The sequence below is a fragment of the Cryptomeria japonica genome, chromosome 1 (assembly GCF_030272615.1).
Source record: "Cryptomeria japonica chromosome 1, Sugi_1.0, whole genome shotgun sequence".
Taxonomy (NCBI): Eukaryota; Viridiplantae; Streptophyta; class Pinopsida; order Cupressales; family Cupressaceae; genus Cryptomeria; species Cryptomeria japonica.
The window spans coordinates 668363128-668435216 of record NC_081405.1 but is presented as its reverse complement, the minus strand read 5'-3'; the positions used below and the strand labels follow the sequence as shown (position 1 = coordinate 668435216).

At 34.3% G+C, this 72089-nt stretch overlaps 2 protein-coding genes across 2 annotated transcripts; both read right to left on the bottom strand.

The window, feature by feature from the left end:
* Positions 1 to 36550: 36550 nt before the first annotated feature.
* On the bottom strand, positions 36551 to 36973 carry LOC131056173 (UDP-glycosyltransferase 85A1-like). Its single transcript, XM_057990525.2, has one exon. The coding sequence runs from the start codon at positions 36971 to 36973 to the stop codon at positions 36551 to 36553; it is 423 nt and encodes a 140-aa protein (XP_057846508.2).
* A 16333-nt stretch (positions 36974 to 53306) lies between these two features.
* Positions 53307 to 54374, bottom strand: LOC131056174 (linamarin synthase 1-like). The gene is made up of 3 exons (XM_057990526.2): positions 53891 to 54374; positions 53684 to 53815; positions 53307 to 53569 (listed from the first exon to the last, which is right to left on the bottom strand). The coding sequence occupies exons 1-3, from the start codon at positions 54372 to 54374 to the stop codon at positions 53307 to 53309; spliced, it is 879 nt and encodes a 292-aa protein (XP_057846509.2).
* Positions 54375 to 72089: the final 17715 nt, after the last annotated feature.

Here is a 72089-nt window from a genome sequence, read left to right as displayed (position 1 = left end):
ACAGTTTTCACCTTGGTTCGGGCCCCATTTGTTGGCAGAGCAAGAAGCAACATGCTATTGCTCTCTCTTCGACTAAGGCTGAGTATCGAGGTGCTATTAACGCAGCGACTAAGACCATTTGGCTCTAGCAGATCCTCACAGAGTTTGGATTCACCACTCCATGACCGACAGTTCTACATTGTGACAATCAGAGTGCTATTGCGATCTCGAAGAACCCAGTCCAGCACCAGCGGACCAAACACATCGAGATTCATATGCACTATATCCGAGAGCTCATCCAGGAGTAGGTCATTGATTTGCAGTATTGTCCTATAGCAGAGCAGGTTGCTGACATATTCACCAAACCTTTCACCAAGAGTAAGTTCCAGTAGTTGCGAGCTCTCTTGGGGGTGCGGGATGTGTCATTAGAGGGGTTCAGTTGACTTCTCCTTACTCTCTTATGGGGAGGGACTTTTTCCTCTTTGAGGTTTTGTCCTTCTTCTTTGAGAGTCTTTTGTACATTCTTCTCTCTTTTGGGGGGGAGTTTTTTCCCACTGGGTTTTCTCCCTTTCTCCATTTGTGAGAGATTGCATTGCATAGTTTTGCTTGCATTTGCATATTGTACATGGGTACCTATCATGGCCTAGTAGCCGGGACCCATCTTGCATTGTTGACTTGAGTCTTCATTCCCCTAAGTTGCACTTAAGGGGGGGTATTGGTGTAAATAAATATTCATTATGGATATTATTACACTTACTTAAGTTAACTTAGGATAATGCATCTCTTCGTAGTTTGGATTTGAGACACTTAGGGAAGTGTGCACTTAGGGATAAAGCTTGTAGGAGAAATTCCACCTTTTGTGGTCTTATTTTACTATTACACTCCACATTCTGTGGGTCATCCACCTCTTTTGGAATATTATATTATTTCTTCTACCTACCCTTAGTATTTCTTACCTACCCTTGTTTCTCATTGAACCACATGTCATATTTGTGTGCTCATACATCCATATGGCCTTGCCTATATAAGCAGGCCTCTATTCATTGTATTGGTTAATACAGTTGATCATTTTGCATATTGATGAGAATACAGTTTGTTCTTGTCATTCTATTGTCTCTTTTATTCTTTTCATTTTGCCCTTGATCTTGGCAAAATCCTACAGGAGCCTTTCAAAGCAAGTGACAGAGAAGAGTCAATAATGAAACCAACACAAGAATCAAAATCTCGAGAACTGTGAACAACAAATCAACGCAACCTGAAAAACAATGTGAACTCAAACAAACAAACCAACACAAAAGCTACAAGCAATGATTGGACAATCTTTCTTGAATGGTAATGTGATTTTATTAGAACACATGTTGATCAATTGTATTTTGATTTATGTCATCATATCTCCTAGTAACTCAAGGATGCCATCGAATAGAGAGGCGAGGATGGATACATGATCTTTTCTTTGTATGTTGTTTATGAGTTGGTTTCTACTAGTCTATGGATTTTTCTAAGGATGTGATCAATGAAAATATCAAGGAAGACATTTTGGATTCACATATGAATAGAATTAACTCTTGCCTATTTTATGCGAGCGATACTTAGGTCATCTCATTCTTTATACCTAGATTCTTGTAAGACTTGCAATAATGAAATCCATGCAAGATATACTCAGGTCATCATGGTTTAATTTTACCATTGATTTTTGTACTATCTTGCAACATTTCAAAAGCTCAGTAATGACAAAAAGAACAGCTAAATGACTCTAAAGATGACAATGTCGGATTGCATTTCATTTTAGGATTGCATTTTAGTCTTGATTTCATTCTTAGATTTCACTTATGGACTTTCCAAGGTTGGGAATATTCTGGTTTTGATTGAGTACAATGGACATTGACCAAAAATAATCATACCATTTATCAGGTTGCATTTCATTTAAAATTCCATCTCATTTCATTTAGTTGCATAGCATCTTGTACATATTGTATATCCTATTATAACATTTTAGCTACATATTGCATTACAATTCATTGTATATAATTGGTTCATCATTTGCATGTATTAAATGTTGGCTTGATGATGATTTTTGTATTGGATGACTTTATATGTTGTCATTGATGGCACATATATACACACACATATGTTCATATTGTCATAGTCATCTTAATTAAGTCAAACTAGTGACTACACCTAAGTCTTCATATTGTAAACCAGTATCATATGTATAGAGTAAGTCCAACCAATACGAAGGTTTCTAAACCAGTATATGCAAGTAAGACAATCAGTTTTTGGTCAATTCCATTATTAGGAGTTTCAAGATGCAGTGGAGAGTGACAAGGAGGCGCATGGAGACAATTGGTATATGAGTTTGATGTGGTGAACACTAAATTGGTATCGGTGTTCAAATCAGTTTTCTCTGATTGTGTGATGAGTTATCACCGGTCGTGATGTGTTATCACCAACCGATATTTTTTTTGGTGATCTATGATGTGTTATGGAAGATTGTCCAGATTTACTAAACCTAGGAAATTATGTTGAGGTTCTTAAGCCGACATGAAATCTAATGTCTATAAAAGGACATTGTGATGAGTTATTTTTATATATGCAAGATACAAGTGATGTTATGAGTTAGAGTTGATGTGATTAATTGAAGGAGTTATAGAGTATGTCGGTGATGCAGTATTGAGTGAGTAGAGAAGGATCTATACAAGAAAAATGTGCTATTCCTAGATCATACCACCTGTTGTTTTCTAATCAATACAACAATTAAATCCCTTAACCAAGAAAGCTCTAACAGGATTCATTGTACAAATCCTCTAACAAGGTGATTTTTTAACTTATATCTAAATCCTCCACTGAGGTTACCTTTAACTAGGTATAGCTCCTAACAGGGCTTGGGATCTTTAACAAGATTCACTCCCAACAAAGCACTTTGTAGACCCTAACAGGTCAATTACCTATTTTTGCAAATAGTTAACTTGTGAGTTTCGTCTTACCATGTTTTTTCCCAACTGAGTTTTCCATGTATAATTACTTGTGTTATGCTGAATTTTTTAATTGTTGTGAATGCTTTTATAACACTTTGGATTGCATACAAAGTCTTAAGTAAACTAGTTAAATGTTTTTTACTAGTCTGGGATTAAAGTGTTATTGTTTTTACTATCACCGATTCACCCCCCTTCTCAATGCTTTATAAGTCTATCAATTGGTATCAAAGCTTAACTTCCTTAAGGCCTAGCTACTTGGAAGGAAACCTTAAAGCCATTATAGGGGATATGAGCTATAGAGAGATGGAAAGAGTACTTGATGCAACTAGGGATGAGCTAGAAACCCTGAGAGGTACATTCAAAGCTTCACAAGTAACGAGGAGAGAACTGACTGAATAATTATTGGAGATCTCTGACAACAACTCTTCAGATGAGGCCAACATTGATGCACTTGTTGAAGAAGTGGAGAAACTGAATGGTGAAAAACTCAACCTAAGGAGAGAACATGAATCTCTTACAATCTGTATGAGTCAAGACCTTGAAGCAAGGAGGACAGTTGAAGACCTAATCAAAGAGAAAGATCATGAGATATCTAAGATCAAATAGGAGAATGTAACTTTGCATGAACACTGGCAAGAGGAGAAGGAAGAAAAATAATCTTTACAAGTAGATCTTGAGATGGCAATGTCTCTTAGAGAGACCCTTATGAAGCATAATGAATATCTTAACAGAGATCTTACTGAGTCCAATGAGAAGTCTTGAAAAATTCAACAAGAGCTCCTTTATGCTATATGAACATATCTAATCTTAGAGGATGAAAGGTGACACATCTGGATTAGGATTCAACACATTTGAGCAAGGCGAGTCTTCTAAATCAAAGGATACTTCATCAAAAGACAAGCTGGTATATAAAGGCATGAAATCAGGTAAGAAGAAGTTTAAACTAGTTTGTTTTAACTATCTTAAACATGGACATACTACCAATGTGTGTATAGGTAGATCTAATGTGAACACATACTATAATTCGAATTATAGATATGTGTCTAGAAGATTTGAAGGTCATTGTTTCACATGCAATATGTATGGGCATAGATCAGTTGAATGTAGATATGGAGAAAATAACCCAGCACCTCACATGAATTAAAGACCTATCGGTGATTGGAGAAGGATTTATGATAACTGGAGAAACATGAACTGGCACAAACCCTATATGTTAACTGGTTTAGTCCCTATGGGATGGAAAAAGTAACAAATCCGATTTGTACAATTTGCAAAAACTTTGGACTTGTGGCTATGAATTGCAGAAGAGGGACTAGAAGAGGTAATGTAGGACCTTGGAGAGCATCTAGGATGGCCTGCTATCATTGTCATAAAATAGGACACATGGCTAAGTTCTATAGAACTAAGAAGAACCAACCGATAAATAACTTTGAAGATCAGAAAGGAAAAAAGATAGTCGATGTTGAAGAAACTAGAGTGGAAATGAATAGGATTTGGAAGAAGAAAAGTGAGGACAAGCCATCGAAATAATCAAACCCTTCACCGAGTGTGGAGAATGCTACATTGGTAAACTGAGCTTTTCAATAAGCCTAAGGGGAGTATATCGGTAAATCCATTTTCAGACCCCTTGAAGAGAGTATGGTAAGAAAATTTTGCATTTTGAGTTGTAAAATAAGAATTTTGATATTATTGTCAATCGGTTTTCTAAGGTTTACCAATTGGTTGATATGCCTACTAGTATAGGCGAGTTTGTCAAGTGGTAATTATGGTTTGTTACCCTATCAGTAGTGTAATAAATGCAGTGGGTAAGTTAATAAAAGGTAATTTCATTAAGTCTTTTTTACCCTAATTGCATTCGAAGAAGCATTTTGTGAGCACTTGCAGAGAAAAATAGAGTATTGTTAGTAGATTTAGAATGGATTTGTACTACGGTTTATAGATTTGAATTGAATTTTAAGTGAAGGAAGGCGAATTAGGTGTGCAAGCGAGAGAGCAATTGGAAACCCTAGCAGTGCGAAGGGAACAAGGTATTTTGATCAAACTTCTCTCGTAAACTAGATTATTTTGAATGGCGGCATCATCTACACTAGTAGAAAGCCTTTTTATCACTGTGGAAGCTATGGAGTCTATGGGAATGGATAAAATAGAATCTTATAATGCATTATCTCAAGTTCCTCAAGGTGTTCTAATTAAACGTGATTTGTCTAGTTACATAGATTGCAAAATTGAGAATATAGGGTCATTGGCAATCTATTCTCAACTCAAATCTTTGTGTGATAAGAATAGGAAGATCAAACTTGAATATATTAGGGTTCATGAGAAATGTTTTCATAATGCGGTATATTTTCTAGAAGATTTTGAGAAAGAACATGTCAGGATTATCCTTAGCCGTGTACATAGAGGTAACATGTGGTGGAATCCAATAACACTGAGAGGGGGGGTGAATTAGTGTTATATCGTAATAATCAATTCTAGCCTTATTAAAACATGCATACACCAACTGGTATACCGGTACATAGAGATTTGAAATAAGTAAAGAAACTAATAAGCCAATCACATAAATGAGAATCATAACACACAAAATTATATGTGGAAAACCTCAAAGAGAAAAAACCACGATGGGATTTGTGACCCACAATATCAATCCACTGGCCATATGAAGAGATATTAAAAAATATATGGGGCCTGCACTTGTAGGAAGGCTTACAGCCTAGAGCACACTCCTCGATCACAAAAGCAGCCTCACTGACTACATATAAATCTAGACTACAATCCAGAGAAGTGATGAACTGCTAAGATAGCATCTTTTATGCCAAAATACAGTTCCGATTTAAGCTCTATTTGTTCCAGTCTGAAACCCTAAACCCTTTGTTAGAATAACCCTTAAATAAATATCCTCACATACATAATGTCTCTGATATATTTCGTATTGTATTACATTTGCATATCCATAATCTCCTATTTCATGTCCATATCAAAATGAGCTAATCCATACAAACCTATATACCATATATAATTTATCATGCGTTATGTTGGCTTACAAAGATATACAATATCAAATTACATGTCGGCTAGATAACATAAATACATGAATATCAAAATCAATTGCCGATACCAGATCCAAGAGAGTTCGGCCTCCAATACCGATAACCTATTTCTAAACCATGTCAGTCTGCATTGCTGGTAACCAAAGAAATCCTTCTGTCCTACTAGTGTCGATGCCAGTGTAGTATCTGTGAAGTGCCTATCGGTATACAACTGAACCATAACATGAAACTAGAACATAATGCCAAGTTGCCATCAATGACAACATAGTGAAACCAACCAATTGAGTGTCAATTTACAACAATCTCCCCCTTTGGCATTGATGGAAACACTCATGTGAAAAATGGTCAAGGTTTCATCCGCCAGTTTCATCATGCCTACTCCCCCTGAGCTGAATATTCATTAATGAAAAATACTCCACATCTCCATATCTCCATATCTTTCATATCTCCCCCTAATGTATACAACTCCTTCTATTCTTTTTCACATCTATATCACTCCCCCTTTGAAATCAATACCATAAAATATTCCAAAAAGAATGTCAAAGATAAAGAAAAATTGTACAATAAATATCCCCAAAAAAATATCTTACCGGAGCTTAACAAATTTCAAAATTTATGGATAAGCCTTCTCCAATAGCTCAAGATAGGTATGCCAACCAGTTCTGAAAGTGCTGGAAATGGATACAAGACCACTTAGAATATGTGCAAATGACTTTTTCTCATTTACCTCTGCCAGTGTGGGCTTTCCCACCATATCCATACACTCCTTCTTATGGACACTGAGTGAATCCAACCCAGGACTCACCAAGCCTCTCAGACTTTTGGCTCTTCTTATAATTTTTTCCCTTTCCTTCTCAAGAACCAAAATTTGGTTTTCCAGAATCAAAATTTGATCATCAATGGATGTAGTCAATGAAGTTAATATGTCAAAAGAATTAGCTATATTAGCAATTTTCTCCTGAAGTTATTTTATCTTCTTATCCACATTTGCTGTAAGTATATCAGTGTTGCAACATACCCTATAAATATTTGTATATTGGTTCAAATGATTGCCTATTAGTTTCAACTTCTCATCAATCTTTTTCTTATCTAATTCAATCACCTGATCAAATGTAGCTCTCTTAGCCTAGGTGAACCTTTCCAATGCTTGTCGGTTTGAAAATCCTTTGAAACATGCTTAGTAATTATCTTAAGCTTTCTGGATGTGCTCGCTTCATTGTCAATCTTGCACTTTGGGACTAGTTTGTGTAACACATTGATTGATTGATCAATAATCCTTTTATTTGTAGATCCCTCCTTCATTAGTTTTTGTGTTGCCATCATCATGAGTTCAGTAGGACTCATCTTTGTTATGTTTTTATTTTCAATCTATGAGGTGTTAATTGATAACAATGACATACCAACTATCGGTTCTTTGTCGGTTTCCCCTTTCTTCTCATCTGTTGATTTAACCTTAAATATGACTTCCTCATTTGTATTGGTGGATTCGCCACTTGGTGCAGTCTGTGTAACTATTGGTTCCTCTATAGGAACTATAGACTCAACTTGTACATTTGTATCCGGAGGACTATTATCTTCCATATTAGTATCTTGTACAACATTAACTTGTTCACTCTTTGTATTAACCAGTATTTCAATATTTGTTTGTACATCTGTATCAACCGGGGACTTGATTTCCACTATCTTAATGTTTTTCAAAACTGAGGGTGAAGTACCCATAATCCCCTTCCCTTTTCCTTCAATCGGGGTGTCTATAGTGTTTGTCTATTCTCTCCAAATAATTTAATCCATACTTTTTGAATTTCCTCTATTATTTCATTTACCCTTCCTAGCATCAGACTGGTTATTCTATGTTTGCTATTAAAGACTTTTCTATCTGCCACCTCAAGTGTCATTTCCATTTCCTTTGGAGCAATAGTGACACAAACATATACTAACTCCATAATCTTAATATGTTTGTCTTCTTGCATAGCTGACAATCTCCTAGCATCTAACATATTATAAAATTCAGCTGGTATTTGATTTTCAATTTCTATTAAGGATTTCTTATAAATATCCAAATATAATAAGACAGCTTCCTCTACCTCTATTTGCTCATCATCTTATAATTTTTCATAATAAAACTATACATTCTTTAACATGCCATCCTTAGTGATTTCATCTACTAACTCTACACAAGTTTTAGGTGGAATTATATTTACATTACCAGATTGAATAGTTGTATCAATGTCATTCTTCTTCTTCCTCTTTGTAGTACCAGATGTAGCTGAAGGTGTTGCCTTTGGTGCTTTCTTCTATGGCGGTATTTTGAATGTAACCTTTCTAACCAGTTTCTTTTTATCTTCAACCTTTGTTTCCTCTGTTTTCTTTCTTACAACCCTCTTGAATGCCAACGGTGTGTCGTCCTCAGATTCAGACTCTGTAGTAACAGGTTCAATGTGTACTTCTGGATTCTTCCTCTTCCTATCTTTCTTCAGGATAGTATCAATTAATGCTTTGATGTCCCGTGAGACCTTTTCAACAAATTTGCTGGCCTTTCCTTCCTATTTCTCTCTCTTCTTCTGGTTGAACTCTGTTTCAACCTCATGAGATTTTGCTTTGCAATACCCTAGGGCTTCTCTGCCTCATCAATAGGTGCATCAATCATCATTTTTGCATAGGCATCAAGAATCTATGCATCCACCACATAGCCCATTTCTTCAATCCAAATATTTTAGGGCTTTACCGCTTCCATAAGTGTTTCATCCTTCTTTGCCATGAAGTATATGTCTGTTGAATATTTTTTTACAATATGCCTAGGTACCCTTACCCTAGACTTTATAGATTTCTAGAATGCTTTGAAATATCCCCATACCTTATCATCTCTCTAACTTCCTAAAGCAGTAATTGACTATTTCAATTATCTCCCTATGGGGATGTCAAATGCCCATTGCCTTTTACCAAAACCAAGTGTATCATTCATGAAATATAACATCAAGCAAACTATCAAGTTGCCATACCAAAAGGTTCCCTTCTTTTCTCCCTTAATCTTTCTTAGTTTTATTAAAAACTAATCTAACATCCAACCGCATATATCCAATTTCACATCCTCTCTCATCATTTTGTATGTGGCTAAAATGTATGAACTGGAAACATAATTCAGTCAGTTTGACTGAGTTACCTTATACCTGATGATCATGCTACCGAATCTAATGTTTGTGTCGGTAATAGTGCTCACTCTAATAGATCTTTTGTCAGATGTCATGCTGGTGATTTTGTTCACGAAATCATTTGAAACCTTCTTATCTGGATGTTGCCTATTCGATGGTAAACTAGTGATTGCTCGGATGACTTCCTTGGTGATCTTGTAAGGTCTATCTAACCATATAAATTCCCCATGTACTATGTTCAAAATATACCTGATAATCTCATCTTCAAATTTTTGAATGTCCAGAATGTCGGTAAACCCTAAGTCTTCAATGTGCTTGAATGTCGGTTTGATCTTTCCAGATTCTCCTGTCAGCTCGCTCATATACACACCCTTAATTAATGATGTTCCCGAGTCCTCAATGTGACAGTGTATATATGCCCTAACATCTTCAACATAGACAACTCCCTCCGGAACAAGAGAAAATGCTCCAACCGAATCTTCCAGGTTAGCCACATGTGGATACCATTTGAAAATTGGCCTGGGGTAGTCTTTGACCTCTACTACAATCGGGTTTGCAACAAAAATAGGAATAGATGATGATCCTTCTTCCACGTTTAAAGATAAATACCTTTAGATCTCTCTCAGTGAAAAACCTTCAACAAATTCTTTTGGATGTTGGTTGAATCGCTCAAGAAGAAATCTGATTTCTCTGAAATGCCTTTGATCGCCCTTAGTCGCTCTTAATCACTTTGAAATTGCTCTAAATGTAAGGTGATCAATAATGAAGTGAATTCGATCTTTTAACCTTTGAGAAAAACCCTAATCTTCCATTGACATAAATGACTGTCAGTGAAAGATACCAAATCTCACACATAATATATCCATAACGAATAATCATCTCCAATGTTTGGAACATCTTCTAGAACCTCTTCCCGGGGAATATGCAACATCTTCACGAATTTTTACTACCCCTAAGGCATCTACCTTAGTTACAAGATGAGCTACATGTCAGTGCAAGAGCAACCTCTTCTGCTAGATAAGTAACCGGGACATTTCCATCTAATGATTGTTCTTTAGTCTTCCTAACCCATCTCTGAGTGTGATCTCGCCAGATTTCACTAACCTTCTCTTTCCCTTTCTCATCTAATCCTCTATTACCAACCAGTGGATTTCTGCTTCTACAAAATTTATTAGTATGTCCAACCTCATTACATGCATAACATGTAACATTGTTCCTTTGAATTTCTTTGCTAAAATCAGTGAAATTGCTTGACCTACATTGATTAGCCAAATGTCCAAACTTTCCACATGCATAGCATTTAACATTCATTCTGCAATCTTCTATCTTATGACCATACTTATTGCATTTAGAACATTTACCGGAAGCAAAACCAAGGTTCTAATTTGCTCTATTTCTATATTGTCTAGCCATGTGACCAAATCTATTGCTAACAAAACATCTACCATTAAATTTATAAGCATCAAATTGCATTACCAGTGCCTTATGGTTTTGATCTTCATTAGCAGTACCAAAACTCTATCCTTGCTCAAATCCAAGTCCACTGGAATCTCCAATCTGCCTTTGTCTCTTCAACAACTCATCTAGCTTTGCTAAGCTAATTTTGAATTTTTCTTTATACTCATTTGCAGTAGTTAGATCTTCTCTCAGAATTATCATTTGTCTCTCAAGCTCTTGTTCATTACTCTGGGGTTTTACTAAATCAGTTCTCAACATATCATTCTCATGAACCAACCTACCACATTCTTCAAATTTGTTCTTTAGGAATACAACAAGATTTTTTCCTTTTTCTTTCAATCCTCAATCTTCTTAGACATCCTCATAGTTATAACTTGCATTTCATTTTTCATAACCATGTTCTCCTGACATCAGGACCAAGAGATTATTAATAGAGTTTTTGTTTAATATTTTCTTCAGTTGTCTCATGATGAATTATTAGCATTGCTTGCTAAATATAAAGGACAATTTCATTCTAAAACAAGGAGACTAAGATTATTGGACGGGAAGATTCAAACTATTGAAGATGATACTCATCATATTGCTCAAGATATTCAAAGGATGAATGCTCTATTGAAAGGCTATGATAATAAACCTGATCAAACTAAGACTAGAGCTCCACCAGAGCTAGATAATGAAGACATAATAACACCGAATGTTGTCCATCCTTTCAAGAATAAGGATCACACAAGTTCCACACCGGTCATATTCTCTATGGATGAGTTGAATATATTGAGGATACTGTTGATCTAACCGGTAATGACATTGAACTGGTTAATGAAACTGAACAACAACCGGATATTGTGGATAAATAGAAAGCACCAGAAGCACCAGCTACAGAATGAAGTGTGGATATACATCCACCACTGGTCAAGGAACACAATTTTGAAAAAAAACTTCCATTGGTGACTACAACCACTTTGCATGATCAGTCAAAGAAAGAGAAAGAGAGAACAAAGGAGAAGACAGTAGAGAAAAAGGATGAAAAGGAAAAAGCAAAGGAGAAGCATAAAATTGATGATGATGATGACTCAATCAGCATACAAGGTCCTATTGATGTGGACAAATTGAGTGCATCTGAACTTATGTAGATTACTACTGTTATGCAATCTAGGGCTCAAAAGAAAAGGTTGAAAGAGCAAAGAAAAGAAGTGGAAACTATTCAGACTATTGTTGACATTTTGTCAAGTCTCCTACCAGAGACTGACACTGGTAATCTATCTACCCCTATTGACAAGCTTGGACAGCTAGTTGTTGATGCTACTGACCAACTAAAATCACTTGAAGAGGCAGCACATGCCTTAGCTACAAAAGATTATAGGAAGAAAAGGGGAGATCAACTGATTTCTGAAATTCAAAAAGGCAAGATTGCTTTATCTGTGAATAAAGGTCTATTGAGAACTGGTATAGAAAAACAGGGTAAAATTTTGGGTAATGTATCTAAAGTTTCTTTCTTCTATTTTGATTTGAAGAAAAAGCGTGAAGATACAGAGAAAGAACTTGAGCGGATAAGTGATGCATATATTCTTGTATAGGATTTCGCTTTAGATTTTGGCAAATTGGTTGATGCTTTGCAACATCTGTTAGATGTTTATGATTTTGAACAGGTTAAAAGGAATAAATCCTTGAAAGAACTGAAGAACCAGTTGATTCCAAAAGTTGAAATTTTTACAGAGGGCATACAAAGATTCTAAAGTAGTTTTGGCTACACCGGAGATGACCACAGTGGATGCTATGGAATAATTTGCTCCACAACTTTTGACAAATGTTGAGATCACTGAAACATTGTTAGAGACATGGGATAATGATCTAAATAGCTAAAGTTTCATTTCAGTGACATTTTCTTAAGAATTCCATTGTAAAAACTTAGATTTATTTATATATGCAATTTTTGATGACAAATTTTGATGTAATGTATGTATTTTGCTTTTCAATTTGGCATTCTTATCAAAGGGGGAGTATAAATATGTATGTGGTTTGAAATTTTTAAAATTTTGTATGTACTGTTAAGGGGGGGTCTGTACATTTTTATAAGTGCACTTAGTTGTCTCAAAATTTTTCTAAGTGTTGCCATCATTGCCAAAGGGGGAGATTGTTGGCTTGATGATGATTTTTGTATTGGATGACTTTATATGTTGTCATTGATGGCACATATACACACATATGTTCATATTGTCATAGTCATCTTAGTTAAGTCAAACAAGTACTATTCCTAAGTCTTCATATTGTAAACCGGTATATATGTATAGAGTAAGTCCAACTGGTATGAAGGTGTCTAAACTGGTATATGTAGACAACTGGTATATGCAGGTAAGACAATCGGTTTTTGGTCAATTCCACTATTATGAGTTTTGAGATGCAGCGGAGAGCGACAAGGAGGTGCATGGAGACAACTGGTATATGAGTTTGATGTGATGAACACTAAAACGGTATCGATGTTCAAACTGGTTTTCCTTGATTGTGTGTTGAGTTATCACCAGTTGTGATGTGTTACCACCAACCAACATTTTTGGCGTTGATTTCTCATGTGTTATGGAAGATTGTCTAGATTCACTGAACCTAGGAAATTGTGTTGAGGTTCTTAAGTGGACATGAAACCTAATGTCTATAAAAGGACATTGTGATGAGTTATTTTTATATATGCAAAATACAAGTAATGTTATGATTTAGAGTTGATGCAATTTATTGAAGGAGTTACAGAGTATGTCGGTGATGCAATATTGAGTGAGTAGAAAAGGATCTATACAAGTAGAATGTGCTATTCCTAGATCATACCACCTCTTGTTTTCTAATCACTATAGCAGTTAAATCCCCTAACCAGGTAAGATCTAACAAGCTTCATTGTATAAATCCTCTAAAAAGGTGATTCATTAACTTGGATCTAAATCCTCCACTGAGGTTACATTTAACCAAGTATAGCTCCTAACAAGGCTTGGGATCTTTAACAGGATTCGCTCCCAACATAGCACTTTGTAGTTCCATCTCACCGTGGTTTGTCCAAGTTGGGTTATCCATGTATAATTACTTGTGTTATGGTGAATGTTTTGATTGTTGTGAATGCTTTTATAACACTTTGGATTGCATACAAAGTCTTAAGTAAGCTGGTTAAATGTTTTTACCAGCCTGGGATTAAAGTGTTATTGTTTTTGCTTTCACTGATTCACCCCCTCCCCCTCTCAGTGCTTTATAAGTATATCATTAAATTAATTTCATTATATCCAATTCATATCATTTACACATTTGTATATAATTGTATTTAGTTATCCATCATATTAGTGCATCTCACTATAAGATATATGTTCATTGATTATCACAATTATCATTAACCATTTTAAAATTCATTTCATATTAGGTTCATTTTCACTCATTATATATCTATTGCATATATCATTACATCAACATAACATTTCAAATTTGATAATTCCATTTCGCGACATAGCTTAAAATCATATTATCATAAGCATTACCATCACATAGAATCATTTTCATAACATGCATATCATGTTGACTTATCACATATGACATCATCTAACAAACATTACACTATGCATACACTTTATCATTTCATTTGCATCAATCGTGAAAATAAACATATAAGCACATAGTGTCATCTCATACACATAATCAATTCATACTCCATTATTATTTAGAAATAAACAACACAATAATACATGTACACCATCACATATAAGTTGCATATCATAATCATGTGTATATACCATCATTGTACATAACAAAGAAACATATGAACGCATCTTGATCACATAGGCATGTAAAGTCATCACATGAATGTATAAAACACACATACAACATATAGATCAAATGCATACAACTATCATACTCATGTAAGTACCGCATCCATCACAATCATGTAAATATTGCATAAAACATGTAGAATGCATCCACAAGAGCATCATCGCATATCATATCATCAAAAAATAATCAATGTAGTGATATCAATATAAAAAGGGCGACAATAATCAAATACATCATAATGTCATCATATGTATACATCAAAAGAAGGATAAAATCATTAAATCAGTGGAAGAACAATGAGAGAAAAACCTATGAATGACTCCCTCCAGAATCTATTAGCCTCATAGCCAACACACCTCTTATGCCATAAGGGCCTGCACCTATACCATCGCCACTTGGATCCCTCCTGGGACCTATAAATTCTCAGCTACCCTCGTCCCACTAAGAACCCCCACACCTAGAGCTCTGAACATATGTCTATTCTTGCCTATCCGGGGGCACTACCTAGAAATATAGTGTCTTATAGTAGACCCTCCTCATCTGATATACAAGCTCTCTTAGAGTATCTTCGTTGCTGCCTGTTGTAGGGTCTGAACAAGACCCTCTTCCCGACCATATTTCTCTATAGTTGCATCTCTCTCAATGGTGAGTTGAGCGACCTGTCCCTAGAGTTGAATGATCTATCCTTGGGCCTGGGTCAAGTGACCCTATGCCTGTTCTAGTTGTGCCATCAACTGATCAATAACACCATGTAATCTCTGAGGTGGTCCCTGTGACGGCACCTATGGGCGTATCTGTGGCCGTGACTATGGCTCTGCTCCTATCTGAGCTGATGACTGCCTCTATGGTGGTGGTTGTCTCTGTGATGATGGCTACCTCTGTGGATATGGCTGTGGTGGTTCTTGGACTTGCGGTCATGGGGGTGGTAAACTAGGTCCCCGAGGAGGTACTGGTCCAGCAAGTGCAACTATTACCTATGGGGGAGGCCTCCTCCATCATCCTCCATCTTCCCAATCACCCCCTCCATCTCCTTCTCCCCCTCCATCTCCTCCTCCCCCACCATCTCCCCCTCTATCTCCTCCTCCCCCTCCATCTCCTCCTCCATCTCCCCCATACCTCCTCCTCCTCCTCCCTTGTAGTGTTTGCGGCTCATTAGGATTTGTGAGCCTCGAAAAAGGGTTCTCTATTAAATACTAAGCATATGGTAGCAGTATACCCCCATATAGTGTCATCACCCTATAATCCCATTTCTATGCACAGAGTGTCAACCTCTCTACATAAGACATGTCAAAATTAATAGATGGACGCCACTCTGGCCTCATCTTATGTGCACGCACATACTTGACTGTCCCCTATGGCATCCCTTGTGCTTGGCCATATTGTCTGTGGACCTTGGTAAGAATGAAGCACTCAATGATATATGAGGTCATGTTGATCAAGTACCTAGAAGTAAGAACATATGTTATCTCCCTCGTATCATCTCCCCACTACTCGCAATCCAAATACGTATGTCATACCACTATTACTACATCATCCAAAACTCATTGCCAATACTCCTGTTTGCCTAGTTGGTGCTGGACAACTGCTCTTGCATAAGTATAAACATACGGCCTCCCCACTAGCCATATCCTATCCACCAAAGGTCATGCTACTGGGGTATGCTCCCAAGCCCAAATTTGTAGCAAGATAGCCCTAGAAGACAAAGCAGCCCCATCATCATACACAACATTATTTAAATCTAGGTATAGGTATGCCAACATGCATGGACCCTAAGAAATTATCATCTACTCCTCCAACATGCGACCCAATACCCGAGGCCATCTAGTTGAAATACCATGTCCTCTTCTATCTAGACATAAGAATCCTCCAATCATACCTGCCAACACTGATGGAAGTGGCTCATACTCATGAACCATATCCTGCCATGCAATGGAATATCCACCTATCTCAAGGTCATCAAAAATCTGCCTCAAGGCCTTTGTACCACCCTGCTCCTCTACATCATAAATCACAAGCTCTCCCATGACTAGTATCTACAGGATCTTATGTACATCCTTCGGAGTAACTATCATCTCTCTAGTCAACAAATGAAAGGTGTTATGATCATTGTGTCACCACTCTACAAGTGTTGTCAATAGACCACGGTTCACCTGATACCATGGCATATCCAACAAGAACCCTAACTCGCAAGCATTGATCACCCCTCTATCATCCTTTGTCAGCTGAGGGATCATACTAAAAGTACTAGGATATTGTCCCCACATCTAGAGAACTCGTAAATGCTCCTACTATAAAACAACAAATCAAAAGTCAACAACTAATCTAATCTATTCAATCATCAATCAACAAGCATCACGCATCAATCAAACATCAGCCGAGCATCCTACTTACTCTTTTGAGTGCATCAATTTGCTCTCTCAAGCTTATCTAAACATCTACTTTCTCATTTGAGCGCATCAATTTGCTCTTATGAGAACATCCAAATATTTACTTGCTCTTACAAGTGCATCTAATCATCTTACTCTTATGAGTGCATCTAACCATCAAATCATCAATTCACTCTTATGAGTGCACCTAATCACCAATTCACTCTTTTGACCACATCTAAGGATCAACTTTCTCTCTCAAGTGCATCAAATTTCTCTTCGCAGTACATCAATCAACCTATCTGCTCTCATAATCACATCAATTAATCACTCATTCATCAATCATCAATCATTCATCCTATCAAGTTAATTGATCATCAAAAGGTTGTTGAATAAACCAATTAGAAGTAACAAAATAAAAAAAATCATACTTTGGGGCGAATGCGCTATTATGTGCTTTGCATGCGCTAAATCTTGTTTCATATGCACTAAATTGTGCATTAAATGTGTTAAATCAATTATACGCGCTAAAAATTTTATCATATGCATGATAATGTGTTGCATATACATCTTTAAAACTAAATGCGCTATTCTACGATTTGAATGCACAAAAATTGTTGTATGCGCTATTGTAAGGTTTAAATGCGCTATTAACCAAAAATTTTCCCTAGTTTGCCCTAGCCTATATGCACTAAAACATGCATCGTATGTACAAAAACAAATATTGTATGCACTAAAAGAAGGTTGAATGTGCTAAAAAGTGAAGAAAAATTTCAAATGCATATAAAAAATGCAAAAAAATGTGGAAATTGAATTATTTTTGAATCATTGGAGGTTTTTCGAGGACATGTCGCTGGTCAATAAGCCTCTGGTCACTGACTATGGAAAAACTTCTTGAATTAGTGTCTGTGGTAAGGGATCAACATGGTGATAGGTGGCAAGGAATATCCAACTCAACAAAGAATCTTGAACAAGACAAAAGTGAAAATAACATGTAAAAAGCCCCTTTTTGACCTTTTATGCCATTTGATAAGGGATGTTTGGTGGAATTTGTTTATTTAATCATCAAGGCCTAACTCCCTTAAAACAAACTATTTCTACATTTCACTGGGGAAAATTTTATTCTAATTGGGAGCTAAATCGATAAAAATCTTTTCCAAATTAATAAATTTTTACACAAATTTCAATCACATTTCAACATCGCGAAAAATTCAAAATGTGCTCAAACATTTATCAATTTTCACCAATTTACCTCCTAAGGGAGCATACATCACCAATATCTTCGACAAGGGCATTAAATCATTTTTACCAAATATTTGGGGTATCATTATTGGATCAGTCGCGCAATCAGAAATATTCCTTGAAAATTTTCTTTTAAACATGTTGAAAACACATTGCTTCAAAGAGGGGCAAAGTGTATACACATAAAATTTGACCTAGAGATTATCATTAATAGGATGCAAGACATTTTTTTAACTCCTCTATAATATAATTAAATTCTTTAATTTAATTATATAATTCCTTTAATTTGTTTCCTTCTATTATGTACTTAAATTCTTTAAATAAATTATGTAATTTATTTATCTATTCTTCTAATTAATTCTTCTATTCTATATAATTCACCTTTTCTCCCACAATTATTTTTCACCTAAATATCCACATCTTACCCACCTTTCCACCTCATCTTATCCATCTTTCAACCTCATTGCCATCTTGGCATGTGACAAACAAACAAAATATTTTCTAAATGAAAAAGGTGGATTTTCGCACATCCACCTAGGTACTTGTGGCCATACCTCCTAGATACTTGGCCATGACTTTGGAGTACTTCTCCATGCTTATTTACTCAAGGTTTTCTCTTGATCCCTTATAAATAAATATGACCAACCCTCTTCAACCTCCATCGACTTGCACTATCATCATAAATGGCTTTTGCATCCTCACCATCCATTTCTCTAGATTGAATCTCAACCATTGATTTATTTCCACATCATCCTTGGCCTTGGAAAGTCTATAAATAGATGCATTTCTAGCATGTTAATCATCCATCCTTTTTTTGTCAAACTAAGGTTAATTTGTCTTTAGAGTTGTGCATCCAATTTAACTTTAGTAATATTTTAGCATATTTTTAGCTTAAATAATGGTTTCATTTGTAGTCTAATCTTCATTTCTTAGTGTTTATATTATCATTTAGCATAATCATTATCATCTTATCTTGTTTATATCTTTCATTATCTCTCATGGTAGCTTAGATGCACATCATTTTGTAGATCTCATTCTCAAAATAGTCATCTATTTGAGTCTTTGTGCACAATTTGAGAGCACTCATTTGAAGACTAAATAGGTTATTGGAGATAGAGGAAAATGAGACACATTTGAGGGAGTTTCCTTGCAATTTTATAGATTTTAATGTTTGTTAAATTTTCTCAATATAATGTCTCATTGGTACATTTAGGTGTTGAATTCCCTATGTACAAATAGTAGGGGGGAAACTTGCTTGCCCAATTTTTATAGAATTTCTTGCCCTAAAATTCTATGGAGGGTGGGTGGGAGGCACTTCTATAGGGGAATTATGGGTTGGGATTGATAGTTTCCCTTGCCATGTCCTCCTCTAATTAATTATCCTACTATAACTAGACCTAACGTTATCCTTCCTCTTGATGAGTAGTTTGATGTTGATCTACTCTAGACCCAGCGCTATCCTTGGCACGGACAATTAAGTTTTTTGTTGTTATATCCTAAAGTAATGCTCAACCTATGTTAAAATTAATATTTTTTGAAGAAAGGATATTATTCTAGGGCTCTTCACAAACATCATATAGAAATTCCAATGCATAGATAAGAAAATATCCTATAAGAATTTTAGAGGAAGAGACATGTAAAAATAAATAAACGCTTGATAATTGAAATTAAATAGAGGTAATTAGTTAAAGTCATAAAAATGAGAAAATAATTCAAAAATAACCCAATCAAAAGTGTAGTAATAATCATGTGAGCTTCATACAAAAAATGTTGGCCCTAAAATTGATATCTATATAATGATTATCCTCTAAATAAGAAAAATGTAGAAAACATTTTTAGATCCAATAGAATTTATGAGTAATCGTCCACAAAGAAAGTTTGTCATTGTAAATTGGTTTTATTATAAAGGAGATTCACTAATGGTAATTACTATGAAGACCAAAATTTGATTATGTGTAAGGGATGCAAGTACTAGCAATGTATAAAATAGAAATAGTGAGTGATACTATGTTGCCTATACATGAAGTTCACAACATTTACAATATAAATAGAATTATCAAAATAAAGATACCAAGATTAAGGGTAGTTACTTTTGGCCTTGAGAAATGGTTATAGGTGATGTCAAGACAAATGGAATACCCAAATAGACCTTGAATTAGAAGTCCAAACTTTGATGACACAACTCATATTCTTAAATTGTTTAAGACCTGAGATGTTTACTTATCTTACTTTTGTATAAGCTTTTTTTAACCTTAATTTCATTATTACACTTAATGTAGATATATTTACAAAAATCAAGTGAATTATGTGTGCTCCTATTTAAAAATAACAAAAAATAGGTTCCTATAAAAATGAATCTAAATCTTTAAAACTAGATCTTAATTTTACACAATGTCAAACATCTTTAATTAGATTGATGGCATTGCTAATCCTAACAATTAAATTTGATAATCCCATTAAACTTTTATATAATTATTTTTTTAAAGTTACCCTAAATCATCCCTTTTCCATATCCTATAATATTACTACGATTTTAATTATATTTATAAAAATAACTCAATGTGGACAAACACAATTATTTTGACTCCAAAAAAACTATACGTTTGCATGGAAAAAGCATAACATGAAAGTTAGTCATGTTGTCATTTGCATGAAGATTGCATTAATGAAATTTTATTTTATCATTGATGTCAATTAATTGGTAATGATGTTGTAATAATGTTGTTTTGTAACCAATAAGTGAGCTTGTGAAGGAAACCGGTATTACTAGAGAAGAAGTGACATCAACCGGTAAACCCTACCTATTGATACGATAAACCCTACCGATGGAGTTTGGTGAATTGGTTGTATTGGTTTATTATCTAGTGATGAGCGGTAATGATTATGCCATGTATGCATGTTGTATGAGAAGAGTTTTAAAAGATTTTGGCGTGTAGAGATAATGTTTTTTGTCTTGGGAATGAGCAAGTTCATTGCATGTAATGTAAACCGCGTGATGAGTTACAGTGTTCAATGAAGCGGTGATAAAGGAGTGGTCAAGGATATCTTGAACGATGTGTAGTGATTGTTATGTAATCCAACGGTCATACTTTAACCTATTTTTTTGTAATCTCTATGAGAGAATTAGGTTTGTGATGTGTTACCATCCTATTGATTTGTTTATAAGGTCGATGAGTTGTTTTGTTGAAGAGTTGGCAATTTGTAGTTGAGAGTAAGAGAGTGTGGTTGCCAAACTAGATGATGTATCTGCAGTATGTGTAAAGGTAGATAGGAGCATGAAAAGGATCTAAACAAGCAAGTGTAGTGCTATTCAAACAGATCATCAAACCCATGTTGTTTTCTAACAATTACAATAGTATAATCCCCTAACCGGGTGAGTTCTAACAAGCTTAGTCTTATTCAAATCCTCTAACTAGGTGGTCCACTAGCTTGGATTCCAAATCCTCTACTGAGGTTACTCCTAACAGAGTATCGCTTCTAATAGGGCATTATAGTCAATCCCTTAACCAGGTGGTCCCTAACAGGATATTTTCTTAATAGGTTTTATTCTAAAGCTTTAACAGGCTTGGCTCCTAATAGGGCGAACTTTAGAAGTTCAAAATACTTGTGAGTATTCATCTCCACCGTCACTTTTCCCATTTGGGTTTCTACGTCAAAATTATTGTGTCAAGTGGTGAATGTTTTGTGGTTATGTTTACTATGGTTGAATTGCTTAACTGCTAGATCCACTTTGATATGTTATGTTAACCGGCAACAATCTGAAATATGTTTTAACTACTCTCAATAAAGTATTTGAATGATTCAGTTAAAAGATTTTGAGAGTTTCAAAGATGTTTTACTATTAGTCTGTTATAATAATCAACCGGTTTACTTGTTAGTATTATTGCATTTGAAGTTCAATGTTTAAACCAGTCAGTTCTGAGTTTGGTTTCAGGGGTCGATTTTTGTTTGGTGAAAAGTTTATATTAGTTTTCTATCTACTGATTCACCCCCTCCGTCTGAGTAGTTGACAATATCCTTATTCTTTCATCATACCATCAATTGGTATTAGAGCATTTCAGGTCCTCTAAGGTCTAAGCCTAACAGCTTGAGGTAAAGATCTTGAAGAACATGATGAAGAAAGAAGGTCTAAATTATAATAGAGAGAACTAAAGAATATGGATTGATAGAATGAAAATCTATATCAAGAGTCTAGGAAGTCAATACTGGGAACATGTTGGTAATCAATATGTTGCATCTAGTGGGATTATGACTGATGATTAGAAGAAAGAGCAATAAAAAATAATCAATTATTGGAGGCCATTATCAGTTTTTTGTTTCATGAAGAGTATGTAGATGTCCATGGTCTGGAGACTATATATGATGTATGGAAGAAACTTGAAGAGAGATATAGCGGTGATGAGCATGTGAATATTGCCAAAGAAGAGAGTCTAAGAGGAAAATTCAATGACATGCGGATGGCTGAAGGTGAAAATATACAACAGTATGGTCAGAGGATCAAAGAGATAGTTTGTGAGATCAAGAGTGTTGCTGGTAAATTGGAGGATGCCATAGTAATTCGTAAGGTGTTGAGAACCCTTCTACCGGTATATGCTATACAAGTTGCACCCTTTTAGGAGCTAAACTCTATTGATAAAACTAAGATAACCCTTGACTCCATCATTGGTAAGCTTACTTCTTTTGAATTAAATGGTTATGATGGTAGTATTCAGAAATCTGAATCTGCATTTAGAGCTTTAGTGTCTAACCCTTCTATGAGGAAAAGTAGAGATGTCAGTCACAACTATGAATCTAGATCTAGCAGAGAAGTTGATGATCAAGATAGTTTGGTTGATCTTGAAGCATTGTTGGCCAAGCGGTTGCCCAGAGGTAACGGTAAGTACAAAGGTAAATTACCTTTGAAATGTTTTGCATGCAACAAGATTGGACACATTGTAGCTAACTATCATAATGGTGACAATGAGCACAAGCATGAGAATTTCAAGAAGTACAAGGGAAAAGGTAAAAGAGATTGTCTCATTGCAGTTGATGGTGGTATCACTAATGAGGAATCTGAGGGAGATGCTAATGAAGACATTGTTTTTGTAGCCATTAAAGAGGAGACATTTGAACAAAAGGCATTAGTTTCTCGCATGGATAATATTGATGATTGGATCATTGATAGTGGTTGTTCATACCACATGACTGCTGACCGGAACAAATTTCTTACCTTGAAGGAATTTGATGGAGGAGTTGGGAGATTTGGGAATGACTCACCCTGTATGGTAAAAGGTAAGGAAACTATTTCTCTTAATGGAAAGAGCAGTGCAGATGATGTCTATTGGGTTGAAGGATTAAAGCACAATCTTTTGAGTGTTTCTCAACTCAATGAAAGGGGATATCCATTGGAGTTTAAGAATGGAATGTGCAAAATCTATGGTAGCAAAGGTCAACTGATTACAATCAGAAAGCAGACAAAAGGTAACCTGTTTCACCTGAATCCTAAAGTCAACAACTGTTTAATTGCTAAAGTATATGATAGTTGTCTTTGGCATAGGAGATTTTTTCATATAAATTGTGATAACATTGTTAAAGTGAGTAAGTCCAAGACAGTGAGAGGTTTCCCTCAGTTGGACAAACCGCTTAATGCTTTGTGTAAGGAATGTTAATTGGGAAAGATGACATCCTCAACTTTAAGACCAAATATTTTTCAGTAGAACATCTGTTAGATTTGGTTCATATAGACCTTTGTGGACCATTAAGGACCAAAATTATTTAAGGTGACAGATATTTTATGATCTTCACTAATGATTGCTCAAGAATGATGTGGGTCACATTCTTGAAGGATAAAACAAAAGCTTTTAGCAAGTTCAAGGCATTCAAGGCCTTAGCTGAAAAGGAAAGTGGTAAGAAGATAAAGTGTTTGAGGACTGATCAAGGTGGTGAATTTACTTCAGAGAAATTCACTAGATATTGTGAAGAAAATGGTATCAAAAGGCATCTTTCCGCATCGAGGACACCACAGCAGAATGGTATGGTAGAGAGAAACAATTGGTCAGTTATTGAAGCTTCTAGAATGATGTTGATACAAGGAGGTGTAGCAAAAACTTTTTGGAGAGAAGCTATCAGCACAGCTATCTACACTATGAACTAGATATTGGTAAAAAGAGGCAAGGATAAAACTCCTTATGAATACTAGTACGGTAGATCACCTAATGTTAGTTACTTTAAGATATTTGGCAGTAAATGTTTTATTAAGAGAGGTGACTATGTTAGCAAGTTTGAGGCTAAAAGTGATGAAGGTATATTTCTTGGTTACTCCACCAAGAGTAAGGCCTACAAATGTTACAACAACCGGACACAGAGAATCATTGAAAGTGCTGATGTTCGAGTGGGTGAGTATCCTGAAGTCTCAGGGGAAACCAGTGTGGATAAAAAGGATGAATAACCTTGCATTCTGATTTTGGAACTAGAACCGATGAAACTTGAAACTGGTAAAGATAATGTTGTTGTACCATTTCAACTGGAACAGGTATATTCAGAAGAAGATGATGATAATTAAGAAGAAGAACTTGAAGATGATGATCATATTATTATGAGGTATGTGAGACTCAATCATAATATTGACCAGATTATTGGAGATAAGGATGTTGGAGTGTTAACCATAAGGAGATTTAGAGAGAATTCTTGCATGATCTCCACTATTGAGCCTAGAGCTGCTAAGGAAGCATTTGGAGATGATCACTGGATTAAAGATATGGAGGAGGATCTTGATCAAATTGAGAAGAACAACACATGGACCCTAGTACCTAGACCTATGAATAAAAATGTGATTGGTACTAAGTGGGTATTTAGGAACAAACTAAATGAAGATGGAGTAGTAGTCTAAAACAAAGCTAGATTGGTATGCAAAGGTGATGCACAAGAAGAAGGAGAAGACTATGGTGAGAATTTTGCACTAGTTGCTAGACTGGAAGGTGTCAGGACTTTACTTGCATTTGCAAAATATAAGGGATTCAAAGTATATTAGAAGGATGTGAAGTCATCATTTTTGAATGGAATATTGGAAGAAAAAGTATACATTGAGCATCCAGATGGTTATGCTTTGACTAATGCAAAAGACATGGCATGCAGATTGCACAAGGCACTATATGGGTTAAAGAAAGCACTGAGAGCATTGTATGAAAGGTTACATTCACACCTAATGAAGATATATTTTTAGAGAACTTGTGAAGATAGCAACATGTATCTCAAATCTGAAGGAGATGAGATACTAGTTAGTTTAGTGTTTGTAGATGATATCATATTTGGAGGCAATGACGATATAAGGAATGACTTTGCAAATGAGATGAAAAATGAATTTGAAATGTCTCTAGTGGGAGAGATAAAATTCTTCATACGTTTGCAATTATTGCAAATGAAGAGTGGTATTTTTACCACACAGTCTAAATATGTGAAAGCGGTGTTAAAGATATTTGGAATGAGCGATTGTAAACCAGTAGGGACACCAATGGTTACAAGTTGTAAATTGTCTAAGGAGGATGAAGCCACATCTGTTGATGAAAAGGAGTACAGGTCAATGATAGGGAAATTGCACTATGTTGTTCACAACAAACCAGATATAGCTCATGCAGTTGGTTTAGCTACCATTGATAGTTCTAATACTTAATGTAAGTACAGATCCAATAGCCAACAAGATGAGAAGGGGGGGGTGAATCATAAAAACTTAATCTTCCATAAAAACATCAGATTCAACCTCGGTAACATATACTTCAGTAATATAACCAAAACTGCTAAACATGCAAACTCAAAAGCATATAAACATCATAAACCTCATAACACCAGATTTAACATGGAGACCCAAATAGGGAAAAACCACTGTGGGATTTCAGACCCACTAAGAAATATATTCTTCTAGTGTATGCTCGGTTAAAAGAAAATCCTGCTAAAGATTACAAACACATTGCTAGATGTGACTCGGTTAAGGGATTTCCCTTAGATCTGTTAGGATCTTCACCTTGTTAGAAGTGACCTTGTTAAAGGATTTCAAACACTCAATCAGAATGTCACCTTGCTAGAGGGTTTTACAAATAAGACTGTTAAGTCCACTTGGTTAAGATATTTTCTGTCACTTTCACAAAATAACAGTAATAAAAATCTATTTGCAACTTCACATCTAAAATGCTAAAGCAGATTCTTATTTGCTCAATACAATCTAGACATAGAACTAATCTTGTCCATCTGTTGGGCTTCTATACTCTGTTATTCAAACAGGTCTTCAAGCTTTTGTGCTCGGTAATCACTATGTAGCATCCTTGTGCATACATTTGTCTGCATACATTGTTTATCAATAGTTCCCTATTTATAAACAATTAGCTAACCGCTTAATCTCCTTGATCCCATTTCCTATGATCAATCATAGCCATCAAATCTTCAAACTTTGACCAGGTTCAATGTATCCTTTGATCTGAAAAATGTTTTACCCCGCCTAGGAACTTGCATACATTTCTTGGAACTTGTGCTAGGGTATTGCGGTTCAATTTGAGCTGTAGATCTTCATGCCGATTTTCTTTTGCCATAGATTTATTAACAAACTTCATGCATGGCATACCAATCATCTAATCAGTTCCAGCTCATCAGCTTCCTTCATTAAATAACACATGTAACCATTTAATGTATTCCGTTATAGCTGGGTTACACCTCGGTAATAACTAGGTGAATACTAAACTTCACTCGGTAGACATTCTACCTTCATTAACCGATAGCGATAACTTTAGGGTTTACCGACTAGGTTCGTTAGGGTTTACCGACTACATTCTTTGCTTGGTAACATAGTATAGTATTAACCTTAAAATTCACAACATATGTATGATGTTAAAACAATCTAAACATCGTGATCTCATCATTGTCTGACTCGGTAATAGTTGCCCATTGAATACCTTATTCATCCCCTTATTCATCATATTCTTTTTGTATCTTTTACCAACATCTTTATACTCTTCAAATCATAGTTCTCAAGATATGGCAACATTATATAGAATTAGAAAATCAATTTCTTGACATCAATGACAAAATAATAATATAAAGATAGTAAACATCCCTAATCAGTTATATCTATAATCATCAACAACCTTCTCAATATCCTTATTGAAATGCCAACAATCTTCCATTGTCTGGTATAATGTCAAATGCCAACAATCTCCCCCTTTGGCATTGATGGCAAAACCAATTGATTTGACCTTAAAAAGATTCAGATTGCTGTGATTCTGAAATGCTCTCTTGTTGTCAATAGATTGTCTCCCCCATACATTAGACTTCACCTCTTTTCTTCAATCTTTTCAATTAGTCTTCTCTCCCTTATATTAGTCTTCTCCCCCTTTGACAACAATGCCAAAAAGTAAAGAACTAAGACATAATTTCTTCGTGTATGAAGTGATTTCCTGCTGTTGTGTATCAACTGAGTCTCAGTCAGAGCATTTTATCTTCAATTCCTGTTCCCTGTATTGTTTCCTGTATTATTTCTTGTATACCTTTAGAAAACATCCTAAAGTGTATAAATCAGCATCAACTCTAAAAAGATATTCGATAGAGTCATTGAATTGATGCTTTCACCAAACTCGGTCAATGAGTAGAAGATAGGGGTAGGAACCCTAACTTACTTCCGAGTTATTCAAAAGTGTCCCTTGGTAGTGGCTTGGTGAAGATATCTGCTATTTGTTCCATTGTGCTAACATACTCCAACACCACTTTCTTCTCTTGAGATTCTTCTCTAAGATAATAATATTTGATAGAGATGTGCTTTATCTTAGAGTGCATAACAAGATTGTTTGAAATGTTAATGGCACTAGTATTGTCACAGAATATAGTTACTGTCTCGGTAACTTTCTCATTTATTCCTTCCAATAGATGTTTGATCCATGCAATGTTGGTACAATTCAATGTTGCAGCAACATATTTAGCTTCTGTTGTTGACTGTGAAACACATCCTTGTTTCTTGTTAAGCCAACTCACTAGTCTTTCTCTCAAAAAGAAAGCTCCTCCACTTGTGCTTTTCCTATCATCAATGTTGCCTACCCAATCAGCATCAATATAAACTTTTAAATCAAAATCATCTCCTTTCTGATATACTAAGCCATAATCCTATGTGCCTTTCAAGTATCTAAAAATTCCTTTGATTGTTGTCATGTGTGTTTCCTTAGGATCTGTAGAGAATCTTGCAACTATACCTACTGCATGTGCTATGTCTGGTCTGTTGTGAACAACATATTGTACCTTTCCAATCATAGATTGGTAAAGTGTCTCATCAATAGATGCAGATTCATCATTCTTTGATAATTTACAGTTGGTAATCATAGGAGTACTTACTATTTTTGAATCCTCCATTCCAAATTTCTTCAAGATTTCCTTTATGTACTTGGATTGAGTAATGAAAATCTCATTTTTCATTTGCAGTATCTGTAAACCTATAAAATAATTTATCTCATTGATTAATGACATCTCAAATTCTTTGCTCATTTCATTTCCAAAGTTCTTGCATAGAGAGTCATTTCCACAAAATATAATATCATCAACAAATATGGCTGAGATCAATATTCCATTTTCATCATTCATCATGTATGTATTGTTGTTCTCACTGGTCCTTATAAAACCAATCTTAATCAAATAAGAGTGCAATCTTTCATACCATGCTCTAGGTGCTTGTTTCAGACCATATAATGCTTTATTCAATTTACATACTTGATCTTTATTATTGTCTTCAACCAATCCTTTAGGTTGTTCAATAAAAACTTCTTCTAATATTCCATTCAAAAATGCAGATTTGACATCCATTTGATATACCTTGAAGTTTTTGAAAGCAGCATATGCCAACAATGTTCTTACTCCTTCAAGTCTAGCCACCGGTGCAAAAGTTTCACCATAATCAATTCCTTCTTCTTGAGCATAACCTTTGCAAACTAGTCTTGCTTTATTTTGAATGACCTCTCCTTTTTCATTTAGCTTGTTTTTGAAAATCCCCTTTGTACCAATTACATTTTTATCCTTTGGTCTTGGGATTAGTGTCCATGTGTCATTCTTCTTGATTTGATCAATCTCTTCTGTCATAGCATTTATCCAATCTTCACTATTAAATGCCTCTTTCACTATTCTCAGTTCAAATTCAGATATCAAACATGTGTTCTATCTTAGTTTGTTCCTTGTCATCACTGGATCATCCTTATCTCCTATAATCTGACTTGGTGCATGATGTCTTCTGACATACTTGGCTAATACAGGCTCAGTAGGCTCTGTATTATCTTCTTCATCACTCAGTAACTGGATATTTTCTTCATTTTCTTCAATAGTTCTCTCGGTAGGACTTGTCAGTTGAACATAGACAAATTCATCATAATATTCTGGTTCCTTGGAATTTCCTTCATCATTTCTTTCTACAAATTCATCAATTTTTACATTTGCACTTTCCACTATTTTGTTAGATGATTTGATTAGACATTTAAATGCTTTGCTTCTAGAAGAATAACCTAGAAATGTTCCTTCTTCACTTTTCTGATCAAACTTGCCATTTCTATCATCTTTGTGTACATAGCATCTACTTCCAAAGATTTAAAATAACTTACATTAGGTTTCTTGTCATACCAGATTTCATATGGTGTCTTCAAAGTACCTTTCTTCAGTTGTACTTGGTTTAGGGTGTAAACTGCTGTGCTTATTGCTTCTCTCCAAAATGTTTGTGGCACTTTCTTTTCAATCATCAGTGTTCTAGCACAATCCATAATAGATCTGTTTCTTCTCTCAGCTATTCCATTTTGTTGTGGAGTTCTCGGTGTAGAGACTTGTCTTTTAATACCATGATCATTGCAGAATAAGTTGAACTCATCAGATGTGAACTCTCCTCCTCTATCTGATCTAAGACATTTTAGTTGTCTTCCTATTTCATTTTCAACTCTTGCCTTGTACCATTCAAACATTTGAAAAGCTTCTGATTTTTCTTTTAAAAACATTACTGACATCATCCTTGAATAGTCATCCACAAATAATATGAAATATTTATCACCATATTAACTTTGAACTTTCATAGGACCACAAAGATCACTGTGCACAAGATCTAAAATTCCCTTCGAAGTGTAAGACTTACTTGTAAAGATTGATCTTGTCATCTTACCCATCTGACATCCTCAGCACATAGTATTCTCATCTTTTTCAAGACTCGATAGACCTCTTACTCGGTGCTTTTTACTTATTTTGATCAGATTATCAAAATTTACATGACAAAACCTTTTATGCCATAACCAGGTATCATTTATCTTTTCCTACAGACACTTGTTCCGAGTTGAGTCAAGGTGAAATATGTTACCTTTTATTTGTGACCCGGTAGCAGCTAACTTTCCATTTTTGTCATGAACTTTGACAACTCCTTTCTGAAATTCTATTCAGTAACCTGTATTGTTTATTTGTGCTACACTCAACAAATTGTATTTCAAACCTTCAACCCAATAAACATCATTGCATCTTGCATTGTCAAGAAGTGTTATAGATACTTTACCTTTCACCGGACATGGTGCATCATTACCAAATCTTACATAGCCTCCATCATAATCCTCTAACATAACAAACTTGTATTTATCATCTATCATATGATGTGAGCATCCACTATCTATGATCCAAGAATCATTAGTGTTTATGTGAGACATTAGGGCTTTTTCTTCATACCTTTCTTCATCTGATCCATCTTTGATAGCCACATAAACTACTTCCTCTGTATCAGTTTCATCTGATTTGTCATCATTGGATTCCTCATCGGCTATTAAGCATGTCTTTCTATCTCTTCTTCTGAAGTCTCGGTGTCCTCTATATTGATTGTCTTTCTGTCTGTCATCTCAGTAATCTCTCTTTTCAGTAGAATCTTTGTTAGGACAATTAGAAGCCATATATCCTATCTTATCACAATTGAAATATTTCAAAGGTAGTTTTACTTTATACTTACCTTTGCCTCTCAATAACCTTCTGGCTAATAGTGCTTCAAACTCTTCCTGCTTTTTGATTTCCTCATATAGTTTGTGTACTTCTTCCATGTTCTTACAAAATATTTCCCTTGCTCCACTGTGATCTCCTTTAGAGTACTTATACTTTCTTTCATTGTAATCATTAGATTCATCAAGATGAGAAGAACTAAATGTAGATTCAACTTTATTTACCGAAGATCCACTATTATCAAAGTTACTTAACTCAAATGCATGTAGCTTACCAATAGTAGCATCTAAAGAAACTAGCATATTAGGTATAGACCTCAATTCATTGATTTCAAAGACTCGGATTGCATAAGCCGGTAGAAGGGTTCTTAACAACTTACTTGTTATATCCTTTTCTTCAATAGTTCCACCTACTCCTTTGATTTGGTTGACAATCTCCTTTAGTCTTGTACTGTACTGAGTTATGCTCTCACCTTCATTCATCCTCATAGATTCAAGTTGTCCTCTTAGACTATCTACTTTTGCTCTTTGAATATGTTCATCTCCTCCATATACTAATATGAGCTTATTCCACATAGCCTTTGCATCATTGCAGCCTTCTAGATCATTAAACTCTGAGTCAGTCAATGCAAAAGTTATTTCAATCATTGCTTGGATATGTTCTTTCTTTGCCTTTATCTCTTCTATTGTCAATGGATAGGTGCTCAGTGTGATGAAATCATTCTCCAGATAATATACAGCATATTCTCCAACTCCTGATAGGTGCAGCTTCATCCTTTTCTGCCATGAAGAGAAACTTGACTTACTCAACTTTGGTGCATCCCCCTTATACATCTTCGGATCTTTGCCTCAAGTACCTTTAAACATTTTTCCCAAAGTCCTAAGCTCTGATACCAATTGATAGTTTGGATACTTAATGTAAGTACAGATCCACTAGCCAACAAGATGAGAGGTGGGGGGGGGGGGTGAATCTTACAAACTTAATCTTCCATAAAAACATCAGATTCAACCTCGATAACATATACTTCAATAATCTAACCAAAACCGCTAAACATGCAAACACAAAAGCATATAAACATCATAAACCTCATCACACCAGATTTAACGTGGAAACCCAAATAGGGAAAAACCTCTGTGGGATTTCAGACCCACTATGAAATATACTCTTCTAGAGTATGCTCAGTTAAAAGCAAATCCTGCTAAATATTACAAACACATTGCTAGATGTGACCCGGTTAAGGGATTTCCCTCAGATCTATTAGGATCTTCACCTTGTTAGAAGTGACCTTGTTGAAGGATTTCAAACACTCAATCAGAATGTCACCTTGCTAGAGGGTTTTACAAATAAGACTGTTAAGTCCACTCGGTTAAGATATTTTCTATCACTTTCACAAAATAACAGTAATAAAAATCTATCTGCAAATACACATCTAAAATGCTAAAGCATATTCTTATTTGCTCAATACAATCTAGACATAGAACTAATCTTGTCCATCTGCTGGGCTTCTATACTCTATTATTCAAACAGGACTTCAAGTTTTTGTGCTCGGTAATCACTATGTAGCATCCTTGTGCATACATTTTCCCACATACATTGTTTATCAATAGTTGCCTATTTATAAACAATTAGCTAACCACTTAGTCTCCTTGATCACATTTCGCATGATCAATCATAGCCATCAGATCTTCAAACTTTGACCAGGTTCAATAAATCCTTCGATCTGAAAAATGTTTTACCCCACCTAGGAACTTGCATACATTTCTTGGAACTTGTGCTAGGGTATTACAGTTCAATCTGAGCTATAGATCTTCATGCCAATTTTCCTTTGCCATAGATTCATTAACAAACTTCATGCATGGCATACAAATCATCTAATTAGTTCCAGCTCATCAGCTTCCTTCATTAAATAACACATTTAACCATTTAATGTATTCTGTTATAGCTCTGTTACAACTCGGTAATAACTTGGTGAATACTAAACTTCACTCGGTAGACATTCTGCCTTCATTAACCGATAGCGATAACTTTAGGGTTTACCGACTAGGTTCCTTAGGGTTTACCGACTAGGTTCTTTTCTTGGTAACATAGTATAGTATTAACCTTGCAATTTACAACATATGTATGATGTTAAAACAATCTAAACATCATGATCTCATCATTGTCTGACTCAGTAATAGTTGCCCATTAAATACCTTATTCATCCCTTTATTCATCATATTCCTTTTGTGTCTTTTACCGACATCTTTATACTCTTCAAATCATACTTCTCAAGATATGAAAACATCATATTGAATTAGAAAATCAATTTCTTGACACCAATAACAAATTAATAATATCAAGACAGTAAACATCCTTAATCAGTTATATCCATAATCACCAACAACCTTCTCAATATCCTTATTGAAATGCCAACAATTTTCCATTGTCTGTTATAATGTCAAATGCCAACAACCATATTTCAAAAGAATCCAAGAGACAAATTTGATAGCAACCAAGAGGATATTCATATATTTGAAAGGTACTATTGACTATGGATTATGGTGTCCATATGCAGGTAACTTTGATTTGAAGGTTTATACAGATGCAGACTAGGCACGTAATGTTGATGATAGGAAGAGCACAACCGGTGGAGCATTGTTTCTTGGTGGAAGACTTGTTTCATGGAGTAGCAAGAAGAGTAGTTGTATATCATAGTCTACTACTGAAGCTGAGTATGTTGTAGCTTATATAAACTGTACCCAGGCTATCTAGATGAAACACATTCTAAAAAGATTGAAGTTGAAGATTATAGATCCAGTAGGGATTTTATGTGACAATACCAGTGCAATCAATATTTCAAAGAACCCTATTTTGTATGCACGAACCAAGCATATTGAATTGAAGTATCATTTCTAAAGAGAAAAAGTGCAAAGTAAAGATGTGCTATTGGAGCATGTTTCTACCAAGGAGAAACTAGTAGATATCTTTACCAAACCTCAGCCTAAGACTAATTTTGAGTATCTTAGAGGTCGGCTAGGGGTTGTACCCCTACATGAGGTCAATTGAGCATGATGTAGAGTACATCAGTCCTAGAGCAACTTGCAGAATCTTGAAGCAAGATTGGTGTAGAGTGGAAGTTATTACACAGGGAGAGCATCAAGTTGCAGGTTGATGATGCTTAACGGTGAAGCTTGACATTGCATGTTTTACTCTTTCTTTGGCAGTGTTGTTAAATGGGGAGAAGATCCATATGATTGGGGAAATGATCTATATGATTGACAGATAGAATATCTATAGCCAGTTACCAGCTGAAGACATGGTAAAATGTAAGCCAAGATTCCTATTCACAATCATAGCAATCAAGGGTATTGATACTTGTATTGCCATCAATGCCAAAGGGGGAGATTGTTGGAATTTGCATGAAGATTGCATTAATGAAATGTTATGTTGTCATCGATGTCAATTAACTAGTAATGATGTTGTAATAATGTTGTTTTGTAACCGGTAAGTGAGCTTGTGACGGAAACCGATATTAATAGAGAAGAAGTGAGATCAACCGGTAAACCCTACCTATTCATATGATAAACCCTAACCGATGGAGTTTGGTGAATCGGCTGTATTGGTTTATGATCTAATGATGAGCAGTAATGATTATGCCACATCAAGTTCATTGCATGTAATGTAAACCGTGTGATGAGTTATAGTGTTTGATGAAGCAGTGATCAAGGAGCGGTCAAGGATATCTTGAATGATGTCTAGTGATTGTTATGTAACCCAATAGTCATACTTGAATTGATTTGTTTGTAATCTCTATGAGAGAATTAGGTTTGTGATGTGTTACCGACCTATTGATTTGTTTATAAAATCTATGAGTTGTTTTGTTGAAGAGTTGACAATTTGTAGTTGAGAGTAAGAGAGTGTCGTTGCCAAACTAGATGATGTATTTGCAATATGTGTAAAGGTAGATAGGAGCATGAAAAGGATCTGAACAAGCAAGTGTAGTGCTATTCAAACAGATCAGCAAACCCTTGTTGTTTTTTAACAATTATAACAATAAAATCTCCTAACCGGGTAAGCTCTAACAAGCTTAGTGTTATTCAAATCCTTTAGCCAGCTGGTCCATAAACTTGAATTCCAAATCCTCTAACGAGGTTACTCCTAACAAAGTATTTCTTCTAATAGGGCATTATAGTCAATCCCTTAACTAGGTGGTCCCTTACAGGATCTGTTCTTAACAGGACTTATTGTAAAGCTTTAATAGGCTTGGCTCCTAACAGGGCGAACTTTAGAAGAGTTCAAAATACTTGTGGGTATTCATCCCCATCGTGGTTTTTCCCATTCAGGTTTCCATGTCAAAATCATTGTGTCAAGTGGTGAACATTTTTGTGGTTATGTTTACTAAGGTTGAATTGCTTAACTACTAAATCCATTTTGATATGTTAAGTTAACCGACAACAATCTGAAATATGTTTTAACTACTCTCAATAAAGTATTTGAATGATTCAGTTAAAAGTTTTTGAGAGTTTCAAAGATGTTTTACTATTAGTCTGTTGTAACAGTCAACTGGTTTACTTGTCAGTATTATTGCATTTGAAGTTCAGTGTTTAAACCAGTCAATTCTCAGTTTTCTTTGAGAGGTTGATTTTTGTTTGGTGAAAAGTTTATATCAGTTTTCTATCTACTGATTCACCCCCCCCCTCTAAGTAGTTGACCAGATCCTTATTCTTTCATCATACCATCAAGTGACACATTATACACCATTGATTTTGCAAGTGACGACTACGATTTTCCAAGCTGTCAATAAAATGATGTACGATTTGGCTGTTTGGGAGCCAGTTATATTACGACCAACAAATTTAGAGTTACCTAGATGAGGAAAAAGAGAGTGGTAAGTAGATAATTATGGAGTTGGGAAGAAATTAAAGACATTAAAGTGACATTATGGCTACACATTTATAAAAAAGTACCATCCCTATATTCAGTTTGAGAACGTTCATAATCAAAAAGTAAATTGTCTATAGAAGCTCAAATAACTCAGTCCAAGCTCCTTGGAATGAAATCCAAGCTTTGTGAAATTAATCAGCTCTTTTTTGCCTTCAAAAGGTCATATAGTTAGATAGACAATATCGGTGTAGAAAACATACATAAAGTCTAAATCTGATAACATGTTTCCAAACATATTAGCCAATGAACGATTGTTATTACAAGATCCTCCGAATACGTGATAATAGTCTCCATGATTACACTGCAGCATTCAAATGGAACCTTGATTGAAAGATATCGAGACAATTCTTGTCTTATTTAGAAATGAAATAGTCTAACTGTAGAAAAATACAATAGCCAGTACAGATCATATAATAAATCATCTGCTCGAACTGATAGATGAATGATGAGATGCCAAGGGCAGAAGAGAGGTGCTTTATAAATGTATTTTTGTGAACGGAGAAGATTGTATGAAATTAGGAGATGGATGGAATGCTTTGGTGGCTAGACCGTTTTAATGGAAGCGAAAGTTGTATCAGGTCATGAATAAACTTGTTCAAATTCGTAAAAGAAGAACCTTCCCGCCCAATAGCTTTAAATGCTACCTTCTTCAACTCAATGCCCCTTTTTCAAATCTCCTCCGCTTGGGGACCCTCCATCAATCTCAGCGCGCCTTTCTCAATCTCCTCCCTTTTGATCACTATATTTTCGTCAATGTCCACACCTTCCAAGTCAATGCCAATCTTCCACACATCCTTACAGAAGCGGCAATCCAAAAACTGATTAGCGTAATAGGGCCATCCAAGCATGGGAATTCCTAGGCTCATGCTCTCCAAACGCGAGTTCCACCCGCAATGGCTGAGGAACCCTCCTACGGAAGGATGAGACAGAAATTTCACCTGAGGTGCCCATTTCACAATCACTCCATGATCTTTTGTCCTCTCTTTAAAACCCTCTAGCAGAGTTGTAGGCATGCCTCTCGCAATATCCATGTGCAACATCCATAGAAAAGGGTGCTCACTCTTCTCAAATCTCATCGCCAACTCCTCCATCTATTCATTTGATTTTGCAGCAATGTTGTCGAAGGAAATGTATATCACAAAAGATAGCACTTGGGCATCGAGCCATTTCAAACAACTCTCGTCCTGCTCCAACAAACTCCCATGCCCGTTTAAATATCCTCCTATTGCCAAAGTAGGGCAACCATTATAGGATAGTGCACTTGCCGTCTCAGAGGTTCTAGCACATCAAACGTGTTGACCAACACATAGTCTGCCTTGCTTTGGAATTGGGACTCACACAAAAACCACTGGAATAAAACACTCAACGTGTCAGTAGCGCGCTAGAAATAAAATAGATCGCTCGGCAAAAGAGGTAAAAGATTACTAGGAAAACAAGCGATCACTTTGTCTTCCCTCTTCGATTCCTCCACTGCAATCAGTTATGAGAAATATTTCAAGCAATCAAAATAAAATTGAGGAAGCTTTAGTGGGATAGAATTTTTACCTTTGACAAGAATATGTCTGTGGGAGAGGATAAGGTTAGTGTTGCAATAGAAGAGGCGACACACAATATCCAAAAGATCACTATACCCACCAAAATACCCTAGAAAAATAATCCATAATCTACTAAAAAATGGAGATAATATTTTTTTTTTCAAAACATCCATTACTTCTATGTTAACACTAATTGTATATTAATGCAACATTAACTAGTTACAAGGCTACAAATATCAACATGATCATACCATAGAACCATATTACACAAGTGGAATTAAATCATCTAAACATTAACATATCACCAAATAAACTCTCACAAACATAATCATTCCCTAGGATATCTCAACGTTACTACTTGACATATTTCCAACACATAACTTATCCATCTAGAATGTCATATTCTATCATCCAATAAATCATTTACTTTTCATACAACTAGGATGAACGATATCACGTATGCATATCTTTTTCACAACATATTTCCTTAGGATCTTTTTGAAATAGTAACCTAATGATCCGAATACGCATGCTTCCATTATCATAAACATCATAGATCTATTTAACCATTTCCTCTAGATTACTCCTATTTACTTTAAATGAGATTTATAATAACAATATTATTCTTTCCAATATGAATTCCATAAGATTACATATCACAACACTATCTCACAAATTCAAATGCAATATGAATACATAAACACTAACTCTTTCTTTTCCACATAGAACTCGTAAAATCTTATTACATTATGAATGTCCAATACATCAAGAAATAATAAATGAATACTTCTCCTAATCCACTACATCATGTCCTATTTCAATTTCATCTACAAATACATGAAGATACATATCTCAAATGTACATAATCCTTTTTACATATATAAATCATCATGATATAATGTACATAGAAATTAGCTCCAAGAATATCCACATAATGAAAAATCCAAGAATCCAATCCATGTACGCTAGCATCCAAGAAGAACATTCCAATGGAAGAAGACAGTCAACCACTTAACCATGAGGAACCAAATAGGAACCACCACCCGTGCTAGGAAATGACATGGGGTTCAAACTCACACTGAAGACCTAGCCTGACACCTAACAACCAAGGGATTCAACATGACATAACATGACAATAAACCTTCCAGAGGCGTAATCAACAAAACATGACATATGGACAATGGACACATGTAGGGAAGAGTGTCATCACATCCTAGCCTCATGTGGAATCCACCTCAAACTTAGATCCAAACAAGGGAGGTCAGTCTACCGTACCAATAGTCTTCCCAATAATAGATTCCAAAACCATCTCCTTGAAATATATCATCCCAAAATCATCTCCCTGGGACCCACCATTGGCATACACAACTCAAATTTATTATCTTGATTATGTGAATTCCTAGTTACCCAAACCCACTAATCAGTTGTTATTATTGTTATCATTTGAAATTACAACATAAACTCTTCATGTGCTTCCTTAGGTCTAGACCCCCTTCATATAGATCTATTGCTCATGACCTAGGTCCAACACATGCAAGAACCCACTCTCCCAACCATGGACCATAAAAATAGGGTAGAACATAACAAGATACATCACAATAGAAACATTAAGCTCATCATGGAATGCATCTAAAACTCATTACAAATCTGATACAACTGAATCACAAAAATAACCATCAACATGCAATCCAACAATCGCTTATCAAGAACCAAGCCATAAGCTTATTATGCCAAAATGCAACAATAAAGAAAGCCTCAAGAATATCAAATACACATAGACAAGAGAAATACATGAATCCAATAACATAGCACACTCCTCTACAATGAGGCATATCATATCCTCTCACTAGAACTGCAAATAAACCTTCCTCAATAGCAAGGACACACTCAAGTTGCTCGAGAAACATATCAATACCTTAATTGACAAGCACACAACCACTTGCTAGAGCCAAAATGGATTCATACGCATAAAAAATGAACAGCACAGTGCCCAAAACCCATCAAATATGACAAATCAAGCCTCTAGAATGAAAGAAAAAGACAAGAAATCAAACTGAGAACTTTAAAACTGACTCGGAAACTGTCTGATCCTACTTTGGCACTTTTTTACCCCAAAATGGTGCTTTTTGACTTGAAGTAGTAGTTGTCTACTATTTTAGCGCTTTTGTATTAGGGATGCAACTTGTAGAAAATGAGAGATGGAAGCATTCAAAATTTCCCAGATTCAAGTAGGGGCTCAATCAGGTTCTGAGATCAGCCCAGAACTCATAAAGATTCATCAAAAATCTAGAATAGGGTTTACACAATGTTAATAGGATCATATAACCAATAATTTAACTACAATCAATGAATATGCATACAAGAAAGTGTCGCAGAGACAACCATATTAAAAAAAACACAATAGGAGATCATTGGACAATAAGAGGTCCTGATAAATGATTCACAAGGGCAATACAAGCCTCCACAAATCAAAAACCATCACATAAAACATTCACAGGGAGAAAATAGTCATAAGATCACATTTCAAAATATGCATTTCCCAACATTGCTAAAAATCATAATTCATAATTTGAATGCAAGATTTTTCAACTTATTTCCTTCAATCAAATCAATAATAAACAACTAAAATTGCTCCCAAATTTTTCCCAAAATAATCTTTTGGCAAACACTTGCAGACAATCTTTCCTGGAATTCAAAACTTAGAATAAAGCAATTAGATCCAACCTAGAAAACCAAGCAAAGGCAATGAAAATTTGATAAAGAACTATCCAATTCCAGCAAGCTCCAAGCGCAATCCAAATCAAAATCCAAAATACAAATCCTTCAAGAAAATCTATAAAATTTCTCCTGAAAGCCAAGCTCCCATGAATGCACAGGAAACAAAAAATACACCCAAAAATTAAACCCAAAACATTAATAAAAGTCAACCAATCAGAATAATCCTCAAAACAATATATTATACCAACAGTTTGAGGGAAATAATAAACAAATATATTATTTACCTACCTCCCTCTATTCAACCAATTAGATAAAAGGGTAGGTAGATTTAATAGAAAATCAATTTAATCAAGGGGTAAAAAGACAATTAATTAAATAGTAACTTACATACTCAAGATAAAATACCATTCACAAATAACAATATTATATATTCACCCAATAAATAATAAACTACAACATAAATTAAATTAATAACCATGGATAATAATATTTGTCCATTACTGTCCAAGGGGTTGAGCTTAACTGGTTAAAACATTGGGTTCTCACTGTGGAGACCCAAGTTCAATTCCAAATAGGGACATCTGAAGTGGAATTCTAAGTTGTGACTCTTGGCCTTCCATAGAATGGGGAAGGTCTTGGGGTCAATCTAATCAAACATAATAATAATAATAATTCAAAGATATGTAGTAGGGATGGGGCCCCTTACTGTGTCCCCACTGGTTCATAGCTCCAGTCAAAACCTATTCAGGCTTCGGCCAATTACCGATTAAAAAAAATAAAATTGTCCATTACTAAAATACCAATGTCTTGTTTAAATAATATTAATTAATTAAATACCAATAATTAAATAAATAAACTTAAATAATAATAATAATAATAATAGAAAATCCTAAAAGGAATAATTAAATAAATAAAATAAAATAAATATGAAATCCAACAATTAATAATCAATAAAACTCAATTAAAATATAAATAAATAAAATCCATTAGACAATAAACAATAAATAATAATTAAGCTCTTCTTAAACAATAAATCAAATGTTAAATAAATTAAAATAAACATTAATCTAATAAAAGATAAATATTAAACAATTAAACAATCACAAATCTCCAAATATGAATAATCATAGACTCACATCACCTTACGTCAACAAGGGGACGATCAACAACTCAAGACTCTAACATGAACTTGTGTCCTAGCACAACTAACAAGGTATACAACTTAGACCTAGAGTGTGTGAGGGAAACTATGTCATCTCTGACAACTTGCCATTGGGATAGAGACACACTCAAACCTGTAAAGCTAGGTGGAGTCAGTGTCTAGTACCTGCGACCCTGCATCCAACACTAACAAAACATATGCAATATATATACATCATAATAAATAAACATGTGATAGAGAATCGCAATGAAATATCTTGATCACTATGAGTGATATGACATCGCCTCTACTCACGAAGACAGTCACACAATATAACATCAAAATATTGCATAAAATCATGATCATGATATAGGGTTAATGCCATCATAGCATCATAAGTCATATAGTCCACATGAACAATGAAAACATATAAATCCATCCATCATGATGACATTATGTACTGACATCTGCAAGAACCATCAAATGAAATATGTCATATAGTATGTCTATCATCATCAGTCATATAAATCTCCAAACAACATGAGTAATATTAAGTAACATAAATCCACAAAGAGAATCTAGCATCATCGATACAATCTAAGATAGAAATGGAGTCATAAATAACCATCTAAGTATCCTCCATATGTCTATATAAGTCTATCAATATGCAAATCAAAATGCACATCTACGAGGGACACTACAGGGCACTCCCAGTTTGTTGGCCACTTGGTGAGTGTAGGACATGAAATTTTCTAGTTATCCATTTTTCCATCTAATAAGAAACCCTCATCAAGGAAGAGATAAGGAGAGAACTGAGGTGTAGCTCAAACCCAGATCCGAAGGCCACCACTAGAAAAGACACACAGGCAATAACCCGAGCCAAACCCTACACGAAGCACGCAAAGACAAAAGACTGCAACCAAATCTTGCTAAGGAGAATAGGGGAGAGAAAGGAAAGAAGGGAGGAGGGGAAAAAAAACCTGACCCCTCCCACAACCACTCCGACCAACACGAGCACATCTTCTACCAACCCTCCACACCTAACCTAGGCCACACCCATGCCAAGATCCGCGGAGAAAAAATCACCCAGAGCCAGCATAGGAACAACGCACAAACACCCTCATCCTCCACCCAGGCAAAGACAAAAACAATGAGATCCTTTATGAAGGAAAATGAACCTCCAAACACAGTAAAACCCATAGATACACAAACCAGAACCAAAGACCCAAAAGCCAACCCTGACTGCAAAAGCCCTGACACAAAACCCTCTGCACCCACCTCGCACCAAATAATCCATGATGGGGAAAGGGAAGTGAAAAACCCAGATCAAGGCTCCCCCCAATAGAATCGCCATCGCCATCGTCATCAGCATCTTCACCTCCGCCATTGGTTTGCCCTAAAACCCTTGCATACACTTCCGCCTTCGTTCTCCTCCTCATCTCGCCTCACATTCTATCTTTGCAAGGGTGTTTATGATTTTTACCCTTTCCTATATTGATTTTTTGAGATGTTTTAATGATGACAATTGGGTAATTTTTGTCCTCGGTGCTTATCAATTTATCATTTCCACGTACATTGTGGATAATTTTCACTCCTAGTTTCCTACGTTTTAGAGTGTCTTGTCTTATGAAGTTTTGAGGCTATGTTTGTAATTGTGTTATTGGGGGGTCTATTGTGGGATGAGAATTTCTTTGATATTTGGCTCATGAGCTCCATCATGGGTGGCAAGAGGAATGAGTAGGAACCCATTTCTTATGATGACATTCACAGAAATAAGGAATTTTTGAGCATTTTGATTAAATGTGGGGTTATGCCCTGTCTGGAGCATCTTCATGGCTACAATGCTAATGTGACTAAGCTCTTCTATAGAGGGTGGGAGTATAGGAAAATGTTCATTGGAAGCAAATTATTGGACATCACAGAGGAATTGGTTGCAGAGGCTATTGGGCTCCAAATGAATGCAAAAAAAATTCAAGGATAGAAAATCCTTTGAGTCTATGGTGAATACTTTTTGCAAATGCAAGGAACAATTGAATATTGTAAAAAAATAGAATGGTGGTTACCAAGTAGACTCTCTTAAACCCCTTTGGGCGGGTGTGGAGAAGTTTCTTATGAAATATTTTACCTTGAATAGGTAGTTTACCACTATCTATAGCTATCATTTTTCATTAGTCAATCACTTTAGGCATAAGCTCTTGGTTTCGTTCCCTTTCTATCTTCTTTTGTTCCTACCAATATTAAGGAGCATAATAGTAAATAGAGTAAACATGTTCTTAATGAGAGCTTGATTCTTCTAAGTATGGAACACTTAAAAGAACTTTTATTTGCCCCTAAGGGGAAAAGGTAGGGTTCCCCCCCTTTGCAATAAAAAAATAAAGGGTCTAAGAAGGGTATGGAGATAGATTTTAGGAAGCGAGAGGATGATTTAGAGGATTTTGACTAAGAAATAAGGGATGAGGCTCCATCGAACTATAACATTGTCTTGAAGGAGAAAAAAATGAGAACCACCGTCTTAAGAATGAGAAAGGGATATTTGTGAAGAGAAAGAAGGTGACGTATGAATTGTAGGTATTCAACCTAATGTTGAGTTAGATGTTGAGGATGGTAGTAATAATTAGAATGTAGAAGGAGAAAATTTTATGGATGAAGAGGCCAATCTTATGGGTGGAGGGGAAGTCTCCTTGGGAGTGACCCCTTCCCCTCCATTATCTAATTGTGTTGATGAGGACAAAGCTAATCACCCTCTCTTTCTTAGATTTTTTCTTAAGGATCGCCCCTTCCTTGGGTGTGATCTTTCGAACCGACTTAATCTTTTGGGAATTGCTAGGGATGGCGTTGTGTACCAATTTAGAATTTATAAATGGTTTTTTCTAGAAATAAATTAAATTAATATCAATTTTTTAGTCCATTAAAAGTAAAATGGTTTCTTTGGAACAGGGAGATGGATAAGTAGCCTCTGAGGCTTGTGTGGAAAATGTGATTTTTTATAAGAAAAATACTAGAATGGTTTCTATCCTAAAAAACATGACCAAAGATGTTGCTCTTCTTAAAAATGACTATGAAGGTAGCTTAGGGGATCTTGAAGCCATGATGAAGCAAATTAATGATAACTTGTCTAATCTAGCTAACATGATTTATTGCACAATTCACACCAATGTGGATGGGATTAAAATTCTTGATAATCATTAGCAAAATGTGTAGGTAATGATATCTAAGGGAGATATTGTTATTGATCTAGACTTGGCAGAAAAGGATAAGCTAAAAAGGGGTGAAAATGGTAGTCCATCAATGTGAACATGTGAGCATATCAAGAAGACTAGGGAGAAAGCAAAGATTGAATTGTATGATCTAATTAACTTGTCTCAGAATCTTGATCAGATGGAAGCTAAGGTTGTTGAAGCCCTGAAGAATATTTGTTAGGTTTTTATTTCCTTTGCTTGCCTATTGTTTTTGATAAAGATAAACAAGTTTTATAGGGACCGGAAACCCAAAGTTTTACAGGCCAAGGCTAGCAGCCAAAATGACATTAAACATAAGCAAAACAGGGGACAAACCCCACACAGACCCAAAGCCAAAACAACACAAAAAGCCCCCCAAAATAGGAAACAACACTCAATTGAGAGAATGCACCAGTTCAGTATTCTTCAAATAATCTTCTTGTTTATTTTCTCCAGATCCTCCATGATGAATCTAGAGGTATCTTGGTCCTGGCTCTAGCTCCTGGTCCTAGTATAGGGACTCAAACTAGTCTTCCCTCCAACAGCACTCTTGCCACCCTTCAAAACATTATTTTTTTGTTTTTCCGTCAAGGGAGGATAACTGGCTATGGGTCTAGTTTTATAGTTAGGAATCATGGCATTGATATTTTTCAAACATTCAGCGATTGCTTGCCTATTGTTTTAGGGGTTTGTTTTTTGGTTTTTTTGAGCTGTTGTTGAGCTATGTTTGGCTATATATATATTTTTTATTTGTATCTCACTGTACTCAAGGATTTAGGGCCCCTTCAAAACCTATTCAGTGAAAACTTTAAGAAACCCCCTCTCAAAAAAAATTATAAAATCTTGGCGAATGTTTAATTTTTTTAAAAATAAAAATAAAAATATATTGGTGAATCTTTCATTATTTTAAAGAAAAATATTAATTTTTTTGATAGAATATATTGGCAAATCTTGGTAAATAATAAGAGTATGCATTAATTACTAAATATTGTTGATATAATCCTAAAGTAACTAATAACTATGATATATTATTAGTGAATTAATTTAGATTTCTACAATAAATTATTAAATTTTGGTGAATCTAATCGAATCAAGTATCAAATATTGTGGTGAATCTTTGAGTAAAAGAAAGTAATAAAATAAATTTACAGGAAATTTAAATAATACTAAAATTAAAATTTGTAAAAATGTGGTGATTTGGGTCACCTTAATGGTTGAACTTATTAGCCAATTTTTTATTCCCAAATTTTGAAAAATAGCCAATTGGCAAATATTAGCCACTACAAAAATCACTAAACCTATTTTTTCCTTAATAAAAAACAACCAAGTGAGACTAATAAAAGAAAAAATGTTGGCTCTAAAATAGGTATCTATATAATGATGATCCTCCAAAGAAGGAAAATGTACAAAACCCTTTTTAGATCCAATATAATTCATGAGTAGTAGTCCACCAACAAAGCTTGTCATTGTAAATTTGGTTTTCTTATAAAAGGGGATGCAAATAATGGTAATGACTACAAAGGTTAAAATTTGATTATGTGGTAAGGGATGTTAATTGCAACAATATAGAAAATAGAAATAATGATTGATGCCAAGCTATTTGTACATGAAGTTCACAACATTTGTAATATAAATTAAAAGTATCAAAAGAAAGATATCAAGATTAAGGGTAGTTACTCTTGGTTGATGTAAAGGTACATTAATATCGGAAGACCTAAATAGACCTTAAATTGGAATCCCAAACCTTCTTGACATAACTCATATTCTTAAAATTTTGAAGACCTTTATGTTTACGTATCTTAATTTTGTATAAGATTTTCTTAACCTTAAATTCCATTATTACACTTAATGTAGATGCATTTACAAAGTGAATTAAGTGTATTTCTATTAAAAAATAACAAAAAATGAGTTCCTATAAAATTGAAACTAAATCTTTAAAACTGGACCTTAATTTTATTAATGGCAAACATCTTTAATCAAATTGATAACATTGCTAATCCTAGTAATTAAATTTTATAATACCACCAAAATTTTATATAATTATTAGTTCCTGCCAAGGTAGGATACTATTGCATTCGTCTAATTCAATTTTTCAATTAGTTTAGCCAATCAACATTCAGAATTAAAATTTTTGAACCCAAAACTGTAATTTAGATTTAATTTTTATTTTAAATAATTATAAAAATGACTTTTTTCTTAATTTTTATTGGTGAGAATAGATATAAAATTTAATTTTATAAAACGTAATTACACATTTCTATATTTTCAATGCATTAAATGAATGTCACTTTACATAACTCAATATTACATTAAATAAATGTAGGTACTAGTGATGTCACCACTCATAATTCTATTTATTTAATTTATGGACCAACATGATTTGAGACATTCCATCCAATTGTATACAGTTTTTTTGGCAGCCATTTAATTTACAGCTTTATATTTGAAAAAAAAAGAAAGGAATATCTTATGAATAATATATTAAAAGGTAATAATACGCTAGATAAAGTTAGCTAAACTAATAACAATGAAAATACTAACTCATTCATTACATTCTGCTATGAATATTTAACTATCAATTGCAACTTGGTGTGCAATGGGTACACCGAAGAGGTGTAGATTCATGGAAGGTCAAATAGGAAAGGTTTTGGTTTATTTATTGTATAAATTTGTGTAGTGCATGAGATCAAATGGTAGGATCTCTTATTGTAGAAGATATTTAGGTTTCCTTAACAAAACTCTCATGTTATGTTGAGGAGAGAATAGTATAGAAAAAGGGAGAGATAGGAATAAAAAGAGGAAGAGGTAGAGGGGGAAGAGAAAGTGTGTGTGTTGGGGGGGGATATGTAAGGAGATATAGATAGAGAGGAAGATAGAGATGGAGATGGAGAGGAGAGGAGTGGATTGGGTGAGGTAGAGAGAGAGGTACACATAAAGATGGACATAGGCATAGGGAGGGAAATATGTAGAGGTAGAGAGAGATGGGAAATAATGAGGTGGAGAGAGAGGGAGTGATGGAGGAAGAGACATGGAGAAAGATATAGAGAAAAATAAATATAGATATATATAAGTATAGGAAGAGGGATATGGAGAATGGGAGACATGTGTAGAGATAAACAAGGAGAAGGAAATATAGAAGTAGAGAGGGTGGTAGAAGGAGAGAAATAAAGGAAAAGAAATATGTAGAATTAGAAAGAGGTAGAGGGAGAGATAAAGATATAACTAGAGAGAGAGAGAGAGAGAGAGAGAGAGAGAGAGAGAGAGAGAGAGAGAGAGAGAGATGGAAACAGATATAGAGAGATGGAGAGAGAAATATTGGGAGATGTAGAGAAAGAGGGATATATATGTATAGATATCGAGAGAGGGGGATAGGTAGGGAATGAGGGAGAATTAAGGACAAGGGAGATAGAGGGAGAGAAATGGAGAGAGGTATGTTGAGGAGGAAGGGAGGGGGAGAGAGGGGGAGGGGGAGAGATGACTAAATATATAGAGTTAGAGGGGAAAATGTAGGTATAAAGTGATATAGAGAGATAGAGAGGGATAGAGAGAGAAAGAGAGCTAGATAGATAGGGAGAAAGATAGAAGTATGGATCCATACAAGAATAAAACAAAACCTTAGAATTAGGAAGATAACTAGGGCCCATTACCAATATTATTGATATATTAATATATATCTAGAATTATAAAATTATATATAAATATTTATCTATACTATATATTGATCATATAGTTTATAGGAATTAGATAATCATTGAAAACTAATCTTAATTCATTTAAAATATATAAAATTTTATAAAATAATTAATATATTTTAAACAAAATTATTTAAAATTGAAAAATAGTACTTTCACATTACATAAATATATTATTGCATTGTTTGTTATTATGTAAAATTATAGAGAACAAATTAGATTAAAATAGTTAACAAATGTCCATTTGCTCTCAATTTCTCTCCTATTTGATTTCTAGAATATTCTAGATAGGTAATCCAAATGGATGTGGCATTTAACTATCAACTTCAAAAAATTGAATAGAAAATGTATAATTTCTAGAGGAGATAAGAACTAAATCAATCAATCTATAATGTATATTTACTCCCATGGGAATGCATTGCAACTACACTATTGATGTGGTCTGCACATCCACTTGCAAAGAGATGAATCAGGCGACATCATTAAACACTTGAAGTAAATCAAATGGAAGAAAGAATATTTTGAATTGTGGAATCAACTGACATAACACTGTGCCTTCCCAAATTTAGTATATAATTTTGAAGATTGTACTTGATTCAAAATTTTTGTTGAGTGATGATTCTCATCTCCACAAGAACCAAATTGAAATTTCTCCATGTGAAACAATATACCTCATTGATATACTTATTTTGATGTACATTTAAATGAATCACATAGCATATGTCTGGGGGGTTGAGCTTAGTTGGTTAAAGCATTGAGTTCTCAATGTGGAGACCCAAGTTCAACTCCCATGAGGGACATCTTTGTGGAATTATAAGTTGTGACTCTTGGTCTTTCATTGGTTGTATTTGTCATATTGTTTAAAGTGGATTTCTAAGTTGTGACCCTTGGCCTTCCAATTGTTGTTTCTAGTTTGGTGCTCAAAAGGAGCTAGTATTTGTAATAAGTTTGCTCAAAATGAGCTGGTATTTATAATAAGTTTGTAACGTGGATGCTCGAATGAGCAAAAATGAGCTTTATTGTAATGTTGTTCTAGGATACTTAATAAAAAAAATCACGTAGCATATCAAGAATAAAGTTAAATAAAAATTAAAATTTTAAAATAAAGGAAGAGAAATATGTAGAGGTAGAAAGAGGTAGAGGGAGAGATAAAGATAGAACTAGAGAGAGAGAGAGAGAGAGAGACAGAGAGAGAGAGAGACAGAGAGAGAGAGAGAGAGAGAGAGAGAGAGAGAGAGAGAGAGAGAGAGAGAGAGAGAGAGAGAGAGAGAGAGAGAGAGAGAGAGAGAGAGATCTATATATATAGAGGGGGAATAGGTAGGGAATGAGGGAGACTTAAGGACAAGGGAGATAAATTGAGAGAGGTATGTAGAGGATGAAGGGAGGGAGAGAGAGGGGGAGGGGGAGAGATGACTAAATATATAGAGTTAGCGAGGGAAAATTATAGGTATAGAGTGATAGAGAGAGAGAGAGAGAGAGAGAGAGAGAGAGAGAGAGAGAGAGAGAGAGAGAGAGAGAGAGAGATAAGTATGGATCCATACAAGAATAAAACAAAACCTTATAACTAGGAAGATAACTAGGGCCCATTACCAATATTATTGATATATTAATATATATCTAGAATTATAAAATTATATATAAATATTTATCTATACTATATATTGATAACATAATTTATAGAAAGTAGATAATCATTGAAAATAATCTTAACTAATTTAAAATATATAAAATGTTATAAAATAATTTATTTAAAATTTAAAAATAGTACTTTCACATTACATAAATATATTATTGCATAGTTTGCTATTATCTACAATTCTAGAGAAAAAGAATGATTTATATGAGATTAAAATAGTTAACAAATATCCATGTGCTCTCAATTTCTCTTTCATTTGATTTCTAGAGTATTTTAGATAGGTAATCCAAATGGATGTGGCATTTAACTATCAAATTCAAAAAATTGAATAGAAAATGTATAACTTCTAGAGGTGATAAGAACTAAACCAATCAATCTACAATGTAGATTTACTCCCATGGGAATGCATTGCAACTACACCATTGATGTGTTCTGCATGTCCACTTGCAAAGAGAAGAATCAGGCAACACCATTAAACACTTGATGCAAATCAAAGAGAAGAAAGAAGATTTTGAATTGTGGAATTAATTGACATTACATTCTAGCCTCTCGAATTCAATATATAATTTTGAAGATTGTACTTGATCCACAAATTTTGTTGAGTGATGATTCTCATCTCGACAAGAACCAAATTGAAATTTCTCAATGTGAAACAATATACCTCATTGATATACTTATTTTGATACATTTAAATGAATCATATAGCATACCAATATGAAATAAAAATACAAATAATTTTTTTAAATTAAAAATATACTCCATTCAACTCACTCAAGATCTATTAATAAATATATTTTTAAAACAATAATATAAACAATATTCAAAAAAAAACTATAGACTATGACTAAATGTTTGACTTATCTATGTTTTGGAATGATTGTTACTGAATAATGTGCATTGCCCTATTAGCAAGATTTTTATTTTTAATAAAATTCTAGCTTACTAATTCAAGGGAAAAAACATCAAAAGCATAATGAAAGTATTTTGTAAGTTAAATTAAAGTTTAACTGCCTCTCATTTAAGATTTAAGACAAAAGTAGACTATATAGAATTATAATTTGGTGGCCTTTGATGTACGTCTATATCAAATGCTTGTTTCTCATTATAAATTTAATATAATTTAGAGTTAACCATTATAACGTATAGTTTAAATACGGTAGTGGGTGCACAGTGCAGTGGGTCCCAATCATGGGAGTCAAAGGGAGAACCAACCTTCGTGTGCAATTTATTTGATATAAACTGTGTTGTCATAATAGAGCCTGCCTTCCATTGTAAATGGGGAGTCGTTCCAAATCGAAAAGAAGCTACGAGATGCCCACCGAGAAGCTGTGAGATGCCTGCCGGAACAAATCGATGGACCTAGAGATAAGATTGACTGACAGGTAGTATTAGAGCATTTGACAGAGAGGAGCAAATCGATGGACCTAAACAATTTAATCGTCTTGCACCCCTTTTCAACAGAGCGCAACCATCGATTTAACAAGTTAGCTTCCACAACTTCATATAAGGAACACCTTCCGTGTAATAAAGCATCTTAAATTTTTGACTTGGTTACCATATTAAAATATAAATGCACAAATATTTAGTATTAGTGATTTAAATGTTGAGAAATTCTTAATTTGTTTAAATGATGTTTCTTTGTATTGGAGAAAAGATCTAACATTGATCCACATGTGTACGAAAAGGTCTTAATCTAATTATAATGGAAATAAGAGTATTAGATTTCTTTTAGATTTCAAATCATATATAGCATTTTTTATTAATTAATATTCGGATGTTATAATTGAAAATTTTATTAAAAAATAATATAATCTTCTAAGTTTAAATTTTAATTTTTAATTTTTTTTGTATTAAGTATCATAGAATCACAAAGCTCATTTTTTGCCAAATACTAGCTCCTTTCGAGCACCAAACTAGAAACGACCATTGGAAGACCAAGGGTCACAACTTAGAAGATTCAGATTTCTTATATGCTTTCTATACTGATATTGTTTAGCTAACTGTATGACCTTTTGTCTGCTGTATATTTTGTCAGCGAAAATAAGCTGATTGATTTCAGAGAGCTAACTGTATGAAAATTGTAACTTTGGTAATATGCTATTCATGGCAAGCAATCATTTGTCTCTACCTCTATCTTCCTCTTTCACCCCATCTCTCTCTATCTATTTTCATCTTCATTTTCATATCCATCTCCATCTCCAACTCCATCTCTACCTCTATTTGCATATCTCCACCTTCCTCTCTAACTATTGACAGGAACATGACATGACGCATTATCTTTCTTGTTTTTTTTAAATTACCCTAAAATCATACATTTTCCCTATGCTATAATATTACTAAGATTTTAATTATATTTGTAAAAATAACTGACCAACAAATTTAGGGTTAAGCCAAGGAAAAAGAGAGCGGTAGGTAGATAATTATGGAATTGGCAAGAAATTAAAGACATGAAAGTGACGTGATAGTTACACACTTATCACAAAGTACCTTCCCTACATTCACTTTGAGAAACGTGCATAATCAAAAAGTAAATTGTCCGAAGAAGCTCAAATAGGTAACTCAGTCTAAGCTCCCTAGAATGAACTCCAAGCTCTCTGAAATCAATCAGCTTATTTTCGCCGACAAAATATACAGGAGACAAAAGGTCATACAGTTAGCTAAACAATATCAGTATAGAAAGCATATAAGATTCATATAAGAAATCTGAATCTGATAACATGTTTACAAACCTAATAGCCAATAAACGGCAGTTATTACAATTATCTCCGCAGACACACAACAGCATTAAAATGGAACCACGATTGAAAGATGTCGAGATAATTCTGGTTTATTTAGAAATGATATAGCAAAATACAATAGCCAGTACAGATCATTTAATAAATCGTCTGGGTGAATTGATAGACGAATGTTGGAATGACAAGGGCGGAAGGCGGGTGCCTTATAAACCTATTTTTTATTAACGGAGAAGATTGTATGGAATTCGAAAATGGTAATAATAGTGATCGATGAGGGACGGAATACTTTGGCGGCTACGCCGTTTAACAGAAGCCGCTTTGGAAAGTTGTGTCATGTCATGAATAAACCTGTTCAAATTCATAAAAGAAGAACCTCCCTGCCCAACAGCTTTAAATGCCGCCTCCTTCAACTCCATGCCCCTTTTTCTCAGCTCCTGCGCTTCCTTACCCTCCATCAGTCTCCTCACGCCTTTCTCTATCTCCTCCCTTTTGATCACCAGATTTTCATCAACGTCCACGCCTTCCAAGTCAATGCCAATCTTCCACACATCCTTGCAGAAGCGGCAGTCCAGAAACTGATCACAGAAATAGGGCCATCCAAGAATGGGAATACCCATGCTCATGCTCTCCAAACACGAGTTCCACCCGCAATGGCTGAGGAACCCTCCTACGGAAGGATGAGACACAACTTTCACCTGAGGCGCCCATTTAACAATCAGTCCCAGATCTTTTGTCCTCTCTTCAAAACCCTACGGCAGAGTTGCAGGCACGCCTCCCGCAATATCCATGCGCAAAACCCACAGGAAAGGGTGCTCACTCTTCTCCAATCCCATCGCCAGCTCCCCTAGCTGTTCGTTTGATTTGACAGCGATGCTGCCGAAGGAAACGTATATCACAGAAGCCGGCTCTTGGGCGTCGAGCCATTTCAGACAGCTCTCGTCCTGCTCCAGCAAACTCCCACACCCGTTCAAATCTTTTCCTTCCAGCAAATTGGGAAGAAATACAGGCCCTACTGCCAAAGCAGGGCAGCCATTACAGGACAGTGCGCTTACCGTCTCAGAGTGTTACAGCTCATCGAACGTGTTGACCAGCACATAGTCTGCCTTGCTTTGGAATTGGGACTCACTTAGGGTCCACTGGAATAAAACGCCCGATATGTCGGTGGCGCGATAGAAAGAAAACAGATCGCTGGGCAACAGAGGCGGAAGATTACCGGGCAAACAAGTGATCACTTTGTCCGCCCTCTTCGATTCCTCCACTGCAATCAGTTATGACAAATATTTTGAGGAATCAAAATAAAATTGAGGAAGCCTCAGTGGTATAGAATTCGTACTTTTGAAAGGAATATGTCCGCTGGAGAGGAGAAGGTTGGCGTTGCACTGAGCAATTGAAGAGGCAGCGCACAATGTCCAGAAGATCACTCGGAGCACTCCCAGTTTTTTGGCCACTTGTTGAGTGCAGGACATGAAATTTTCTGTTATTATGCAGGTGATGGGAGGAGTTTTTCCGTCTGCTAAGCTGCTCAGCAAATGATGCTCCAAGACAGGGCCAAGATTTTCCATTGCGATTACGTACTCGCCAAGATTGGCGAGGCGACCATCATCTGGCGGCAACCCATCTGGAATGGTGAGAAACTTAAACGCGGGTTCTTCATCATTATGAGCTGCTTTGGACATGCACTTGTGACTCCATTCCGTGTTTACGAAACTGATGAAAACCCCTCTTGAAGAGAGCAACTGGGCCAAATTAATGAGAGGATTGATGGTGCCTTGCGCAGGGAAAGGTACAATCACTGCGTGCAGGCCACTCATCCCCATCTTTCTAATTGCTTGAGATCAGTTGATCCCGGCCTTCATATATATACACTTCAACAAGTATTATGTGGATCTAGAATGTTAGGTGTAAATGAAATTTCTTGTATACCTACAAGATGAAGTTAAAAGTTATTGCAGAAAATTTTCAAGATCAATTTATGTTGTATCAAGCAACGGTGGTCGTGCTTGAGGATGATACTTTGATGGTTTGGAAGTACATTCACCAAGAAAATAACACTATACGAGGTTCGGGTTCAATTTCGTAAATGATATAGGATGAATTTGGTGAGGTGGGATGGGTAGATGAAGAGTATAAGATGGGATAGGTAGATTAAAAGTTTGATACAAAAGCTCAAATTGGTTGACAGCCTCCACAAGTGCCTTCACATGGGTGGTGAATAAGAAAGTACTTAAAGTTTAAAGGGGAATATATGGTGGAGAATTCTTCTTTGTATTCTTTTATTTTGACATTTTCAATCAAAATTAAAATTAAAATGATAAAAAAATAATATTATATGATGTTCAAATTCATAAATGATATAAGATGATGTTCAATTTATAGAATTTTGGCTATAAGATAGGATTGGTAGATTAAAAGTATGATGTGAAAGTTTAAATTGATTGAAAGCCTTAGAAGAATAATTAGAGGACAAGTGTTTTCACATGGGTGATCAATGAGGAGTCAAAGATTAAAGGAGAATATGTGGTAGAGAATTCTTTTGATTCACCTCTCAAGAAGGAGAATACATGATAGAGAAATATTTTGAAGAAAATAGAAGGATGAGATATAAAAGATTTACTTTAGATTATCATAGTACACGTCATTTATTCCATGTGACATGGTGCTAAAGCCTGTGTCACATGAACAAGAGGACATGCCTTATCTATAAAGGCTATACCTATATACACGTGAAAATATATAAAATTTACAAAAGTTTAATCAAGGTTAATGTGTATGAATGGGGAATTAATAAACCTTAATTCATTAATTCAAAGTGGATAAATAAATAAGTTGGAATTTTGATTTGATTTTTTTGGAAAGGAAATATAAGCCTCGGGTAAATAAATCTTTACTTGAGGTGGAACTTAAATAATGATAAATAATTAAATAGTGAATCTATTAATTTTGATAAAAATAATATTTAATTAATATGTCGGTGGAAATAAGATAATAAATTATTTAAATATAGATTTAATCAATCAATTATGGAAGAAATGCTCAAATACTTAGATATTTAAGGATATATGAAATTTAGGTGTTTACAATAGTAACGAAATAGTGACTAATTATATTAACCAATAAAAAATATTCAATAATTCATTTTAATCATTATACTTTGAAGTTTAATCAACTTCCCTTGCTCTTTGTTTTTTTGTCATCCTTTTCAACTACACTATAGTCTTGCAAATCTTATTTCTTTTGATGTTTTCATTTTCTTCCTTCTTGTGTTGTCTTAGTATTTAGTATGAGTAGTTTGCATTCCATTACATTTATAATCTTAGTTCTAATGATGAATCACAAAGTGTAATATGAAATATTGATGTTAAATAAAATTACCCAATTGCATCCATAAAAACTACTAATTATTATCTATCATAGTTCAAGACATGAAAAGTAGTGAATAAATGTTTGGAAGGATGTGGATTTAAAAAAATCTACTATATTTATAATAGCTAATACAAAATATTAAAAAAAATTATAATTGACATTTTGTGTAAAAGTATCGTCAACATATCTATGCTCTAAATAGATAAAGTGGGTGAGGACTCAAACTCTTACATAACAACCAAACCAAGTTAAATATTAGTTATAATAATCTAATAATAGATTACTTTAAGACATATATTTAACTTGGTTTGACAAATCAAAAAATCATTTATCATTGTCACATGTCACATGATTTTGCAAGTTCTATACTTTCACTCAATCTTGCCATTAATGAAGAAAGGTGTTGATGTCTTTTATTATGTTTTACATTCTCGTCTCTTATTTTCTTGAGAGAAAATGGGTTGATGCATCTTCTCACAACTCCTTCCAATAAATTGGTCAACTAAATAGGTAAGCACTTCTTACTTATGGATTCTTTACCTACCGTTAATTTTTATGCCATCATTAATATCCATACTCAATTTCTTAAATTCAATTTTTCACCTTATTTGAGCATAAATTTAGCCACATTTTTCTCTCTCCTTAATTTAAGTGCACTCCATTGTAGTTCGCATAATTCAAGGGGGCATATTATCTATTGATTTGATTTTTATCTTCTATGTAGCCTCATAGGTGTTATACACATTTTATGTACATGATTGAATTATCTAGATCTAAATATCAATATCATTTTTATCACAACCGTTTTAAAATGGGAATAGAGTGTACTCTAAGAGGAAATTGTAGACAATAGCACTCTTTCCCTTTGGCTTTTTGTAACTTTTGTTCAATGTCTTGAATGCATGATTGTAGTGCACAATTTGACTATGTTGGCACACTCATTGACTAATACCTAATCATGCATTTTGATATGCCACATTTTTTCATTCAAACCCAATGTACTATTGCTCGCGATAACTTATTCATCTTTTAGATAGTCTTGATTAGAACTATGATTTCAATCCTTAAATACTAAGCCCCATGATACTACCTAGCAGCACCATCGTTTCCTTTACCTCATATATGAATAGGCTACTGAACGTTATAGGTTGCAAAGAGCACAATTTGCTTAAGAAACAATCATACAACTTTCATTAGAATTGCAGCTTAAATACAACTGTCATCATGATTGTATCACATACACTTAACTTCCCCACTCTCAATCCTCACCTTTCGAATTCAAAATCCAATACTAAACTTTTAATTAGTTAAAAAAATTTTCTTCTCCAAGTTCAATTATCTTAGTTTCTTAATTTCAATTATCAAATCTCTTTTAACTCAATTGAGTGGATCTATGATTAGTTTTGATTGTAGGTTGCAAAATGGCTCGATATGACAACCAAACAAGAGCACTCATGAAGGTAAGCTAGAAGTACACACAAATGGTGTGATATGAAAAGCTAAAATAATTCATTGTAAGATAGTGATGGAGGTTGTCCCATTTTCAATTTGGCTATGTGGTCGAAAATTTGCACCACCCCCATCCCCAGGCTCATCACATCCAACCGTACCCTGTCCCATCGGCTATAACTTGCTCGAGCCTTATAATAAATTTAATTAATTTAATTTAATATTTTTTAAAGATTTTTAATTATATTTTTTTTACTTTTTAATATTTATAATTAATAATATAATAAATAAATAATGAAATATATATTTAAAAAAATTTAATAATAAATAATATGTCTAAATTTACACATATATATAGAGTAATTTTAAGATATATTTAATTTTTTTTTATATTATCAATGTTAAAATCGATTATATGTTAAATTTAATTGATTAATTTTATCATACAAATTTTTACTTTGCTATAGAGGCAAAAACTAAAATTTCTACATTAAAATTACTTATAATAAATTTAACATATAATTGATTTTAACGTTGATAAATGTAAGTGATTTTAACTAGAAATTTTTTTAACATATATAAATTTAACATAAGAAAAAAAAATTTGTATGTTAAATTACATATGTTAAATCTATAAATAACTAAGTGATTTTAACATTGATAATATATAACTAGGTGATTTTAACATAAAATTTTAACATAGAACTTTAACACTGATAATCCCGGACCACGTCAACTACCTTCTTCAGGGAGAGAAATCTAAAATATCTATCAACGATTGAGTTGCTGCTTAGTTTTTTCCTTAATCTCCTCTCTTCCCTTGGGGTTGTTCAGAGGGGTTGGTTTCATAATTTAAATAATGAGAATATTCCTACGGTTACTGCCGGTTGGGCGGTGACTCATTCGGCCAGCCTAGCTTCAAAGGACATGCTACTTTGTTGGCAAACCTTTTGGGCTTATCACCTAATAATGAGATACAATATGGAAGTTAACATGATGGTTGCCATCGATACCTACTAGCTTCTCATGCCACACAACCAAGAAATCATTTTGAAAAGTGTATTCAACATTTCCCATGAACCTAACTTCATGTCTCACTTAATGACCCTTGGCTCACACACTTCCCATTGTTTTCTCGTGGCTAGTTTATCCAAGGGTCTTTCCAATCTTCTCTACAAAATCATCTTCATGACTAAGGAATCTCTCTTGGAGGATCATATGGGGGATGAAAAGGTCAGATATGAGCCAGATAAACTGGATGACATCAAGAATGACCCCCTAGTCTAGAATTTCTTCGTGGAAGGAGGGGTCATTGATTTCTTGGAATGTGTTTAGGGCCATGATGAGAAGCTCTCTGCTGAATTTGCCTCCTCTTGGTCTGGATGATGTGTTTCGGTGGGTGACATTTCGTTCGAAGTCTCTAAGGAAACCATCGCCTAAGCCATGAGGCTTGCCCTCGACAGGTGGCATTGGAAGCGCACCAGCCATGTGGCCAACAATGAAGGCCTGAAATGTTTCTTCTGCAACCGTGAGGAACATGTTAAACTCTAGGGTGGATTTTCCCATGAAGAGATAAAACATCCTTGGAATATGATCTGCTTGATGATAATGAAATATTTCACGCTCGAGGGAAGACGCAAAGTATTTTATTATTATCATTTTCTCCTTATGAATCATTTTCGTAATAACGATTTTCTCTGTCTTCCTTTTTACTTGTTGCATTCCATTGAAAGCTCTGTCAAGGATACCTTGGACCCCAAGCACAAGGACATGTCGCCATACATCCTCCACTAGGGTCTTATTTATAGGCTTTATAAATATCACCAGGCCCTTCCCCCCACCCCCCCCCTCGGAACCTCACACTCACTCAACCCCCTATTCCAACCCCTCAGTAGCTTGCTGCCCTTTCTATGGCTTTTCCCAGATTTTACCAATTTTCGCATAAGGCCTTTGCTACAACTAATTTCCCAATATCTCTGCCTGCTTTTGCCTCCACGATTTCAATCTCTGAGGTCTCCCCTAGCTTCATGCCATCTGCCTCTCCCAGCATGTCCCTCACCCTTTCCAAGGGTAAAGGTAAAACCCCTATCAAACATAAACGAATTGTCTTTGAGGACAATTCATCTTTCGAGGATGTTGAGAATGATAACACCTCCCCTAAATTTGAGGGAAGAAGGAGTTCTAGTAGATTGGCCTCCAAAAACTCGGTTAAAAAGAAGAACCCTGTGATTGAGACGATTGACTCTGAGGAGGACCACATGGAGGAAAAGAATGGGGGGGACCCTAAAAAAACTATGGGCCCCCCTAGTAAGGATGCTACCAAAGCTGACAAGGGAAGGGATCCTATGGATATGGGCTCTGTAGGAGCCACTGGCGAGGGTAATACTAATACTCAAACCCTAGATTTTGTTAACAATAAGGATAGGGTCCCTATGGATATGGGCACTGCAGGAAGCACCAGTGAGGATAATACTGATACTAAAGCCCTGGACTCTGTCAATTTTGACCAAGATGACAATTTGAAGATGGCAAAAGAGGTGATGGACTCTATTTCTCTGATGGGACTTGACACTAGAACTGATAGTACCCCTGCTGAGGATGTGGCCAAGGTGGTGGATGTGATTGTGGATGAGAAGACAACAAAGACCCCCTAGGAGGCCCCTACCCTGGAGCAAATGGAAAAGTTGGGCACCGACTTGATGGATATCATGAAGAAGATTGAGAATCTGGGTCCTGTGCTAGAACTAAAGGCCATCATGGATCAGAGCATGGTTGAAGCCAGGGATGCTGAAATTGTTGGTCTTAATAAGTTTTACCTGCAGGTTTTACATAGCTCGGTGCTCATCCTCTCTCTGCTGAGGGAACGAACTACGAATTCAGAGGAAGAGAAACAAGAGGCCAAGGATCTGTATAAGTTCATGTTCACTAATTGGAACAGTGTCATAGACCACATTTGGGTGCGCAAGGTGACCCTATAGTTGTTGTGTTTTCCCTATTTTTTGTTGTTTTTTATTTCAAAATATTGGTTTTAGTTTGATGTTAATCCTATTATAGTGTTGTTGTTGCACTATGGTTTTGTTGATAGTTTTTCTATGTAAAGGGTCAGTGCCCCAGTTCTCACTACTTTTTAATAAAAAATAGAGATTTTTTTTAAGGTACATAAATTTAACATAGAAAATTAAAATTATTTATATTAAATTTAGCTTGGAAAATAATTAAGTGATTTTAAAATAGATTGTCCTTTTACATACACAATATATAACTTAACATAGCTTAATATATATATCTTAGTTAAGTTAAATTTAATATAAGTAATTTTAACCTATAATTTTTTTTATGTTAAATTTATGTATGTTAAAAAAAATTCTATGTTAAAATCACTTAGTTATATATTATCAGTGCTAAAATCACTTACTATTTATTTTTTGATGGTAAAATCACTTGATATTTATGTTATAATATAATAACCATTAAAATAAATAAAATCAAATTTAACAAAAAATAAACATGTAATATTAAATATATAATTTAAAGTAAATATATTTATAAAAATTATACTACTATTAACTTATACATATAATCTCTATTAAATTAAATTAAAATTAAAAAATTTAAATATAGATTTCATTATTAATTTATTAATTTATTAATTTATTAATTTATTAATTATAGCTTTAAAACAATAAAATATAATAAAAACCCTTACAAAAATATTAAAATAAATTAATTGAATTTGTGATAGGGCCCGAGCAAGTTAAGTGGTAGCAGTTGCCAGTCGATGGGACAGGGTACGGGTGGATGTGATGAGCCTAGGGATGGGGGTGGTGTATATTTTTGCTCCAAAAAAAGGCTCACTATTCAAGAGTAAAGGTAAGCCAATAGTACACGTAAATCTAAGAATAAAGGCAAATCAAACATGCAATGATGTCATGCCAAAACTAGCAACAAATGTTTTATTAGCCGGACGCGTCTATTTTGGCTCCAAAAAAATAGTGTGGATTAACTAACATGCATGTTAGTCGCATGTTTTACACCATCGATTTTGCAATTAAGGGTTGTGATTGACTAACCTATCACTAACACATTGTACGAAAGGTCTGTTTTGGAGCCAGAATAGATGCAACCTTATTAGTCGACCTAAGCAATTATGATAGAAAGGAAAAAGTGTCGGTATGTAAATATGTTGTCAAAAACAAATATCCCTCGGTAAGACTGTCAAGTGGCTTCATGACTATCAATTTTAGAAGATCAAATTTTGAAAAAAAGGGGACTATTTTTGCATGTAATTATGTGGCACATGAGGTCAACTAGTACATAATTTAGCAAATGATGTTGTCTATACATCAAAGGTTTGGAACTAGGATGCAAACACAACTAAAACAAAACCTTTGAATTGGGACGATAATCAAGCTCCATTGGCAACAAGATCATGTAATGTTTGCAATAAGGAGAGAGGGAGAGGGAGAGATAGACATATAAAGAGGAATATATAAAGGGGGAAATAATGAGAGAGAGAGAGAGAGAGAGAGAGAGAGAGAGAGAGAGAGAGAGAGAGAGAGAGAGAGAGAGAGAGAGAGAGAGAGAGAGAGAGAGAGAGAGAGAGAGGGGGGGGGGGGGGGAGAGAGGTAGAAATGAACGAATAGAGAGGATTATATATTTATGATGGAGAAGAAATGTATTTAGTTGACAATAGTTTGAATGAAATTGTTTGTTATAGGAAGGTGCAATTGTGTTTTAATCTTGATTAGTGAGAATGTCTCATAGAACATGAATAGTACAATCAAGCTAAACATTATCAAATGACAACTAAATGCACTTTGTAGATGATTAAGATAGCTTGATTTTTCTTGTATGATTAGAAATTCCTATCAACTATAGATCGTAAAAATCATAGATATAATAAATTAAATTAAATTAATCGTACAAATTTATTTATTAACAATTATTCATCACTAATAATACAAAAGAATAAACTTAATTACATGATTGATCATTTTTTCCTACAAACTATCATGTTGAATTCAAATTCAAAATATGATAATAATTATTATTTTCAATATTACTCATTCTTTAAAATGGAAGTAATATTGTATTGAATAAATATTAAAATTTATATAAAAAACTATAAGCAAAGGCTAAAGTCTTAGACACTAAAACCGACTATACTTGATAAAGATTTCAGTATATCCTTAAGCATTTCACACCCCTATTCACAAGAAATGGAATATTCTCAAATTGTTTATGTTCTTACGAATGAAATTCCATAGCAAGCAATAATTTCAATGGAAGAAGCAAATCCCAATGGAAATTGACTATATTTTTACTCTACAATTTTGTCTATGGTGTTTTGCTTTATGCATTATTGTATTATACTTTTATTTATATTCATTATTGTACATCATAAGTTTGGATGCAAAGGAGTGTAGTGTTAGGGTAAAGTATGTTTTGTACAAAATTCATTCTTAGAAGAAGAGATAAACTACTTTGGTCAAACATATAAATCCAATACAAATTATGTTTCCTCATTCAACAAAGCATTTATTGTAAAAACAACCTTTGGAAGGCATAATATATTTAAGTTTTCCCTTCTTAAGATGGTATAATTTAAATCATGTTTATCCAACATTTGAGAGCCACTATTATGCTTCAAAATGTATTGAATGTGTATAGTCATGTTGCATGTGTGAATAGTGTGAACCTGCACGATATCAAACTCACAGGGTGAAAATTATATTTAGGATATGTTCTACTATATATTGGATGTGTATGGTTCCAATTGTCAAACATGATTTCTTATGAAACCTACTCTACTTTGTATGGTGTGCTTCATGACATGACCTTCTCATGTCTTTCATAGATTTTATGTTCTACATAGTGTACTAGTGGATTGTGGTCACATTGGCATGCCGATTCAATCATTGAAGACCTTCCAACTTTTAGTATTAATTCTATCTATTCTAGTTATGCAAGATTTGCATTGATTAGAAACTAATGATGTCAAAGAAAATCATAAGCAAGCAATAATCATTAAAGTAGATCCAACTTGTTCTTTTGAAGAGGTGTAATGTGTTTTCCATTTAGTTATGTACACGTGTTTTTCTTAGTTAAAAATAAATTATCTTAGTTATGCTAAGGATGCATTACTTGAGTGAAAAAAACTCAAGTATAATTTTTAATGTTAGGCTAAAAAATCAAATGTAGATGTGAAAATATATTAGTTAATTTTAATCTAATTTTCTTGGCTTTGATCTAGAACAACTAATTTAACTTGATGACTTGCAATAAGCATATAATCTTCATTGTTTGGTTTTTCCATTTCCAATATGTAGCAATGTACATCATAAATCATACTCCATGAGATGACATCTCATTCTTTTTTCTTTCATATGGTCAAACAATTACGGGTTCCCACCAAAGTTCTAGGTCCCACATGTGAACATGCTTAATTTTAACAAGTTGCTATTACATTTTCATTTGTGATTGTAATATTATGTTCGTAACTTATATATATAATTTAATATCGAATGCACATTATAAATTAATATGTTAGATATTTATATTATTATAGCTAAAATTTATAATATTAAAATAAAGATTTTTTATTTTTAAATTTTGTCACAAATCTACTATTATGAAAATAAATTAAATAATTTTCTTAGACAATCTCAATTTTCTTATGAGAGTACAAAGAAAAAAATTGAATACAGATCAACCAAAAATGAAGTTAGACAATTAAAAATAATATATATGTAAATTTCAAAAATATTATCTATTGTGATTTCAATATATTTATTATTATATACTATATGATTAAAAGACAAATGTGATATTAATAAATAAAAAGTTTAGTATAAAACTGAACACAAACATAATAAATTTAAATAAATTAAGTGACATTTTTTAAAATCATACTTCTAATAAATTCTACTTTTTTAATATTAAATTATTAAAACAATTCTTTTTTTATTTTTTACATTTAAAAATAAAAGCAAAAAAAATAGAATGAATAATAAACTAATAAAGAAACCTAGACTCAGTGCTAGCCTTGGCATGGACAATTATGTTTTTTGTTGTTATATCCTAAAGTAATGCTCAACCTATGTTAAAATTAATATTTTTTGAAGAAAGGATATTATTCTAGGGCTCTTCACAAACATCATATAGAAATTCCAATGCATAGATAAGAAAATATCCTGTAAGAATTTTAGAGGAAGAGACATGTAAAACTAAATAAACGCTTGATAATTGAAATTAAATGGAGGCAATTAGTTAAAATCATAAAAATGAGAAAATAATTCAAAAAGAACCCAATCGAAAGTATAGTAATAATCATGTGAGCTTCATAAAAAAATTGTTGGCCCTAAAATTGATATCTATATAATGATTATCCTCTAAATAAGAAAAATGTAGAAAACATTTTTAGATCCAATAGAATTTATGAGTAATAGTCCACAAAGAAAGTTTGTCATTGTAAATTGGTTTTATTATAAAGGAGATTCACTAATGGTAATTACTATGAAGACCAAAATTTGATTATGTGTAAGGGATGCAAGTACTAACAATGTATAAAATAGAAATAGTGAGTGATACTATGTTACCTATACATGAAGTTCACAACATTTACAATATAAATAGAATTATCAAAATAAAGATACCAAGATTAAGGGTAGTTACTTTTGGCCTTGAGAAATGGTTATAGGTGATGTCAAGACAAATGGAATACCCAAATAGACCTTGAATTAGAAGTCCAAACTTTCATGACACAACTCATATTCTTAAATTGTTTAAGACTTGAGATGTTTACTTATCTTACTTTTGTATAAGCTTTTTTTAACCTTAATTTCAATATTACACTTAATGTAGATATATTTACAAAATTAAAGTGAATTATGTGTACTCCTATTTAAAAATAACAAAAAATAGGTTCCTATAAAAATGAATCTAAATCTTTAAAACTAGATCTTAATTTTACACAATGTCAAACAACTTTAATCAGATTGATGGCATTGCTAACCCTAATAATTAAATTTGATAATCCCATTAAACTTTTATATAATTATTTTTTTAAAGTTAGCCTAAATCATCCCTTTTCCATATCCTATAATATTACTAAGATTTTAATTATATTTATAAAAATAACTCAATGTGGATAGACACAAGTATTTTGACTCCAAAAAAACTATACGTTTGCATGGAAAATGCATAACATGAAAGTTAGTCATGTTGTCAATTGCATGAAGATTGCATTAATGAAATTTTATTTTGTCATTGATGTCAATTAACCGGTAATGATGTTGTAATAATGTTATTTTGTAACCGGTAAGTGAGGTTGTGAAGGAAACTGATATTACTAGAGAAGAAGTGAGATCAACAGATAAACCCTACCTATTGATACGATACCCTACCAATGGAGTTTTGTGAATCGATTGTATTGGTTTATGATCTAGTGATGAGCGGTAATGATTATTCCATGTATGCATGTTGTATGAGAAGAGTTTTAAAAGGATTTTGGCATGTAGAGATAACGGTTTTTGTCTTGGGAATGAGCAAGTTCATTGCATGTAATGTAAATAGCGTGATGAGTTATAGTGTTTGATGAAGCGATGATAAAGGAGCGGTCAAGGATATCTTGAATGATGTGCAGTGATTGTTATGTAATCCAACGGTCATACTTTAAACGATTTGTTTGTAATCTCTATGAGAGAATTAGGTTTGTGATGCATTACCATCGTATTGATTTGTTTATAAGGTCGATGAATTGTTTTGTTGAAGAGTTGACAATTTGTAGTTGAGAGTAAGACAGTGTCATTGCCAAACCAGATGATCTATCTACAATATGTGTAAAGGTAGATAGGAGCATGAAAAGAATTTGAACAAGCAAGTGTAGTGCTATTCAAACAGATCAGCAAACCCCTATTGTTTTCTAACAATTATAACAGTAAAATGTCCTAATCGTGTAAGCTCTAACAAGCTTAGTGTTATTGAAATCCTCTAGCCAGGTGGTCCATCAAATTAGATTCCAAATCCTGTAACGAGCTTACTCCTAATAAAGTATTACTTCTAATAGGGCATTATAGTCAATCCCTTAACCGGGTGGTCCCTAACAGGATCTGTTCTTAACAAAACTTATTGTAAAGCTTTAATAGGCTTGGCTCCTAACAGGGTGAACTTCAGAAGAGTTCAAAAGACTTGTGGGTATTCATCCCCATCGTGGTTTTTCCCATTTGGGTTTCCACGTCAAAACTATTGTGTCAAGTGGTGAATGTTTTTGTGGTTATGTTTATTATGGTTGAATTGCTTAACTGCTAAATCCATTTTGGTATGTTAAGTTAACTGACAACAATCTGAAATATGTTTTAATTACTCTCAGTAAAGTATTTGAATGATTCAGTTAAAAGTTTTTGAGAGTTTCAAAGATGTTTTACAGTTAGTCCGTTATAACAGTCAATTGGCTTACTTGTCAGTATTATTGCATTTGAAGTTCAATGTTTCAACTAGTCAATTCTCAGTTCTCTTTGAGAGATTGATTTTTGTTTGGTGAAAAGTTTATATCAGTTTTCTATCTATTGATTCACACCCCCGCTCTGAGTAGTTGACCAGATTCTTATTCTTTCATCATACCATCAAGTGACACATTATACACCATTGATTTTGCAAGTGACGACTACGATTTTCCAAGCGGTTAATAAAATGATGTAGGATTTGGTTGTTTGGGACCCAATTATATTATGACCAACAAATTTAGAGTTAGGTAGAAGAGGAAAAAGAGAGTGGTAGGTCGATAATTATGGAGTTGGCAAGAAATTAAAGACATTAAAGTGACATTGTGGCTACACATTTATCAAAAAGTACCATCCCTATATTCAGTTTGACAACGTTCATAATCAAAAACTAAATTGTCTATAGAAGCTCAAATAACTCAGTCCAAGCTCCCTGGAATGAAATCCAAGCTCTCTGAAATCAATCAGCTCTTTTTTGCCTTCAAAAGGTCATATAGTTAGATAGACAATATCAGTGTAGAAAACATACATAAAATCTGAATCTGATAACATGTTTCCAAACATATTAGCCAATGAACGATGGTTATTACACGATCCTTCGAATACATGATAATAGTCTCCATGATTACACTGCAGCATTCAAATGAAACCTTGATTGAAAGATATCAAGACAATTCTTGTCTTATTTAGAAATGAAATAGTCCTGCTGTAGAAAAATACAATAGCTAGTATAGATCATATAATAAATCATCTGCTCGAACTGATAGATGAATGATGAGATGCCAAGGGGAGAAGAGAGGTTCTTTATAAACGTATTTTTATGAACGAAGAAGATTGTATGAAATTAGGAGATGGATGGAATGCTTTGGTGGCTACACCGTTTTAATGGAAGCCGATTTGGAAAGTTGTATCAGGTCATGAATAAACTTGTTCAAATTCATAAAAGAAGAACTTTCCTGCCCAACAGCTTTAAATGCTGCCTTCTTCAACTCAATGCCCCTTTTTCAAAGCTCCTCCACTTGGGGACCCTCCATCAATCTCATCACGCCTTTCTCAATCTCCTCCCTTTTGATCACTAGATTTTCATCAACATCCACGCCTTCCAAGTCAATGCCAATCTTCCACACATCCTTACAAAAGCGGCAATCCAGAAACTAATCGGTGTAATAGGGCCATCCAAGCATGGGAATTCCCAGGCTCATGCTCTCCAAACGCTAGTTCCACCCGCAATGGCTGAGGAACCCTCCTATGGAAGGATGAGACAGAAATTTCACCTGAGGCGCCCATTTCACAATCACTCCATGATCTTTTGTCCTCTCTTTAAAACCGTCTAGTAGAGTTGCAGGCATGCCTCCTGCAATATCCATGCGCAACACCCATACAAAAGGGTGCTCACTCTTCTCTAATCTCATCGCCAACTCCTCCATGTATTCAATTGATTTTACAGCAATGTTGTCGAAGGAAATGTATATCACAAAAGCTAGCTCTTGGGCATCGAGCCATTTCAAACAGCTCTCGTCCTATGCCAACAAACTCCCACGCCCGTTCAAATATCCCCCTTCAAAAAAATTGGGAAGAAATACAAGCCCTATTGCCAAAGCAGGGCAACCATTATAGGACAGTGCGCTTACCATCTCAGGGGTTCTAGCTCATCAAACGTGTTGACTAGAACATAGTCTGCCTTGCTTTGGAATTGGGACTCACGCAAAAACCACTGGAATAAAACACTCGACGTGTCAGTAGCGCGATAGAAATAAAATAGATCGCTCAGCAAAAGAGGCAAAAGATTACTAGGAGAACAAGAGATCACTTTGTCTGCCCTCTTTGATTCCTCCACTGCAATCAGTTATGAGAAATATTTCAAGCAATCAAAATAAAACTGAGGAAGCTTTAGTCGGATAGAATTTTTACCTTTGACAAGAATATGTCTGCGGGAGAGGATAAGGTTAGCTTTGGAATAGAAGAGGCAACACACAATGTCGAGAAGATCACTATACCCGCCAAAATACCTTAGAAAAATAATCCATAATCTACTAACAAATAGAGATAATAATTTTTTTTTAAACATCCATTACTTCTATGTTAACACTAATTGTACATTAATGCAACATTAACTAGTTACAAGGCTACATATATCAACATGATCATACCATAGAACCATATTACACAAGTGGAATTAAATCATTTAAACATTAGCATATCACCAAATATATTCTCACAAACATAATCATTCCATAGGATATCTCAAGTTACTACTTGACATATTTCAAACACATAACTTATCCATCTAGAATGTCCTATTCTATCATCCAACAAATCTTTTACTTTTCATACAACTAGGATGAACAATATCACGTATGCATATCTCTTTCACAACACATTTCCTTAGGTTCTTTTTGAAACACTAACCTAATGATCCGAATACGCATGCTCCCATTATCATAAACATCATAGATCTATTTAACCATTTCTTCTAGATTACTCCTATTTACTTTAAATAAGATTTATAATAACAATATTATTCTTTCAAATATGAATTCCATAAGATTACATATCACAACACTATCTCACAAATTCAAATGCAATATGAATACATAAACACTAACTCTTTCTTTTCCATATAGAACTCGTAAAATCTTATTACATTATGAATGTCCAATACATCAAGAAATAATAAATGAATACTTCTCCTAATCCACTACATAATCTCTTTTACATATATAAATCATCATGATACAATGTACATAGAAATTAGCTCCTAGAATATCCACATAATGAAGAATCCAAGAATCCAATCCACATACGCTAGCATCTAAGAAGAACATTCTAATAGAAGAAGGCAGTCAACCACCTGACCATGAGGAACCAAATAGTAACCACCCTCCGTGCTAGGAGATGACATGGGGTTCAAACTCACACTCAAGACCTAGGCTAACACCTAATAACAAAGCGATTCAACATGACATCACATGACAACATCAAGAATCAAAGATCGAATCACAACATAAGGCTAATCAACAATAAACCTTCCAGAGGCATAATCAACAAAACATGGCATATGGATAATGGACACATTTAGGGAAGAGTGTCATCACATCGTAGCCTCATGTGGAATCCACCTCAACCTTAGATCCAAACAAGGGAGGTCAATCTACCATACCAGCAGTCTTCCCAATAATAGATTCCAAAACCATCTCCTTGAAATCTATCATCCCAAAATCATCTCCCTGGGACCCACCATTGGCACACACAACTCAAATTCATTATCTTGATTATGTGAATTCCTAGTTACCCAAACCCATTAATCAGTTGTTATTATTGTTATCACTTGAAATTACAACATAAACTCTTCATGTGGTTCCTTAGGTCTAGACCCCCTTCATATAGATCTATTGCTCATGACCTAGGTCCAACACATGCAAGAACCCACTCTCCCAACAATGGACCATAAAAATAGGGTAGAACATAACAAGATACATCACAATAGGAACATTAAGGTCATCATGGAATGCATCTAAAACTCATTACAAATCTGATACAACTGAATCACAAAAATAACCATCAACATGCAATCCAATAGTCGCTTATCAAGAACCAGGCCATAAGCTCATTATGCCAAAATGCAACAATAAAGAAAGCCTCAAGAATATCAAATACACATAGACAAGAGAAATACATGAATCCAATAACATAGCACACTCCTCTACAATGAGGCATATCATATCCTCTCACTAGAGCTACAAATAAACCTTCCTCAACAGCAAGGACACACTGAAGTTGCTCAAGAAACATATCAATACCTTAATGGAAAAGTACACAACCACTTGCCAGAGCCAAAATGGATTCATATGCATGAAAAATCAATAGCACAGTGCCCAAAAACCATCAAATACGACAAATCAAGCCCCTGGAATGAAAAAAAAAGCCAAGAAATCAAACTAAGAACTTTAAAACTGACTCAGAAACTGTCCGATCCTACTTTGGCACTTTTGTACCCCAAAATGGTGCTTTTTGACTTGAAGTGGCAGTTGTCTTCTATTTTAGCGCTTTTGTATTAGGGATGCAACTTGTAGAAAATTAGAGATGGAAGCATTCAAACTTTTCTAGATTCAGGTAGGGGCTCAATCAGGGTTTGAGATCAGCCCAGAACTCATTAAAATTCATCAAAAATCCAGAATAGGGTTTACACAATGTTAATAGGATCATATAACCAATAATTTAACTACAATCAATGAATATGCACACAAGAAAGTGTCGCAGAGACAACCATATTTAAAAAAACACAATAGGAGATCATTGGACAATAAGAGGTCCAAACAAATGATTCACAAGGGCAATACAAGACTCCACAAATCAAAAACCATCACATAAAACATTCATGGGGAGAACATAGTCATAACATCACATTTCAAAATATCCATTTCCCAACATTGTTAAAAATCATAATTCGTAATTTGAATGCAAGATTTTTCAACTTATTTCCTTCAATCAAATCAATAATAAACAACTGAAATCGCTCCCAAATTTTTCCCAAAAAAATCTTTTGGCAAACACTTGTAGACAATCTTTCTTGGAATTCAAAACTAAGAATAAAGCAATTAGATCCAACCTAGAAAACCAAGCAAAGGCAATGAAAATTCGATAAAGAACTATCCAATTCCAGCAAGCTCCAAGCGCAATCCAAATCAAAATCCAAAATACAAATCCTTCAAGAAAATCTATAAAATTTCTCTTGAAAGCCAAGCTCCCATGAATGCATAGGAAGCCAAAAATATACCTAAAAATTAAACCCACAACATTAATTAAAGTCAACCAATCAGAATAATCCTCAAAACAATATATTATACCAACAGTTTGAGTAAATAATAAACAAATATATTATTTACCTACCTCCCTCCATTCGACCAATTAGATAAAAGGGTAGGTAGATTTAATAGAAAATCAACTTAAGCAAGGGGTAAAAAGACAATTAATTAAATAGTAACTTACATACTCAAGATAAAATACCATTCACGAATAACAATATTATTTGTTCACCCAATAAATAATAAACCACAACATAAATTAAATAAATAACCATGGATAATAATATTTGTCCATTAATAAAATACCAATGTCTTGTTTAAATAATATTAATTAATTAAATACAAATAATTAAATAAATAACCTTAAATAATAATAATAATAATAATAATAGAAAATCCAAAAAGGAATCATTAA

Excerpts from the sequence above, each read along its gene's own strand:
- LOC131056173 (XM_057990525.2), bottom strand. The coding sequence starts at position 36,973 with ATGGAGGAGTTGGCGATGAGATTTGAGAAGAGTGAGCACCCTTTTCTA.
- LOC131056174 (XM_057990526.2), bottom strand. The coding sequence starts at position 54,374 with ATGGGGATGAGTGGCCTGCACGCAGTGATTGTACCTTTCCCTGCGCAA. Across the intron at positions 53,816-53,890 it reads CGGACATATTCCTTTCAAAA|TGGAGGAATCGAAGAGGGCG; the intron begins GTACGAATTCTA and ends AACTGATTGCAG. Across the intron at positions 53,570-53,683 it reads TTTATTCCAGTGGACCCTAA|TAGGGCCTGTATTTCTTCCC; the intron begins GTGAGTCCCAAT and ends CTGCTTTGGCAG.